Source organism: Nicotiana tabacum, chromosome 10, assembly GCF_000715075.1.
Source record: "Nicotiana tabacum cultivar K326 chromosome 10, ASM71507v2, whole genome shotgun sequence".
Classification (NCBI taxonomy): domain Eukaryota; kingdom Viridiplantae; phylum Streptophyta; class Magnoliopsida; order Solanales; family Solanaceae; genus Nicotiana; species Nicotiana tabacum.
The window spans coordinates 154717190-154789278 of NC_134089.1; the positions used below are offsets into that span (position 1 = coordinate 154717190).

The 72089-nt window shown below is 38.3% G+C and overlaps 3 protein-coding genes and 1 non-coding gene across 4 annotated transcripts; 2 read left to right on the top strand and 2 right to left on the bottom strand.

Annotated features, from left to right (window-relative positions):
- The first annotated feature begins 12763 nt into the window (after positions 1-12763).
- LOC107784634 (cytochrome b561 and DOMON domain-containing protein At2g04850-like) lies at positions 12764-14283 on the top strand. Its single transcript, XM_016605793.2, has one exon. The coding sequence runs from the start codon at positions 12918-12920 to the stop codon at positions 14127-14129; it is 1212 nt and encodes a 403-aa protein (XP_016461279.1). The 5' UTR covers positions 12764-12917; the 3' UTR covers positions 14130-14283.
- Positions 14284-16371: 2088 nt separating this feature from the next.
- Positions 16372-16452, bottom strand: TRNAL-CAG (transfer RNA leucine (anticodon CAG)). Its single transcript has one exon. It is a non-coding gene; the product is annotated as a tRNA-Leu (tRNA).
- Positions 16453-30280: 13828 nt separating this feature from the next.
- Positions 30281-32511, top strand: LOC107784633 (uncharacterized). Its single transcript, XM_016605791.2, has 2 exons — positions 30281-30658; positions 30793-32511. The coding sequence occupies exon 2, from the start codon at positions 31104-31106 to the stop codon at positions 32307-32309; it is 1206 nt and encodes a 401-aa protein (XP_016461277.1). The 5' UTR covers positions 30281-30658; positions 30793-31103; the 3' UTR covers positions 32310-32511.
- Positions 32512-33269: 758 nt separating this feature from the next.
- LOC107784632 (heterogeneous nuclear ribonucleoprotein 1) lies at positions 33270-42559 on the bottom strand. The gene is made up of 5 exons (XM_016605790.2): positions 42200-42559; positions 41582-41807; positions 40026-41214; positions 33818-33863; positions 33270-33719 (listed from the first exon to the last, which is right to left on the bottom strand). The coding sequence occupies exons 2-4, from the start codon at positions 41801-41803 to the stop codon at positions 33850-33852; spliced, it is 1425 nt and encodes a 474-aa protein (XP_016461276.2). The 5' UTR covers positions 41804-41807; positions 42200-42559; the 3' UTR covers positions 33270-33719; positions 33818-33849.
- Positions 42560-72089: the final 29530 nt, after the last annotated feature.

Here is a 72089-nt window from a genome sequence, read left to right on the forward strand (position 1 = left end):
GATAAAACAACAATTTTTACAATCTGATTTTGAACCAAAAAGACATGAGAACCAGAGAACACTCCATTTTGTCCAAAAGAACTATTAGCCAAAGAGGAAAATAGTATCTTCCATTGACAATTTCACAAATTAACCCAACTAAAAATATTGTCTGTTTTGTGGCCAAAGAAGAAAAACACTATAATATCAACGTAATGTAACAATATATATCGTATCTGTATCATTGCGTAAGTATATATCAGCAAGGGATTAGTATCTGGAAGTTAAATATATGGAGCAGCAATTGCAATCAAATTCTCCTACAAGGTTCCAATGAGAATTTTTAAGAATCGTAGCAACGTAAAATTTTGCGGGTCTAAAGGAGTACGGTGCAATCTTCTTCAAGAATATTATACGAAGTTTTCCCTACTCCGGGTATGTTAAGGTTAAGCTTTTACTTCATTTTAGCATGATATCGTAATTGCACAAGTTCGATAACGAGGCATAAAGAAAAATTCATATCCCGGAATTTACGTATATTTTGCTAGTCTCGCAAATTACATATATTTTTCTAGTTTTGTAAGTTACCATATTCTTCTTATCGGAACTGCATATTCAGTTGAGTATTTCCTTCTTCCAGTCAAAAGAGCAGAGAGTTTATATATATACAGTATTAAAAGTATTTTCATTACCATCGAGCTATAATCGATGGGCAGGCCCCTATTGGGCAACCTCTAATCAGATGGTAAGTTATATACCGAGCCTACTGTGGACGAGCACTTATGAGAGAGCCCAGTTGGTCGAGATACAGAGCCTAGTATGGCTGAGCACTTATGAGCGAGCCTACAACGGCAGAGCAGTTATATATACACTGAGCCTTAGGGCCGGACAACTATTTTATTTACTATATTGAGAGAGTTAAGTCAGTATCAGTAGGTAAGTATATCTTCAAATTATTTTTGACTTCCAGCTACTTGCAGTTATTATATTATCAGTTCAGTTTCAGCTTTCAGTATATTGCCTTACATACTCAGTACATTATTTCGTACTGACGTCCCTTTCATTTCATGCGTACAGGTCAGATAGACAGACGAGTAGGCCTCTTCAATAAGTGTTGCCCAAGTTCAGCTTGATCGTAAGCTCCATGCCTTTCAGAGTTTCCGGGTCTAGAGCCTTATGTATATCTTGTATATATATGTATATATGTTATGAATAGGTCGGGGAATTGTTCCGACCACAGTATATCCATCAGTAGAGGCTTGTAGACATATCATGTTCATTAGTAAAATATGTTGGGCTTGCAGACCTTGTATATATATTTGGTTGGTTTGTCAACTGTAATAGTTATGACGGCCTTGTCGGCCCAGTTGTATATTGACATTTAGTCAGCATTCACAGTTCTTTCAATGTGGCCCATGGCCAAAGTATGATATCATATGTTCAAAGTCCCTTAGTTGCAAGTTGGTACGCAAGGATAGGTGAGGCACTGGGTACCAGTCTCACCCCCAGGTTCGGGGCGTGACAAAAGTGGTATCAGAGCAGTTTTGTCCTAGGGAGTCTACAAGTCGTGTCTAGTAGAGTCTTGTTTATGGGTGTGTCGTGCACCACACTTATAAGCAGGAGGCTACAGGGCATTTAGGATTGTCACTATTTCTCCTTACTCTAGATCGTGTGGTAGAGCTCACTTATAAGAATTCAAATTTCGAAATTCTATTTTATTTGTAATAAGACGATGCCTACATCTGAAAAGAAGTTTTGAAAGAGAGATAGTTGAGAAAGAGATGAGTCAGAGGAATTGGATTTTTGTATGATGCCTACGATAAGTAAATGTGAGGTCTTTAGCAGATCATGAGTGTACTGAAAGGTGTAAGCTTCCTCATAAGAAGTCTTAAGGCAAGAATGTCTATCCATCTTTATGGTGAAGTACAATGAGAGATTAAGAAGATAAGTACAAGTTTCAGTAAGTAAAAGGAGCAAGGTGAAAAAGGGTACGAGGTACCCAATTAATGAAGGTTAACAACATTTATAATTGAGGTAGAAGAACATAAACTTTTTGAGTTATATTCAATAGTAACAGAGGTATATACAATTGGTCGCACCCATTCCAGATATGCCCTATGTGGGTTAATAGAAGTAGTATAAGAAGATATGATGGATGAATTGTTTGTGACAGCTGACATTTCTGAAGGATATTGCAAATGTGCTAATAGATCTCTTTGTGAGACACCCAGATGGTACACTTTAAAATAGTACAGCCAGATATGAGTACTACAAAGACATGCACTATAAGCCTTGAAGGGATACATATTACCTTAGTGTGGCTCGCGTCCCTAGTAAAGCGAGAACGTTAAGCAACTTGAAGAGCCACGGAAGGAAGCAAAGGGAAGCTAAAAGAAAAAGAATGTCTTGTTCGAGTTTTCAGAATAAAATGATGGGCATAAATGTTAGCGGGAAACAAAAAAAGAGTTAATGAAGCATTATGAGTAAGAAGTGGTACATGGATGACAACGGTAGATCAAAAGATGACAATATTACAATATCTATAGTCAAGTGAAGAAAGAGACGAGAGGTGACAGGCCTTAGGACAACAAAAGAGTATAGGCCATACAGTCATGTCCTCATTTCGAGAAATAAGTCCGCAACTCTAGCGTGATTACCAAGAGGAAAAGTTAGACCCCAGAGTAATTAAAATCAGTATGGGCTGGTAAATAAGATAAACTAAATATAAATTAGGGACTGAGTTTGGTAATAGTCAGCATCATGAGAATTTCATATTGCATTCCGGAAACAATAGGACGGACAACAAAAGAAGGTTCATGAGAAATTCAGAGAATGGTCATTCAGGAAGACGTTTTCCTAAAGCAAGCAATGTTAGCAAAGTTAAGCTTAAAGGACTGTATGTACCAGTTACATTAAGTGTCACCATCGCGAGTAAAGGAATTTGTCATCCTTAGTACAGAATGGATTGCCACAAGGCGAGTAAGGATCATTAATGTTGAGAAACGACACCAAAGATGAAGAGGTAAAACATTTATAGGTAGATCCTCGTGGCTTCAGCTCTTAGTACACCCCTAAAGGGGGGAATATGGAGTGATATGGCACTAAGTCAGAATTAAGTGGTTCTAGTGACTATAGAATGGTAAAGGAAGAATGCGATAAATGAAAGAGGAATGAGATGGCACTTATCCAAATCTTATAGATATGCTACGATTCAAGAATATTGTGCAAGGACGACGTCAATGAGAGAAAATAAAGGTTCTTGCCCAAGCTGTTATTAATAAATAAGGAGCCAGTGCGAGACGTAAGTTAAGACAAAGGAAATAACCCAAAAAAAGATTATGAGGAATATTGATATGAGAATGGGCCAACATATAGTTAGTAATTGGTCAGGAAGATTCCAGTTATGGCTAAATAGGAGGTTACAGACGAGTCATCAGATCGTGTGAGATAAACATAGTAGAGCCCAAGATGGAGAGTTCAGCCTCGAAGAATATCATTATAATACTTGAGATATATTCAAACAAGAGTCAGGGTAGTTAAAGATATTGTATAAGTGTTACGGGAATAAAAGAAAGTACCACTGGGAAGGCAGTCAAAATATCATTTCAGAAGCAACCATACAAGCACAAGGGCATGGAAGTAAGCAATTGCGGATGATTATAGACAAGTAAGGACATCAAAAAGGTCAGTAATAAGCTCATAACTTTACGAGAGTCAAGTGTTCTCCCTAAGTACTAAAACGAAATACTAGCTGAGGAGATAAGAAAAAAGGCGTCAACCTAAGAACAACGACCTAAAGAGGAAATAATCGTGTAACAACAATCTTGCAACAACATTGTAAGCACTCCAAAGGAAAGTGGCACCTACCGTGGCTAATGAACGGGAAGTAAGAATTAAAAGTAATATTCGAGATCATATGAGTTGTATGAAAACTCTGGCAAGTGAGGGCACTAAGATAAGCTAAGTATGGACGCAACAAAGGGTAGAAAGACCAGGAAGGGTAATTGCACATGTTTAAAGAAAGCTTAAATGGAACGAAAGGAATTATTCGATCAATGATCCAGAGTTAGTACGTTATGGATACACTCAAGATTTTGGAGCATTATCCAGGTAGCATATTTGTTGATAATCATACAGCCATAGAAGATTCTGATATAAGTTAAAAGAAAAAATTGAGCCTAGAGCATAGACAAAGGATTGAATTGTTAGGAGATTGTATCATGGATATTTCATAACGCCCATGAAAGGCTAAGGTAATAACTAATATCATGAGCCACAGATCGGAAGATAGCTTAAGCCTACGTAAAGGCTGATCAGAAGGAAGAGGAAACTAAAGAATTACATCACCCAAGTAAATCAGGAGTTTGATTATTGGACCTAGAAAAATTATAGAAGTTGTGCTTGAGAACATGACAGAATCACTCTTAATATCAGATGTTCAAGAGAAATAACACAACAACCATAATCTATAATGACTCTACAAGGAAGCCAGTTAGAAGAAGTACCAGCCTCATAAGAAGTCAGTACGAAGCTCCCACCGGACTGTGTATGTACCAGAGGTGCAAGTATTATAATAGAGCTTCAAGTTATGGGCGTGAATTACACCTAGGTGGAAGGGAGGTTATGAAGGAGATAGAAGATACGATGCGAAATTTTAAGGTAAGTGAGGTAAAGGTGAACAACGTACGAGATACTCAAAGGCAGAAGATCATGAAAAGTCCATACTTCAGATAGAAGGCTATAAGCATGGGGATCCAATAACCGAGAATAATAGCGGCATCGTCAACGGCATGTCTTCCAGCCTATGGTTTCTAAGTACTAAGAGATCTAGTTAAGAGAATAGAGAAAAGTTGGAGACGATGTGATGTCTCGCTTGACATTCCAGAATAACATAAGGAAATCTATTATGCAAGCAAGTTGAAGTAAAGTTTATAAATGGATATGTATAGGTCTCAAACTAATGGTAGATCGACAAAGTTTTAAGGAAACATGAGTAAGGATGAGGAAAGGCAAGTGAAAAAAGTGACGAGAATGGATAAGTTTTTAGGATTAAGCCCATGAAAACAAGAAGAGCAGACAGTTTCTCTATGTTATACAAAGCTCACTATAGCTTTAATAAACTCAAAGGAGTCTAAGATTAATAGCATTTAGAAAGAATGGAATGTTGACCTGGTAATAAAATGAGGGTATAATTGTGATAGATGCAAGATGACGTTTGGGCCTTCATTTGAATAATGATTTGAAAAAAAAAAGGAGAAAAGATTTCGCTAGCGGCACGAAATTAGAATACCCTCACAAGATGAATCACATTGAGACACTTTGAAATACAATTATGGGAATCACTTCGAATATTCCTTGAGGTAACGTAAGCCCTAGGGGCAAAGTATTACATAAGAAGTTTCAAGTTATCAGTGGTATATTGTAGATCAATATTCGTGAATTCAACAAAGTACCGAGCGAAGAACTTCAATATACTCATATATGCCTAAAGGGACATCTTATCACGCTCTATATATGAATCCTAGAGATTTGGCACACTTACAAGGTCAAAATTGTACAGGCTGCATGATGAAAGGTAGTAACAGTTACGAGATTGGAAGGATTCCGACTACAAGTTATGGTGTGAGAAGGAGGCCTAAGGTGGGAATGCCCTGAACTTTAGACTTATTCACAGGACAGTCACCTAGATGGCAAGAGAAGTTCTAAAGTATTCGAAAGATATAAGTTATGAAAATGATAAGTGCATCAGTCAACATTCAAGGACGAATGTTCCAAAGGGGGGAATAATGTTACGCCCCGCAGTATTACATCAATATTATGCTCTGCAGTAATATTATTGCGGTAATGTTACGCTTCGCGGTATTAAGTTACGACGATGTTGCACCCTGAAGTATTGTACGTTGAATTTGTCATAAGGTAATTGACATCAGTCCAAGTAAAAGATTATTTGGAGATCATAAGGATTATGCTATTTCACAAGTGATTAGTAAATTTATGAAGGTGAAAGGGGGAGCAAGTCAAAGGAAATAAATTTTTTCCAAGTTTGCCATTTTGAGATAAAATGCGCCCCGAGCTAAAATACCCAGTATTTATGGACTAGTAACATGCAAGGTACCATATGACCACGGTAGTATAACATATAAAGTATATATGAAGTATTTTAGTAATAAATAGAATTTTAAGTAATTTGGGGTAATTTTTAAATTATGCGGGTAATTGATTAATTACCAGGTAACGGGACATTACCCGATTAACTAATAGGTAGATAAAATTAACAAGATCATACCAAGGGACATGGCAGCCCCCTTCTTAGTTTTAAGGTGAGTCATAAATCACCTTTACATGTGTCAAGGCAAAATTACAAAGCCTTATCTATAAAGATTCTTATATAGAAATAAAAGAAGATAAAACAACAATTTTTACAATTTGATTTTGAACCAAAAAAACGTGAGAACCAGAGAACACTCCATTTTTTCCAAAAGAACTATTAGCCAAAGAGGAAAATAGCATCTTCCATTGACAATTTCACAAATTAACCCAACTTTTGCTTTGTGGCCAAAGAAGAAAAACTATAATATCAACCTAATGTAACAATATATATATCGTATCTGTATCATTGTGTAAGCATATATAAGCAAGGGATTAGCATCTGGAAGTTAGAATATATGGAGCAGGAATTGCAATCAAATTCTCCTACAAGGTTCCAATAAGAATTTTTAAGAATCGTAGCTACGTAAAATTTTACGGGTCTAAAGGAGTATGGTGCAATCTTCTCTAAGAATATTATACAAAGTCTTCCCTACTCCAGGTATATTAAGACTAAGCTTTGCCTTCATTTTAGCATGATATCGTAATTACACAAGTTCGATAACGAGGCATAAAAAAAATTCGTATCCCAGAATTTGCGTATATTTTGCTAGTCTCACAAATTACATATATTTTCCTAGTTTTGTAAGTTACCATATTCTTCTTATCGGGACTGCATATTCAGTTGAGTATTTCCTCCTTCCAGTCAAAATAGCAGAGAGTTTGCATATATACAGTATTAAAAGTATTTTCATTACCATCGAGCTATAATCGATGGGCAGCCCCTATTGGACAACCTCTGATCAGATGGTAAGTTATATACCGAGCCTACTGTGGCTGAGAGCTTATGAGCGAGCCCAGTTGGTCGAGATACAGAGCCTAGTATGGCCGAGCGCTTATGAGCGAGCCTACTATGGCAGAGCAGTTATATATACACCGAGCCTTATAGGGCCGGACAACTATATTATTTACTATATTGAGAGAGTTGAGTCAGTATCAACAGATAAGTATATCTTCAGATTATCTTTGACTTCCAGCTACTTGTAGTTATTATACTATCAGTTCAGTTTCAGCTTTCAGTATATTGCCTTACATACTCAGTATATTATTTCGTATTGACGTCATTTTTTGGGGGGGCTGCATTTCATGTGTGCAGGTCAAACAGACAGACGGGTAGGCCTCCTCAATAAGTATTGCCCGAGTTCAGCTTGATGGGTTAGCTCCATGCCTTTCAGAGTTTCCGGGTCTAGAGCCTTATGTACATCTTTTATATATATATATATATATAAGTTATGAATAGGTCGGAATTATTCCGACCACAGTATATCCATCAGTAAAGGCTTGTAGACATATCCTGTTAGTTAGTAAAATATGTTGGGCTTGCATGCCTTGTATGTATATTTGGTTGGTTTGTCAGCTAACGGCCTTGTCGGCCCAGTTGTATATTGACATCTAGTCAGCATTCACATTTCTTGCAATGTGGCCCATGGCCAAAGTATGACATCATATGTTCAGAGTCTCTTAGTTGCAAGTTGGTATGCAAGGATAGGTGAGGGTGCTAGTCTCTCCCCCAGGTTCGGGGTGTGACAAAATGTGGCATAATCTTTGATGCCAAAACAAATCATGATTTATTACCAACAAGAGATGGATTACAAGATGAACTATGAGATATAGAATGAGCAACAGAATTTGAAACAACATTAGTGCTAGGGACAGAAACAGAAACACTAAATTGAGCAGAAGAGGAAACGGAACTAGGAACAAACAAAGGAAAACGAGAATCAGCTGAATACAGGAAGTATAGTCCATTTGCAGCCTTACCAATTTCCAGAGGCCTCTTCAGAGAAAGGCCCTATAAAATACAGCTATAAATGGTGAAGATTGCAAGACATTTGAACTGAAGAAGTAAATTATGTACAGAGATCAAATTGAAATAGAATGAGGGAACTAATAAGACATTATGCAAAATTATATCTGCCCTGAGAGTCAAAGAACCAGTAGATATGACGTTTACTTTATATCCATTAGGTAGAGTAATTAGAAAAGGTGTTACTAAAGGCTTAAGATTGTGAAGTAAGTATTTATGTTATGTCATGTGGTTGGTGACAATCCAATGGTTTAAACCTAAGTGTGAGACTGCACATGCATGAAAAGAAGCTGAATGCACCTCAGGGTGATTGTACTCACCTACAAAGTTGGCAAATCCTGCATTTTCAATGACAAAATTTTCAGAATGAAGAGTCAGAGATGTCTAGACTTGTTGAAGCAGAGTCATGAGATGTTGATAATGTTCTTTACTGAATCCATGTCCATTGTTATCAGAGGAACTTGGTTTGGTAAAAGCAAAGTCCAGAAGATGTCCATCATACTGAACACAAGCTGCAGACTTCCTATTCTTGGTAAACTTAAAATCTGAAGGGAAACCATGTAGCATATAACATTTATCAATGGTGTGCTCAGGCTTCTTACAATATCTGCATGAAAGGTTGGAAGATGAACTATAACCTCCCTTTGCATCAAATTGGACACTCTGATGAAAAATCGTAAAAGTGTTCATATGACCAGCTGAAGCATTAAAGGAGGCAGAATCATGGGAGAAACCAGGGACAGGAGCAGAGGTCTCTTTCTGTTTCTCATCATGTTGTAGTATGGAGTATGCCTTACTCAGGGAAGGAAGGGAAGGCATCATAAGGATGTTGTTTTTGCAAGTAGAATAAGACTCATTCAGACCACTGAGGAATTGATAGATTTTCTGATCTTCAATGAATTTGGGGAGAGCACCACATGAACAAACAGGACCAACATAAGCAGTACTAAGTTCATCCCAAAGACCTCTTAGTTTGGTAGAATAGGTAGCAATATCTAAATGACCTTGGGAAGTAAGACTAATTTCTCTTTGAAGTTGAATATATTTAGAATCATTGGAAATACCAAATCTCTCATTAATGTCAGTCCATATATCCTTAGCAGTGTCAAAATACACTACATTGTTGGTTATATCCTTAGACAAAGAGTTTGTTATCCATGCAATGATCATGTCATTGCACCTTTTCCAAAAATGATAATAAGGAGAGCTAAATTGTGGTTTGGATATCCTACCAGTGATGAGATCTAACTTGTTTTTAGCAGAGATGGTAGTAAGCATGTTTTTGCACCAAATGACAAAGTCATTGCCATCAAAGGGAGGGGACACCGGGTGAGCACCTGGACTGTCCGAGGGATGTATGTAGAAAGGATGAGATGGAGGTATAGTAAAATCATCAAAACCATCAGTTGTAGTTGACGAACTCACTTCAGGACTACTCATTTCTAAGCCCTAGTTAAGTCAATTTTGTACAGAAAAACATAAAATTGGTGTCTACCAATACTTTAACCCAAATTTGAGTGATGAAAGGATATTATCGTCCTTCTTTGCAACCTAAAGAAGAAAGGCCTTCAATTTATCAGAAGAAAAAACACCATGACCTTTGATACCACTGGTAGAGTCGGAAATTAGGGATGAACAAACTCCGCAGAATCGAGTCACAAATTTACCAGAGAAATAGCTCACAATCTCTGAAATCCTCTAACATTCATCAGTTATGACCAAATCGATCAAAATCGAAGAAAAATCCAGAGATTTTTCGGCAACGAAAACTTCAATAAGGAAGGGACTTGAGAAACAAACACCGTCAGTGGACATGTGGAGCCATAAACGGTCGATAATAGGCTCTGATACCATGTTAATTCATCGATTCTTAGTGTAATCGGAAGATTTGATTTGGAATTGAAACCCTAATAATGAGAAGAGAAAGAGAAAGAGAAGAGCAAAATATCTGAGAAGAGAAATGAATTTCTTATTATTGTGTTCTGTCCAAAATGTTCGTGTATATACAAAAATGAATAACTAAATGAAAATGGGCCGGGTATACATAAAGGCCCAAACCAAGTATGAAATAATAAGGCCCAATAGTTAATTCTCTTGGCTGCTGTCAAGTGGCCCAGTATTGTCAACACGTACAAAGGGTAAAAGTTCTTTAATTTAGCCTCAAGTTAGTTATCTTAAAACAATCCAGGAGCATAATTATTTCATTAATAAAGATGGATTAAAGATTAGGCGTAATGGCTTCCTGGCCACTTAAACGTGTAGGGTTTTTAAAAGCCGATACATGAACTTGCACTTTTCCCATTTGAACACTCCAACTTGATGCAATGGATACTAATAAACATACTTGACCATTGACTATGCCTATATGAAAGCAGCGCAGCTGACATGGCTAAATTATGTGCAAATCACACTGCAAAGGCGGGTGGAATGTATTGTTTTTATTAAAAAAAATATGAGATCAAAATAAAATATAAATGAGACAAAAAAAAACCTTTCCCTTTCCCCTTTTCTTTTCCCCTCCCTCCCACCTCTGTACATAACTGCCACACATATAATTAAGATATCCTTATATCCTCGATCGACTTCAGTCACATACTCTCTTTTCTTTCACGTTCGGTCTAGGGTTCCTCAATTTTTATCTCTTTATTTTAGATTTCTTACTGTAATTCGTTTTGGTCCAGCTTCAATTCAATGCAATCAAGCTAAATAATACTTCAAATTTCTATAACCTTTGCTCTCTATATACTGGCACTTTTTATTTAGGTTTGGAAGATGAAAAAAAGTAAAGAAGAAAGAGGGTGGTGTTTGATGGATCAGGCTCCCAGATATTTGATCTGGGTCAATGATTCGTTAACGGGTTTTTTCTTAGGGTTTTGGTTGGTTTAAGAGTTGATTAATAAGATTTAATTGATAAAAAGTAAAGCAGAGAAAGGAGTTTACCGGAGAGGTAGCCGATAGTGATGGAGATGTCGAAGATGGTGGTGAGACGGATGTAATCGAGGGTATTGAAATTGGCAACAGTCTTAGTAGAAGGTGGGTTTCGATCTATAATTGGGTATTCTGGCTTTGCCGATGTTGTTATGTCTGTGTTCATCTTCCCTATTAGCAGCTGCTCTTTTGGTCAGTCACCGACGACGGGACACTGAGATGGTTTTTAATCGGAAAATGCAAGTGTCACTAGTTGTATATATTTGTCTTTGCTATAATTGCGGCTGACTAATTAAATCCCTAGATAACCTTGAATATACAGGTGTCAACAAAATATGAATGAATGGATGATGTGGCTATACAAATTATTAAACTAAATCCATGTCAGTAGCAATTGAACAACACGCACCATTACAAGTGTTTATTCGTAGCCTTTTTTTCAAGTAAAGGTGTTCAAATGGGAAACCCCAAGAGTTCATATATCGGCTTTACAAACTTATGCAAATTTAAGTGGCCAGGAAGCCATTTCGCCTAAAGATTATAGTAAAAGTTTAATTGATCATAATAAGAAAATACATGTAAAAAAATTATATACTCATTTCAATACATACTTAGCCTTCTCACTTATCCTTGTACTGACACAAATTTTTGATCTACTGGTGAATATGGGACCAAGAATTTATCAACATAAGTAGTACTTGCCTTTTTTTCCCTTTATATTTATGTTGGGTAAAATATCATAATGGAAAACAGATACTTATTTTGTTTATCCTAATTATTTTACTCGAATGTGCAAAAATACATAATGTGTTCTCCAATCCCGTTATAACTAGCTTTATTTACTTGATCATTTAGGTAAATCGTAAGTATAATCTGATTTTCTAATTAAATTATCGTCCCATTTTTTTGTTACATTTGTGGTTGGCACCGCACCAAACGCACTGCTCTACTAGAAATTGACTTCTAACAGCTGGAAGGAAAGCTAGTAGAAATGATTAAAGCTACATATAAGGTGAGACAAACCCTTTAAATGAGTTACATTTGCTTTCTTGATTCAAATAAAAGACATATAGTAGAATAGTAGCTTTCTTATCATTATCATCACAACATCATGGTCTATGGGTCCAAAATCTGATCTGTTTAAAATGTATACCATGTTAGTTCAGTTTTCCCTTGACTTTAAAGCTAAGCGTTCCCCAACTAGAATATCCAATCTTGTTATAAAAATTCTTTTACCCGTTACTACATAAAAATTAAACTCATGTTATACTAAATTTTTCAAAGTGAACAGTACGCATCGCTTATAATAATTAACTAAGCCTCTCTACCTTCACAAGGTAGAGGTAAGGTCTGCGTACATACAAGTGGCGAAGCCAGGAATTTCAGCAAAGGTGTTTAAACTTGAAAAAAGTGAAATAAATTCCCCAAAAAATGGTGTTTAGTATATATTATATACCTCTAAAATCTAATATTTTATCTACATACACAGTGTAATTTTTCGACGTAATCAATTGACCGCCCTTCGGATAATGTAGCGTCGCCCCTGATACATACTACTTTCCCTAGACCTCACTTGTAAGATTATATTGGGCTTATCATTTGTTGTTGTATATTCAAGTTTCTTTGCTTCAAAGCTAAGCTTAAATTAATAAAGTTAATTCCCTCATGATTCATTTAGGACTAGTGTTCAAGCATGATAAAGAACTCAAATAATTCTTCATCAACAAGCATCATATCAAATTAACAAAACCTCTATGGCAAAGTGAGTACCAAAAGATCTATCCCTCCTTTAATTCCTTTCATCCAACCATTTTCATCACACTCCCAATTCACTACCATGTTTCCCTTCTTCTTTTTTCTCCTTTTCCTCTCTTCTTTCCCATTTACACTAGTCTTTTCCTCCCATTGCACAACTTCAACTTCAACCAAAACATTTGAAAAATGTATGCCACTCCCTTCTCAAGATGCCTCTATTTCTTGGACTTTTCATCCCCATAATGCCACTCTTGATATTGTCTTTTTTGGTTCTTTTATTTCTCCTTCTGGTTGGGTTGGTTTTGGAATTAACCCTACTTCTCCTGAAATGACTGGAACTCGTGCATTAATAGCTTTTCCTGATCCAAATTCAGGCCAACTTGTTCTTTTACCTTATATAATTGATCCATCAGTCAAATTGCAAAAAAATCCACTTCTTTCACGTCCTTTAGATATTCATCTCCTTACTTCTTCATCTACTTTATATGGTGGCAAAATGGCTACTATACATAATGGTGCTACAATTCAAATTTATGCCACGTTAAAACTTGTTACAAACAAGACCAAAAATATACACTTTGTTTGGAACCGTGGATTATATGTCCAAGGCTATTCACCTACAATTCATCCTACTACAACCAATGATCTTTCTTCAATAGCCACAATTGATGTCCTTTCTGGTTCAGAAGCAAAATATCATAACAATTTCATGACACTAAAATATATTCATGGGGCTATAAATGCAATTTCTTGGGGAATTATTCTTCCTATAGGCGCGGTCACAGCGCGTTACTTAAGGCACGTAGAATCACTAGGACCTGCATGGTTTTATGCACATGCAGGGATACAATTATCGGGAATTTTACTTGGAACTGTTGGATTTGGATTTGGAATTCGATTAGGTCAACTTTCACCTGGGAGAGTTTATGGACTACATCGAAAACTTGGGATTGCGACGTTTAGTTTGGGCATGTTACAGACATTGGCATTGTTTTTTAGGCCTAAGACGACAAATAAATTTAGAAGATATTGGAAATCTTATCACCATTTTGTTGGTTATGCTTGTGTGGTTTTAGGAGTTGTGAATGTTTTTCAAGGATTTGAAGTAATGGGAGAAGGAAAGTCTTATACTAAATTGGCTTATTGTTTGTGTTTGTCAACATTGATTGGTATTTCTGTGGCTTTAGAAGTGAATTCTTGGGTTGTTTTTTGTAGAAAAGCAAAGGAAGACAAGTTGAGAAGAGAAGGATTAATTGGAAGTTCTGGGAAATTTAGTGGATCAAGTCATGGTTGATTCATTCAATTATGGAAAATTTATGTTACAAATTGTCATTATTTTTTTTATGGTTCAAAATATTTGAACTAAGATTTTGGATTTTCTAATGTAATTTTCATATAGATGATCATTGCTTGTCCCTTAAACAAATCCTTTTATTGTATTCTAAAAATTGATTTTGCAACCCACATCTGGGATCTTGGATATTTTTAGGGCAAGTTACACATTTGGCTGGTGGGCAAAAAATAATTACATTTGCTAGCAAAATATACATAGAATATGTATGAAATATGTATATTAAAAGTTAATATACAAAAAATATATATTTTGATGAATATTATATTTGGAAACGATTATATGGTGTAATTTTTCCTCTCTTTCTTTTTGTTACTTTTCTATCTCTCATTTCATTTGGGCTGAAGTCTGCATGAGAAGCCCAAACAAACTTAACTACTATAGGCCCATTCGCCTGGGCCAAACACCCATGTTTATAGGCTCAGTTAGCTGTTGAGGACTATATCCCTCAAAAGTCTTGACTTGTTTGTGTAAAGAAATAAGGTACGGGGCTGATTTACTGTGTTGGTTATAGTTCACATGAATTCAGTAATTTTTGCTCGAATTCTATATATTGAAGACATTCGTCTATATGACACCTATCGTTATCTTCCAAAAAGAGAAAAGAAAAATTCTAAACCAGCTCCATTTTCGTATCATATTTTCCCGTTAATTGTCATACTAAAAACAACAAAAATGCTCTAACATGGTCTTCTAACCAGCTCAAGCAAAAATTTTAAGACATACATTATAGATATGTGCACTACAATAAATTTAAAGAAGAAAAAATAAAATATCGTTGAAACTTCTAATCAATGTCACAAAGATACTAAAGGAAAAATGGTACTTTCCTTTTTTATCTGCCCAAAATAAATGATACATGTCTAAATTTGAAAATAATTCAACTTTAAACTCTTCATTTTATCCTTAATGAGAATCTTTTATAACCACACAAATATCATGACCCCACAAAGCTTTTACCCCTTAAGCTTTTAAGATCACAAGTTTCAAAAATCTTCTTCTTTTTACTTAAAGTCTGTGCCGAGTCAAACTAACTCGTCTAAATTGAAACAGATGGAGTAGGGGCATTTGCATCTATACCTGCTTTTTGTGTCATATTTTAACTTGTGCCCGCTTTGCAAAAAAAATTACAAGCGTACCCGTTTTTTCGCATAACTTCAGCATACGGGACTGAAGTAGCAAAGGCAATCACGCAAAACTTCAGCATTCTAGTAGTCGGGCCTCAAGTTCAGCTCTAGAGCTGAAGATTTTGTTTTTTAACTGGCGAACTTCAGCTCTAGAACTGAAGTTTTTGTTTTGTAACTGGCGAACTTCAGCTCTAGTTTTTGTAACTGGCGAACTTCAGCTCTAGAGCTGAAGTTTTTGTTTTGTAACTGGTGAAGTTTTTGTTTTGTAACTGGCGAACTTCAGCTCTAGAGCTAAAGCACCACAATTAGCAGTGATTTTTAAGAAAAATAGTGTACATCTTCTTAGCTCAAACACGAATAAACATATAAAAACTCCAAAATTTTACAACTCATCCTACTGGTAACTTAAACTTTTTCCTAAGACTAATTTGCTGTAAATTTGGAGCAGAAGTACAACTGCCGAACTGTTCAATTAAAAAAAAAGTTGACCTTATAACTAAAGCAGCGTTGCTTCTGGAGATAAATACCAGTTTGTTTTGTAACTTGAAGAAGAAAACGAAGGAGGAGAAGGAGGAGGAGAAAGGGGGCTGAAGTTATTTAAAAAGTGAATACAAGTTAAAAGTTTTTTAAAAAAATAGGTATATGTTAAATGGGGGTGACCAAATAAGGCGCCCCATGCAATTTTTACGATTGAGTATTTGTCAAGAATGGGGTTCAAGCCCAAACAAACTTAACTACCATAGGCCCATTAGCCTGGGCCAAACACCCATGTTTATAGGCCCAGTTAGTTGTTGAGGACTATATCCCTCAAAGTTTTGACTTTTTTGTGTATAGAAATAAGGTACGGGCTGATTTACTGTGTTGGGTTATCAGTTCACATGAATTCTCGAATTCTATTTATTTAAGATATTCATCACTATATGCCACCTATCATTATCTTCCAAAAAGAGAAAAGAAAAATTCTAAACCAGCTTCATTTTCGATTTCCCGTTAAATGTCATACTAAAAAGAACAATGGTATTTGTTCTTAAATGTCACACTCTAGGAAAAATGGTTTTTGTCAAGAATGGGATTCGAACCCATGCCCTTTCGGACCAGTACCTGAAACTGGCGCCTTAGACCAACTCGGCCATCTTGACATCTGTGATCGCTTTTATCAAAAGATATATTTTATTCTATTTACCATATGGCAAATATTTTTCTACTCTTATCTATATAACTTTTTCTGTGGTAATGCTTAAAGCATTTCCTAGCTCAGTAGTTGTGGGCTTGAAATGAAATCAGAGTTGATAAGAGGTTTAATATATTTCGTTATAAAAATATGAAATCTAGAATTTATTGTGGAAACGTTTATAATCTGATCTCTTCATTTGGCATTATATTGTAATATGATATGGTTCAAAAGTAATAGGATTTACAATTCCGTTCCCATTATTACACTGTTGAGTAGTGGTTTTATTGCCTTCAAATAATGTTGTTGAAAACCAAGTCATATAAACCACATAAAATGGATACCAAATCCTATTACTGCAATTCACATTCTTTGACCAAATCAATAATTTCACACATATTTTGACTCAGAATAGTTGAACTTTAGGGACTTGGGTTCTCCACGGACATTTTTAGTGCAATACATTAGTAAAAAAAATAATATTCTTTTAAGGAACATACAAAAATCAAATATGACAAGTAAAAGAGATCCGAGGAAGTATTAATTAAATTAAGAATTGTTAGAGCTATCTTAAGTCATACAAATTGTCACGACCCTAAAACCGACCCGGTCGTGATAGCGCCTATCGTGAAACTAGGCCAGCCGACACAACTTCAAATTAATCATTAATCAATATAAATCATTTTTAAGCTTTTAATTAATCCAAATATCTCATAATGTAAGTCTAATTGAACAGTGCGGAATAAATACATAAGCCCGACATCGGGGTGTCACAAGTCACGAGCATCTACTAAGGTCTGAAAATATACTAAAACAATCTAAGGAATACAATAGGGAGAAGAGCAGGGCTGCGAACGTCGGGCAGCTTCCTTGCTAACTCCAATAACTCTGTCACTGAGCAATCAACACCCACTACCGGGTTCAGAAATACCTGAATCTGCACACAAGGTGCAAGGAGTAATGTGAGTACACCAACTCAGTAAGTAATAAAAGTAAATGAAAGTTGAGCAGTAAGAAAACATGTAAGCCACGTCAACACGCTACAACAAATGCAGGACATTTCCAACACAATGCAGAAATTATTTACTTCGTAAATCAAGCTCAATTTCAGTAAAAACCTTTGAAAACAACTTTCAATAGTTTCAAACGAGTGATAAAACAGTAAGTAAAAATGATAGAAAACGTAGACAGACCCTCGGGCAAAACATGTACCATAAACCGCCCCTCGGGCATAATATCAACAGAACCAGCCCCTCGGGCTACCTCACAATCACTCGTAATCAGCCCCTCGGGCATAACATGAATCAAGAACCGCCCCTCAGGCAAAACATGGATCAAGAACAGCCCATCTGGCAACAATATGAAACAACAACAGCCCTTGGGCTACATCATATCACTCACACTAGGTACCCGCTCTCACTGGGGGTGTGCAGACTCCGGGAGGGGCTCCTTATAACCCAAATGCAATATCAAGTCATCTCGTGGCATAATCAAACAGGCACACGGCCTTATAACAAGCCACCTCGTGGCATAACAAATCAGGCCCTCGGCCTCATAATCATGAATCAGTACAATACCGTTGCGGCGCGCAGCCCGATCCCATAATAACCTCACAACACAGGCCCTCAGCCTCACTCAGTCAGAAATCTCTAAAAAGCCACTCAGGCATAGTAAAACATGATTCTCAGCCCACAATATCGTTTAAAAATGTCAAAAAATGGAGTAAACATGGCTGAGTCATGAAAACAGTAGAATACAGTATGACTGAGTACAATATGAAGTCAAAACAGTAAGGAATAGTAGTAAAAATCCCCTAAAAGTCCAAAACAGTTGGCGCGAGGCCCAAATATGGCATTCAGTCCAAAACATGATGATAGCAAACAGTTTTCAATCAAATACGTGGTTAAAAAGTCATACGGTACGGACTAAGTCACAATCCCCAACGGTGCACAACCCCACGCTCGTCATCTGGAGTGTGCATCACCTCAAAGTAGCACAACAATGTGAAATCCGGGATTTCATACCCTCAGGACAGACATTTACAATTATTACTTACCTCAACCCGATCCAAACTCTAGCCTGCGATGCCTTTGCCTCTCGACTCGGCCTCCGAATGTTTCAAATCTATCCAAAAACATATTTATACCATCAAAATACGCTAAGGGAACAAAGCCCACTCGAAAATAACCAATTTACATCAAAAATTCTGAAACTGGCCAAACTCGGCCCCCAGGCCCACGTCTCGAAATCCGATAAAAACTACATCAATAGAATCCTTATCCTCCTACGAGTCCATACATACCAAGAACATCAAAATCAAACCTCAAATGGCCCCTCAAATCCCCAAATTACACTCTCCAATTTCAAGCCCTAATTCCCCAATTTTAGGCTTTAAATTCCACAAAGTTCATGTTTAAACAAGTAAGAATCAACATAGGATCGAGTATTGAGTTCAAAAATCTTACCTCCAAGTGTTTCCCTTCGATTCCCTCTTCAATCCTTCTCAAAAGCTCCAAATATCGCTCAACAATGGAGAAAATAGACCATAAATCGCGAAACCCACTTTTAAACATTCTGCCCCAGGTAAAATTTCCTTCTTCGCGAATGCGACCTTCCCCTCGCGTTCACGTTGACCAAATTACACTGCCTCTCCACTTTTCTCTTCGTGAACGCGAACGCTGCCACGCAAACGCAATGCTTCGCCAGTCCAGGCTTTCGCGAAAGCGATACTAATCACGTGATCGCATAGAACAAGGGCCTGGGATGCCCAACGACCTCACTCATCTTCGCGAACGCGAATCTAATCACGTGTCCACGATGCACATGTTGCCTTCACCTTCGCGTTCGCGTCCTCCCCATCGTGAACGTGTAGAACAAAATCATCATCACAGAAAACACCATTTGCGAACGCGATGTACCCTCCGCAAACACGATGAACAAAAATCTCTGCAACAAAAACCAGCAAAATTTGCAACTTTTCCAACATGAAATGATCCATTCAACCATCTGAAACTCATCCGAGGCCCTCGGGACCTCAAACAAACATGCCAAAATATCCCATAATATCATTCAAACTTGTTCCAATCCTCGGAACGCTCAAAACAACATCAAAATATCAAATCATTATCGGATTCAAGCCTAAGAATTCCAAAAACTTCCAAATTGGAACATATCCATTACAAACACGGATAATATTACGTTAATATTTACTATTAACAAATAAATTTGGTCCAAAAAAATTAATCAATCAATCGATCATTTGACCAAATCCAAATCCAAATCCGAAGCCGAAGCCGTAGTCGTAGCCGTAGCCGAAGCCGAGCCGAGCGAGCGACGACGACGACGACGGTGTGAGGCTTGCCTTCTTCTTAACTCTTTAATAGCTACAAGAAGAGCAATTGTATATATACCCACCAAAATCATTTTCCTCTTCCAATATGGGACAATGTTTCAAGAGAGGGAAACTTAAAATTTTACTCAAAAATTTTATTTTTCCTCCATTTCCCATTCACCCTCTTTTTAAGACTTTTCCATCTTAAAATTCTCAACAATCCCCCACATGAATGGGGAATGGCTATATCACGGAAGTATGCATGAACTTGTGTGATTCGCAAGCAAGGATTAATTACATCTGGATAAGTAGGTTTCCCTTTGAACTTTCCATAGTGAACTTATGTCGGATATATTCGGTCAATTGGTAGATTTGATATCTTTCAACCATCGAACTTTAGTGTATACCTAGACAACCATAATTCACACAATCAACCCTTAACCGTCTTTGGTTCTCATTGTTGTGTTCGTTTCAGCCATGAACACCGCTTGGTTTCATAAGTGCGTAGAGAATTGGCCTTGCAAAATTCTCCTTGAAGCGGTTAGCACTTCACACTTACATAGGTGATTCCTAAACGTGTCATCCTATAGATACACTAGTTGATATACCCCGTATCAAATTTAGAAATCATTAAAAAGCCTTAATGTTTTATCCTTGGTACTGAACATTGTCTCATCACGAGAATGGACCAAAATTTTTGTTGACAATGTTGAACCGTCATTAATGACTTTGTTTGATCTCCTTGAACCTAGATTTTGGGATCTCCAGTCTTCTAGGTAGAGTTACCACCACAATGACTTGTTCTCGGCCATAGTCTCATTCCCCTAGATGATTTCTTAACTACCTCTCTAGTTAAGCCTTTTGTAAGTGGATCCGACACATTATCACTTGACTTTACATAGTCAATCATGATAATTCCTCTAGAGAGTAGTTGCCTAACGGTTTTATGTCTTCGTCGTATATGATGAAATTTACCATTATACATAACGCTTCTAGCCCTTCCAATTGCTGCTTGGCTGTCGCAATGTATGCATATTGGTGCCAACGGTTTGAGCCAAAATGGAATGTCTTCCAAGAAGTTCCGGAGCCATTCAGCTTCTTCACCGAATTTATCTAAGCTATGAACTCAGCCTCCATTGTAGAGCGGGCAATACAAGTTTGTTTGGACGACTTCCAAGATACCGCTCCTCCACCAATAATGAATACATATCCACTTGTAGACTTCGAATCAGTTGAACTAGTGATCCAATTTGCATCACAATATCCTTTAATCACTACAGGATATTTACTGTAGTGCAAATCAAAGTTTTGGGTATGTTCTAAATATCCCAAAACTCATTTCATTGTCATTCAATGAGATTGACCTGGATTGCTCGTGTATCGACTCAGTTTACTTATAGCACAAGCTATATCTGGCCATGTACAATTCATGATGTACATTAAGCATCCCAACACACAAGCATAATCCAATTGTGATATGCTTTGGCATTTGTTCTTTGCTAATGCAAGATTCACGTCAATTGGAGTCTTTGCAGTTTTAAACCCTAAGTGCTTGAATTTTTCAAGTACTGTCTTAATATAATGAGATTGTGACAATGCTAGAACTTGAGGAGTCTTTTGGATCTTAATCCACAGAATTAAATCCACAACTCCCAAGTCTTTCCAAACTTGCTAGTTAGCATACACTTAGTCGCATTTATGTTGGCAATGTCATTACTCATTATCAGCATATCATCCACATATAGGCAAACAATGACTATGTGATTTGGAATATTTTTAATGTACACACATTTATCACATTTATTTATCTTAAAACCATTTGACAACATTGTTTGGCCAAATTTTGCATGCCATTGTTTGGGTGCTTGTCTTAGTCCGTAGAGGGACTTAACAAGTGTACATACCTTTTTTTCTTTACTTGGAACCACAAACCCTTCAGGTTGTTCCATGTAGATTTCTTCCTCCGATTCTCCATTTAAGAAGGTTGTTTTTACGTCCATTTGATGAATTTCAAGACCATAGACTGCAGCTATAGCTACTAGCATTCATATGGATGTAATTCTCGTCACTGGAGAATATGTATCAAAGTAGTCAAGACCTTCTCGTTGTCTATACCCTTTGACAACAAGTCTTGCCTTAAATTTATCAATAGTGCCATCATCTTTCATTTTTCTTTTAAAAATCCATTTACAACCCAAAGGTTTTGTAACGACCCGACCGGTCGTTTTGAGTTGTTCAATATGGATTGTATTTCACTATTGACTACCTCTTTCCAGAACAATGATTCCGAAGAAGACATAGCTTCTTTAAATGTTCGAGGCTCATTTTCCAATAAGAAAGTCACAAAATCTAGTCCAAACAAAGTAGACGTTCTTTGACGTTTACTACGTCTTGGATCCTCCTGATTAAATGTACTTTCTTTTGTTTCTTCGCTAGATCGTTTAGATCCTTCACCAATCGATTCGTATTCCTTTTTATATGGATATATATTTTCAAAGAACTCTGCATTATCTGATTCTATAACCGTATTATTATGAATGTCGGGATTTTCTGATTTATGAACCAGAAATCGATATGCTTTACTATTAGTCGCATATCCTATGAAAACACAATCAACTGTTTTCGGTCCTATTTATAGCCTTTTGGGTTTAAGAACTTGCACTTTTGCCAAATACCCCCACACTTTCAAATAATTCAAGTTGGGCTTCCTTCCTTTCCATTTTCATGTGGAATGGATTGTGTTTTGCTATGGGGTACTCGATTTAGTATTCGGTTAGCCGTAAGAATGACTTCCCCCCATAAGTTCGGCGGCAAACCAGAACTTATCAACAATGTGTTCATCATCTCCTTTAATGAACGATTCTTTCTTTCCGCAATCCCATTGGATTGGGGCGTGTAAGGGACTGTTGTTTGATGAATAATTCAATATTCTAGATATATCTCTTCAAAAGGAGATTCATATTCACCACCCCTATCACTTCTTATCATTTTGACTTTCTTGTTAAGTTGTGTTTCAACTTCATTTTTATATTGCATGAATGCGTCTATTGCTTCATCTTTACTATTAAGTAAGTAAACATAGCAATATCGAGTACTGTCGTTAATAAAAGTTATGAAATACTTCTTTCCACCGCGAGATGGTATTGACTTCTTGTCACAAATATCTGTGTGAATTAAGTCTAAAGGATTTGAATTTCTTTCAACCGACTTATAAGGATGTTTAACATACTTAGATTCCACACATATTTGACATTTTGATTTTTCGCATTCAAATTTAGGCAATATTTCCAAGTTAATCATTTTCTGCAAGGTTTTATAATTGACATGACCCAAATGTACATGTCATAAATCATTTGACTCAAGTAAGTAAGAAAAAGCTGAAGCTTTATTATTATTTTCGACAATTATTACATTTAGATTGAAAAGGCCCTCAGTAAGGTAACATTTTCCTACAAACATTTCATTCTTACTTATCACTACCTTGTTAGATACAAAAACGCACTTGAAATCATGTTTTACAAGAAGTCCAGTAGAGACTAAGTTTTTCCTAATTTCGGGAACATGAAAGACGTTGTTCAAAGTCATGACCTTGCCAGAAGTCATCTTGAGAAATATCTTCCCATATCCTTCAATTTTTGTTGTTGTAGCATTTCCCATAGAAAGCGTCTCTTCGGGTCCAGCAGAAGCATATGTAGAAAATGCTTCCCTCACAGCACAAACATGGCGAGTGGCTCCAGAATCAATCCACCACTGCTTAGGATTTCCTACCAGGTTGCCTTCAGAAAGCATAGCACACAAGTCATCAATATCTTCGTGCTTTTCAACCATGTTTGCTTGACCCTTCTTCTTGTCTTTCTTTGGAGCACGAGACTCTACAGATCTGTGTCCAGCTTTTCCACAGTTGTAGCAATTTCCATTGAACCGCTTCTTGCTTGGGTTATTTCTTGGCCCGGAAGCTTGCTTCCTCTTTATCTTAATTTGAGAAGTAGCCTCAACAATATTTGCTCCCATTATTGTTGAGTTTCCACGACCTTTCTTTTCAGCTGCTTTGTTGTCCTATTCGATTCTCAACCGAATAATGAGATCTTCAAGGGACATCTCATTTCGTTTGTGTTTCAAGTAGTTCTTGAAATCCTTCTACAAAGGAGGCAACTTCTCAATAATTGTTGCAACTTGAAATGATTCATTGATGACAAGACCTTCAATGAAAATTCCGTTAGTAAAAATACTAAAAATTTTACTTTCAACATCAGTATTCATTTTATATATACCTTCAGCAAGTAGATCATGAATAATCACTTGCAATTCTTGGACTTGGGTAATAACAGACTTGTTATCTACCATTTTGTAGTCCAAAAATTTTGCGGCAATGAATTTCTTCATCCCGTCATCTTCAGTTTTGTATTTTCTTTCAAGCGCAATACACAGTTCTTTTGACGTCTCCATATTACTGTAGACGTTATACAGATTATCCTCCAGTCCGCTAAGAATATAATTCTTGCACAAAAAGTCAGAATGCTTCCACGCCTCAATCACGAGAAAGCGTTCATTCTCTGGAGTTTCATCGGGCAGATCAGGAACATCTTCCTTGATGAACTTCTGTAGACATAACGTAGTCAAATAGAAGAACATCTTCTGCTATCAATGCTTGAAATCAATCCCGGAAAATTTTCCAGATTTTTCTGCCAGTGCCAACGCCGGTGTTCGACTTGTCGATACGTTGGCAGTCATCATTGGAACAACTCGGTTTTCGTTGTCATTTGCCATTTTTTCTGTAAAATAATGACACAAACAAACATTTAATAAACGTTTAAACTTGGAGAAAAAAATCACGTACATTTTAATCTCCAACAAACTGCCACAAAGGCTTTAAAACTGGAGTAAAAAATCACGTAGATTTTAATTTCCAACAAAACGCCACGAAGGCTTTAATCTCCAAAACGGGAGTAGACAATTTCACAAAGGTTTTAGTCTTCAGAACTGTAAGTTCTCCAACAAAACGCCACGAAGGCTTTAATCTCCAAAACAGTAAGTATAACACAAATACAGAAATAAAGATTAAATTCCTTAAGCTTGTTGGTTGCTATCTTCTTACTTGATGTATTTGTAAATAATAATTCTGGAGAAAAGAACGTTAGCGTATAAACGTAAATATATAAATGAAACAGTAATTAATTCGAGCCAACTGAATTCACAGTATTTCCTTAAGGAATTTAATCCCCTCCTAGTACCCAAGGTTATGAATTATTTCCTCCCAGGATAGAACGAATTACACATTGGTGTAGCGGTACTTCAAACCCCAGTATTTCAGTGAACACAAAGTTCGGCAGCAAATCACACTTATGATTGCTTTGTTTGTAGTTTAAAACAATGCAGAATAAAGGAGGAGAACTCAGAAGTCGAATGGAAATTCTGAGAGGAATGACTGCAATGTATAGCCAAACTTTGAGTGTAAACTGAAGAGGAAATCAGTAGATGTGTAAACCGAAGAGGAAATCAGTAACTTCACTTTCGATTTCTGTCTGTGTATCTTCAACAAGCTGCTTGCACCATCTATTTATAGTGCAGTCAGCTGCTAAACACGGACCCACTGCCGCTCATTTAGTGGAGCACTTGGCCATGGTGGGCGGAGCACCAGGCTGCTAATTAATGGAGCAATCACTTGCTATTATGGAGCAAGCATTTGTCCATGGTGGGAGACGCACTAGGCTGCTGGAACAAATCCACAGATTGGAACATATCTGTTACAAACACAGATAATATTACGTTAATATTTACTATTAACAAATAAATTTGGTCCAAAAAAAACTTAATCAATCAATCATTTGACCAAATCCGAAGCCGAAGCCGAAGCCATAGTCGTGCGAGCGACAACGACGACGGCGCGAGGCTTGCCTTGTTCTTAACTCTTTAAGAGCTACAAGAAGAGCAAGTGTATATATACCCACCAAAATCCTTTTCCTCTTCCAATATGGGATAATGTTTCAAGAGAGGGAAACTTAAAATGTTACTCAAAAATTTCATTTTCCCTCCTATTCCCATTCACCCTCTTTTTAAGACTTTTCCATCTTAAAATTCTCAACATATATAATCACTTCTCATTTAAATTTGGACTTTTTAAAAGTAAATCTGGTTTGATAAAAAAAATAATATTTTAATTATTTATACTCTCTAAAACATTTTTATGATAACAAAATTTACAAAAATACTTTGCTTGTTTATTTTTCTAAAATTATTTTATGATTTTTTTTATTTATCATATTTATTTATTACTTTCATAAAATAATTATATACAAATTTCTGTCAATCATACTCTTAGACTTTTTTGCCTATTTTTTCACGTATAAAATTGCATAATTTCAATTCATAAACAGTGTTCTGCCAATCATAATCTGCTATTAACTTCCTTGTGAATTATTTTCTATGCGCGAAAGAAGCAAACAAGAATCTAAAAACAAATGCATATATTTCTAATTTTACAATTTAATGGGATTTGCATAGGGATATAGATTAACGGGTAAGATATTAGAATTCAGAACGTTAAGTCTCAGTTTGCATTTTCTTTTGTTAGAATATATTTCTGTTTTCAAATAATATTTTCCAAAGTTTATTCTAGTCTTCTATTAATTATAGCTAAAACATTAACTCATTAATAATATTCTATTGGATTCTGTTAAAATTGAAAAAAATAATGAGTACAGTATCTTGATTAATGAAAGAATGGGGAAAATTAAAGTGGTATAGATTTTGGGGTTTAGTTGCTCATTTTGGGTTGTTGATTGTTTTTTCTTTCTATCTTATAATTTATATAAGGTAAAAGTTTACGTGATTTTAAAGTCCTAAATATTAGGAGATTTTATAGCTAGTTTAAATAAGGAATAATTCATGAAAAATACTTTATCTATTTTTAAAATCCTAAATATTAGAAAAATACTCAAATGATTATTTTGTCCAATGTGAACTCTATTTTAAAAGGGTAAAAAAGACGAACGACATTTTGCTAAAGGCCTTCGTACTTTAATATAATATAGATAGGTATAACCTCTAAGGAATCGTCTAGTAGGGTGTATATGTCATGCCCCAAACCTGAAGAGGCATGGTTGTCACCCGGTGCCATACTCGGCCCGAGCGTACAACTCTGTAACTGTGAACTCTAGAGAGGTAACCCTCAACTTAGGCTGATGAGGCCATATTCCGAATCATCTGAAAATAACATCTACAATCAGCAGTACCAAACTAAACATCTACATATGGTTGGTAAAGCCACAATACTGATATAAAAAATGTACAGGACTCGTCTACAAGCCTCTAAGGATAACTTAACTGTATCATGGTCAGGACAGGGCCTCGACCTATCAATCGAACCTGTATATACAAAAAGGACTCCAAGGTATAGACTTGGTAACTCCGAGGAAGTGGAGCTTACCAACCAAGCTGATGTTTGACTTTGTCTACTAGGAAGGTCTATCCAGTTGCCTATCAGGACTTGCAGGCATGAAATGCAGTGTCCCCAGCAAAAGGGACGTCAGTACGAAATAATGTACCGAGTATGTAAGGCAACAGAATAACTAAAAGCTGAAACTGAACTGATAATATAATAACTGAAATTACCTGGGAGTCAAATATAATTTGAAAGTATGCTTACCTGCTGATACTGACCCATCTCTCTCAATATAGTAAGTAAAATAGTTGTCCGGCCCTATAAGGCTTGGTATGTGTAACTGCTCTGCCGTAGTAGGCTCGCTCATAGGCGCTCGGCCATACTAGGCTCTGTATCTCGGCCATTCTAGGCTCTCTCATAGGCGCTCGACCACAATAGGCTCGGTATATAACTTATCATTTGAGCAGAGGTTGTCCAATAGGGGTCTGCCCATTGATTATAGCTCGATAGTAGTAAAAATACTGTAATACTGTATATATATGGACTCTCTACTCTCTTGGCTGAAAGAAGACAAAACTAAACTAAATATGAAGTCCCGATAAAGGAGAATGTTGTAACTTATGAGACTAGGTCAATGTACATAAATTCAGGAATATGAACTTCTCTTTATGCCTCGTTATCAAACACATGTAGTTACTGGATCATGCCAAAATGAAGGAAAGATTTTTCCTTAACATACCTTAACTCTGTTGAGTCCTTAATACCTTCCAAGCAATTCTTCAAACAACTCAGCTCAATCTACCAAAGCATAAGGAGATTCAAAATCACTGCTGAGTAAAGGCTAAGTCCGCAACTTAAACTAGTAACTCGTTTACATAAATTTGGGCAGCATCTCCCATGTAATAAGGCCCTCCTCCAATATCATATACCAACAACAATAAGAACACAACAATATCAACATATATACATTATTTTTCAACCTTATATACACCACAATATACTGCAAAACAGCCCAACACACCCCAATCTCTTCATACACAAAACGATCATTATAGTGTCAAACAGTCCAAAAATGTTACGACGAACGATCAGCCCACCACCCTGCATTTACGTGGTGTTTCTCCACACCTTTCCTCCTCCAAAACTCCATAAAATAGTAGTAAAGCACGCAATCCAACACAAAATAGTCCGCTACAAGTGAATAACTCGAACTCACGGTTTCTGATCACCGTCCCGTAAATTCTTACAATTATAGAACAACTTTCCATACATCTCCAACATAAAAAATGGATGAAAGAGAGCAGTAAACTTACCTTATTTTTTGAATAACTCAGCTCCTATCTTGGTTATTCAAACTCTAGGTTTTACCTCCAACTAAAACTTGAAAAGGAGAGAAAATCAATTAGGGTTTGTGGGTAATTTTTCGGAGGATGTTTGCAGGGTTTTAGGTCAGGTTATTTTGTTATAAAATGAGTGTTATATTTCAGAAGATAAGCACTCAAATGGGCTCTTTGGCCGACCCGAAATAGCCCTTTTTTGGACTCTCATTTAAGCAAGTAAGTGACACACTTACTGGTCACCTAGCAGTCTGCGCAGTCTCGCAAAAATGCACATATCTCTCTACTCCAATATCGTATTGATAAACGGTTTAATGTATTAGAAACTAGACTCATAGATCTTCAATTTGATAGGTAGATCATCCCCTAATTTCAAGTATATTGGGAGAAAAGCTCAGCTACAATTGACCTAAGTTTCAACACATTTATGAATGTAACTTGTGATGACCTTTTCCAACTTTTGTTCCACATCTCGCTTGACTTCAAAACATAACACACGACTATCATACGACTAAAATAACTCATAACTTCATCTTCTTATAATGTTAAGCACCCTATTCTCACCCCAAAAGTATATGTTATAACATTCCCAACTTGTTGACATTCGACGAAACTTATTTTTTTTGAATTTGTTTAGCTTCTAAGCCTTTCAACCCTCTTGGTACTTGTTATCCGTGATCTTAAAGATTTGTAACCTCTAAGGTAACATGATTAACTTACTTTATGTACTTTCAAATATAATCTCCTTTAGGAACTTACATTAATTGACTTACGATGTATTCTCACGTACGAAAATATGGGGTGTAATAGTATAAGAATAGTACTAAATATTGTGTATTATGCTTTCTTGATGCTTATGCTTTTCTGAGCCGAGGGTCCATTGGAAACAACCTCTCTATCCTCACAACTCACAAGGTAAGGGTAAGACATGTGTACACACTACCCTTCCCAGACCTCACGGTATGAGATATACTGGGTATGTTATTGTTGTTGCACTAAATATTGTGTATTAGTAATATAGCTTAGTAATGCTGAGATTAGTTATGTTGGAAATATTTTCTTATCGATTATTTATTTTGTTGTGTTATAGATTTTAAAATGACAGTTCTGTCTTTATACATGCTTACAGGGGCGGATGCAATGTGGCAGTTACGGGTTCAATAGAACCATAAATTTCGACGCGTAATAAAAATTTATTAAAATTATAAAAATAATAGCTATGAATATATAACTTTAAAAATATAATGGGTTCAATGTTAAAAAATTTAAAGTTGAACCCATAAAGTTTAAATCCTGGATTCGTCCCTGCATGCTTATCTATGTATTAAAAATCATTGTATTGCTAATGCTATGTATAAAAATAATACTAAATAAAGTGATTAAAAAATACTGCCAAACAAGATATTAGTAATATTAAAGCTAATATATATATTATTTTTTTCAAATATTCCTAACAGTTATAACCAGACAAAAGAGAAGTAATTTGCAAATTACGTTGTTATTTTCGCACACATTGGAAGTAGTAGTCAAATTGTTAACAGTCAGGTCAAAGTAAGGTAACAGTTCAACGATTTCAATAATAGAGGTCCATTATTATTTTGACAAAAAAAAAGATAAAAAAAAGAAAAAGAAAAAAAGAATAAGGTCCATTATTAAAATCTACATTCTAGTACATAACATTATTGCAAAAGCAGTATAAAAGTAACAGCTCCAAGTACTAATAATTAATCAAAACCTATGACTTTTATTTCAAGAACTGGATTCTCTCTACAGTTTCAGTTCAGAAGTCAGACAATTCTATGAATTTTATTAGCCATCACTCTCCACCTAAATTATAGGTAGCAGCAGCCACAAGGCTCCACACAAAACTCAAAGATTGACTTCTGTGCAGAAAAGTACACAAAAAAACAAGAAAAAAGAAAAAAAGTTTTTTGTCTTTATACTCCTTAAGGAGTGTACTAAATCAGAAAAATACCTAATACCCTTTTCTCTCTCTGTCCTCACCTTTTCTGTAATCTTCAAGATACTTGTGATTATTGGTCCCTTTTTATTCTCCCTTTTTCTTGAATTTTTGCTTTGAATTCTTGAATTTTGGTGTCCACTATAAAGTTGGCTGCTTTCTTGGGTATGCTGCCTTTGATTTTTTTAGGGGCTCTAGAGAAAGTTTAGAAACAGTCACCTAATATTTAATTCTTGATTTGGTCTGCTAGTTGTGCTACAATTGTTGCACAAAATCAGTCTAATTTTTGACTTTAACAGTGAATCTGAAGTTGGAAGCTGGGACAAAGTTCAGCTCTGGCTCTTATGTAGGTAAGTGCTAACGAACTCTGCCAATTTCCAATTTCCAATTTCAGCTTATGGTATAAGGGGAGGTGATTTTTTTTAAGGTTTGTGTTTCTGTTTTTTGTATGTCTTGAAATTCTCTTTTTCATCTGGGGTTTTTAGGAAACAGTTTGTTGTTGTACCTTTGAATAGTATTCTGTTGATTTCACTTTGAATACTTGAGGTCACCTTCAATTGTAGTTGGCACCTTGATTTTGTGAGGTCAAAAAAAGTGAACATTTTTTATAATGGAACCTCAAAAAGTAGTTACTATGGCAAAATTCCCTGTTGTTTATGACCCTTTGAAACCAAAATCTGATTTTATTGGGGTTCTTGATGTTTATGTACATCAAGCTAGAGATATTCATAACATATGCATATATCATAAACAAGATGTTTATGCCCAGATTTACTTAATTAGTTATCCAGAAGAAGCTGTTTCGACCGATACTATTAATGGTGGGGGAAAGAATCCAGTTTTTAATCAGAGTCTTCGACTCAATGTTAAGAGTGTTGAAACATCAGTGAGATGTGAGATTTGGATGATGAGTAGGGTTAAGAATTATTTGCAAGATCAGTTGTTGGGATTTACCTTAGTGCCTCTTTGTGATGTTCTTGCTGAGAATGGAAAGCTAGAACAGGAATTCTCCTTGTCGTCCAGTGATCTCTTCCATTCGCCATCTGGTTTTGTGCAATTGACACTAACATATACTGGTGCAACCCCAGAAGTCTTAGAGATTTCCACACCAGGCCATTCTTTGGCTGCAGCAAATGACTGTGGCGAAGGTCGTGGAATAGCTGACAGTATTCCCTGTGAATTGGTTAACATTGAGTTCCCGGACCCCAAAATTGTGAATGAAAATGAAAGAATGGTTACTGAGTATTATTCAATTCCCAGCACTGAATTGGATAGTCAAAGCTCTGAGCATATTGACTCCACGGAAAATGGTGATCTCATCTCTCCCGAGAATGTTGAGCTTACACCAGAAAGCGCGGTTGGTGAAGGTCAAGTTGCCATTGAAATCAAGAAGTTAGAGAGATTAAACTCAATCCCAATAAACTCATCATCTGTTTGTGACACCAAACAAACATCAAACTCTCCGAGCGAGGAGTCTGTGTTGCCTCTGAAAGATGGTAGTAAGGACAGTGCCAAAGAGGTCGATAGCACCACGCCTGCTGTTGCTGCTAGTACGTTCACACCGCCAGTTGTCAACGTGAGCATTGTACCAGAGCAAAAGGTCGTGCAGCAAGAGATAGTCGATATGTATATGAAAAGCATGCAGCAATTCACAGAAGCTCTAGCAAAGATGAAACTTCCTCTGGACATGGAAAGTGGATCAGTAATCCAAAATGGAAATGACAACACAGAGAGTTCCGGATCAAGTGAGAAACCACAGGCGCGCCCAAGCGGCCAAAGCCCAAGAGTGTTTTATGGTAGCAGGGCCTTTTTCTGATCTGTAGTTCCAATTGAAATGGTTCACAAAAAGAAATTGCTTGTATTTTTAATCTGCCTGAATTTACTAGCTTGTAGTTGAGCATAGACTGAAATATTTCCAGTTTAATTAGTATAATCAGGAAGAGGTTTCCTTGAACTTCTGCCTTTTCTGTATTATGAATTGTGTTACTTAATGTGACCCTCTCCTTGGTTCCTGTCAATTAACAATCCACTGTCTTTACATCTTTCATTTTCTAACACTGATTTCAAGAAGTTATGAATCTTTCATTTCCTAACACTTAGTTCAAGACTTGGTGATAACACTGAAATTGTGCATGTTTTTTTGTTGTATGACTAAAAAGGTAGAATTTCATTACCTGCTTAAAGTGTTCATGTTTTGTTTAATCTTATCGTCTTTGAAGTTCCAACTTTTTGCATTTTCACTTTGTTAATTCAAGAAGGGAAACCTTGGAGGAACAGTAAAATTATCTCCCTGTGACCTTCTGACCTATACGTTACGGGTTCGAGCTATGGAACCAACCATCGATGCTTGCATCAGGGTAGGCTGCCTAAATCACACCTCTTGGGGTGCAGCCCTTTCCTGGACCCTGCGTGAATGCAGGATGCTTCGTGCATCGGCTGCCCGTTCTTAGACGAATCTCATCGTGTCGAAGTTTGAACTTTTGAGTGAACCATATATATACACGGATTTAATGTCTGCCCACGACAGACTTGAAACTGAAGTGCTCGAAATGGATCTTGATTTCAATTTGATGTTATTATTATGTTTCAAAAGTGTGAAAAAGGCAATGAAAATCAATAACTTTTAAAGTATTAACACATTAATTTGGCATTTCCTAAATTTCTTGACTTTTTCATACAAAGAAAGAAGTTGCATTTTTTGGTTCATTTGTAGCAGAATGATATATATTGTACATCAATATGTGCAAGATTATTAATTCAAATGATAATAAGTAAATGAGCATCAAAGTATATAGTAATTTATTCATTAGGGGGACCCTAGATGGGTATCCCTAAAATGTATCACACTAAATCAACAACCTCCCTTACATTCAAATGATAAAGGAAAAATCCCATTTAAGGGAAAACTACAAAGCAAAACAAATTACCAGACAAGAATCTGCAACTTTGCAGCAACATTACTGCAGGAAAAAAACATTAAATCTAAACATTTTACGCAAAACTTTCTGTCTATTTTTGTTGTGTATGTATCGCTGCCCCACCAGAGATGCATGATACATTTCTGACTATACGCCGCAATCTGATTTTACACCTCACTCAAGGGAAAAAGAAAGGGAATTTCTAAAGACATAAACTCAAAACAAAAAACAAAAAACAAAAAAACCTTTAGCACAAAATCTTGTAAACTTCTATCTCTAGACCTTCAAAACAGGCACTCCAGTTAGCCCTACAAAAGGATATCCAATTCTTTAACCTCTCTCAACTTCATATAATTATAGAAGTATGCAAAATTCATTGATTCAGATTCTACACCAAATTTTTCACCTAATGTAACACCCTTGTTTGGCAATATTCTCCTAGCCACCAATCCCTGCATCAATACAAAATCAGCGGATTAAAAATAGCATGATTTGACATCATAAGTATCAAATAGTGAAAGTATATACAAGAAAGAAGAGGGGGAGATACATATGCAACAAGCGGAGAGAGGGAACTAACGAAATCTTTTAGATCAAACAGTATTAGGCACCAAGCAGAAAAGTACTACCCAAAAATTGAGAAAATAACTACCAGAATTCTACTTTGAAAAGCTTTGTTGGATATACCATTAACCTATTCACACGGAATAATTTCATTCAGAGAAAAATATCAAGAAAGAACTAGCATCTAAATAATGTAGAAAAACAAACAATGTTAAGCAAAAGAACTTCTATTTACTCCAGTAACTATCAACAAGGTTAGAAGTATTCAAATCAACTCTTTGATTTTTTATTTTTTTTTGGTTTACCACTCGGTGTTTGGTAACCCATTGGGCCCCCGACTAAATCCGGATTCATGCCAGGAAATCCCACATTAGGAGGGTAAAGCGCTCCCTGACAAAGACAATTTCATACCCAGGGGCTTGAACTAAAGACCTGATTAAGGATGAAGTAGTATTTACCGCTCCACCGCAACCAGTGTTAGTTTTTGAATTTATATTATGTCTTCTAAATTGTTGTGTATTAACACTTCCCTAGATCTTTAAAAAGTGATAGTTCGCTAATATAGAATGTCCAATGATCTTGCAGCCATGTATCATGAAGCATTATTGCTTCCAGACAGTATCTTTATTCTCTTTCTCTCGAACATGGTATATAGTTTGAGAAAAGAAAGCATGACGCAAGTACTAGTTTTTTCTAGTCGGATGAGTGCGCAACAAACAAAAAGCAGTAGTCACAGAAAATAGAGCCCACTTAAGTACATTGCCCAGTCATACAGGTTGAAGCTGCTAGAGATGGTAGCCATATCAGGCTTCAGGTTAGCCCACCCCCACCCACCCCCACCCCACCCACACAAATACTTATCTGGGAAAGCCATAAAATAAAAAAAAGTATGAGAAAGTGGAAAGAATCTTTCAAACTGGAAAAAGAAATATGTATCTTTAGATGGCAGACACTTACTAACAGCGTTCTAGACTCCCTACGCACATACATTATGTCCCTGTAGCCATTCCAGCAACAGTGGAAAAGGGCTGGACAGATTGAGGAGAACATATCTCTCGAGCTAATCTGACGATATTCTATCACATTAAGCAAGATGGAAGGAGGACTCAGGGTCAAAATTTTGAGGGCTCACAATAAAAACATGTTATTCAACTTGTTTTTGGGATACAGCAGAGAAGAAGAGATGATTCTGGGAAGCAATTCAAGCAAAGGTTAGCTCTCAGAATCATTGTGCTTGATGTGACTGACAATGGCTCTTATCGGGTTGGAATATGGAAGTTTCTTAGAAATCTATGAGGATATAAATTCTCTGAAAAGACTTGCTTCAGAGTAGGAAATAGAAAAAGAATTCCCTGATTTATTCACGTTTGGCGCAAACATAGAGACAGCTGTAGCTCATTGCTTTACTGCTAATGGCTGGGAACTCTGTTTAGGAGACTGTTTAGACTGGGAAATAGACAGCCTACTGGTATGGTCTGAGCAGAAGGATAGAATTCTCTCAGTCAAGTCATGTTATAAGTTCCTCATTACCTCTCCAAGTACCAAACAGAATCGTGGAAGTTGATCAGGAAACTATAGCCCCAACTAAGGTTGCTTGCTTGTTTCATATTGGTGGTTGCTCATGATGCCTTTTGAAACAAGAATTTGCTGAGAAGAAAGATTGCACTTTGCAGCAAATGCAACCTGAGTGAAAGAAGCTTTGACAGCGTATTTATCAAAAAAGTGATTTGCTTGATGGAGGATCGCTATTCGAGATCTAAGTGAAGCACCTGATCAACTATTTTTGCATCGCCTATCATCTCACAGTTATAAAGGTTATGTTACAGCGAAGGTATTATAGAGCAGGATGAGGGGTAGGCGCATGTCACGAGCTTAAATATTGACCAGTGCACCAAGCCCTGGTATTTGAGTGGACAAGTGTAGAGTAAGGAGCCCATTCAAAGCTAGAAACAATGGATTTCTAAGTTATAAAAGAAATCAATAAGAAATAAAGGTTTTTCTACACATCTTCAGAATGTGAAATAAGATATGGATCACTGTACTGCCGATGTTTTATGAGTTACATGGAAAGAGAGAAGTCAAGTGTTTAGTTAGTTAGGTGGTACAACCTCAGGAATATATATGAAGCAGTCATGTTGATAGAATTCTTAACATCACTACAGGAGGGACTATATAATTTTTATACCCACCCAGTAATACTTAGTGCTGGCTCTTGCTACTAATAAAATCTTTTCCTCTAGTCAAAAAAATTATTTGGTAGGGAAGGCACAAACAAATATTCTTTCAAGTTGTTCCCATATCCATATATACACAGGTCATTATTAATTCATGAAGATGTCCACAAATAAGCAGTCCCTCCGTCCCATTCGATGTGATGTTCTTTGACTAGGCATAGAATTTAAAAAAAACTTTGAAACTTGTGGTCTAAAACAAGCCATAAATATTTGTGTGGCTATAAATCATCTCATTAGGTGTAAAATGAGAAATTTAAAGTAAAATTATTTCTAAATACATAAAGGTATTGTTCGACTAAAAAGGTAAGTACATCACATAAATCCGGACAGAGGAAGTAGGATTATTGGTCAAGAGACAAAAACACCACCTTTGAAGTATCATACAACACCACATGAGGGAACTAACTACTGTGAGGAAGAAAAGAAATCTATTGGATTTTTCATTTTGACAAGTTTAGGAGAGTAGAAGACAAAACATATTACATAAGAGTTTAAGTCACAGTAGTCAAAAGCGAAGAGCTCAATAAAGTGCCATCTATGTTAGAGCTTTAAGTGCAAAGCGTAATTAAAGCGTGGGCATTAGCGAAGAAAGGACAAACGAAGAAAAAATAAAATGGAAATGTTAATGCAAGAAAACGTAACTATAACACAAACAATAATTATTTGGGCAAAAAAAATGATAAAACTATAATTTAGCTACGTATATATTGTTGTTCCCTTAAAGACATAACCCATCGGGGAAGGTGCACACACCTTAGCACCTTGACGCCTACACTAGAGCGCCACTTATGTGAGGCAAAGCGCACACACTGGGCTTCACCGAGCTTCAGGGCTTACATGTGCTTTAAGCGAGCCTTTAACAACACTAGACTTTAAGTTCTATGAACATTTACATAATTAGGTCATTTACAAGGTAACTACATGTAAATTTCTATGATAAGCATTAACTAGCATCAGGTACAGATAGCAGCTAACCCGCTATAACATGTTAAACTAAACTGATAGTGTAAAAAAATCTCTACGCTATATAAATTAAATCAACTAAATGCTTCTAGCTTTAAAAAAAGATGATCACGACAATTCAAAAAAATTGCTTCTAGCTTTCACTGAGCAATTAGGCTTCATAAAAACTATTTGTTCATCAACTTATAGAAAAGATGATCACAACGAAGAGGACAAAGGTGGAGGTAACTAGAAAGACTGTGATGTTGAGTGAGACAAAATGAAGGTTTATTTGTCAACCTAAAATCCTTTGCAATTACAAAGGTAATGAATGCATCACAAGCTCTGTCCACGAATATCACTTCACCACATAGCATCACAAAGTTTAGTACATCAAAGTAACACCGATGTTACTAGTTTTAGCTTAGTAAATTAGGAAATAGTATGTGTCAGTAATTTGAGTATATATAAATTGATTTGGCAGCTTTTTTCCTCTATTCTTTTCTTTCCTATTGGGGTTAAGGTTTGTACGATGCAACAACATCAACCAGTTATCTTCAAACACAACAAACAAACATTTGGCAGACTAACATTAAGCTATATTAGAATTTGAAGAATTCCAAAAGCTCACACATGATAAAATATACCAATATTTGCAGCTTCTAGGATCAGAAGATCATGTAACAAAAATCATATAAAATATATTGACATCAAAAGATCATAACTTAAAAGCGAAGCCAAAGAGGTTTCTAACGGAGCAAAAGTTAAATCAATAGTAGAGGTCTCTGACATAAATTAAGTACATGGGCATTTGAAATTGCGTACTAAATTTCATTAAGGAAAAACTACTTTTAAAATTCAGAGCGGACCACAACTTGAAAAGGTGGGTGCTCGATCAGTGATTATGCTCAATCTACATGAACATAAAAGTGTTGTTACTGGCTTTGGCCCAATCACCAATGGGCCTCAGAAAGCCTTTTAAGAAACATCTCCCACACTAGAGATTTAACCTTCACCCTAATAAAGATCATAACTTGCTTGAAAAGACAATGCAGTATCTCAAAGATTTTTCCAACAGCATGAAAGGAGCAATTCAACTCAAGCCACTCAAAGACAGCATTGGGTTAGAGTCCATAGGATTTAAATGCGCAAGGACACTACTCCTTTAGGAGAAAATGGTGGCAAATTTCGCTTCGGTGGAGCTAAGAAAGTAATCTTTGACTATTACTTTTAAATGTATTCTTTTGCCATTTTGACATGGAAAACATCACAATTTATAGTACTTCCACCTACATTCGAAAAAAGTGAATTTTCTTTTCGAAAAATAAATAAACCTATGTCCAAGAACCATAATGCAAAGAAATCTCTGTGGCAGTAGAACTCAAAAATAGCTTCCAGACAAGATTGCCAAACTTACTCATTTCACCACAATCTGTCAATGCTACGAACCTTACACTAATTACAAGAACTAGTAGTTCTATAGGATCTAACATTTAGCGGAACTTACAAGATTGGGAAATGGGTGCATCCAAAGTCCAGTGGAACTACTTCACAAGCAGAGCGTATCTCACACTTATGGGATGGGGCACAAGGAAATGCGGGATGTTATCAGTTAAAGCTTACTACCAGATACTGTTGGTGTGGAGGAATTAATTTTATCGCATTTGTCAGTATGGATACCCAAGACGCCTAAAACAAAGTGTTTTTCTAAGTGGTTAGCAACTAGGGAAGCCATCTTGATAGCCGATAACCGGAGAAAAAGGAGGATTACACATGTTAGGTGGTGTACTTTGTGGTGGAATGGAAGGTCTTGAATTGGTTCGGAGTACAATGGGTGATGTCAAGCACAGTAAAGGGAGCATTGTATAGTTGGCTTTCAGGAAAATGAAGAGAAGGCCCAAGGAATGGGATGTTGCCCCTCTAGACCTTATATACGCGATTGGGAAATATAGGAATAGAAAAGTGTTAGAAGAGGCCAAAAATGTCAAGACCTGAGGAATAGCCTAGTGTTTTTAGTTTCTTTTTTTGCGCACCCACGAGGATAGAGGCATATTTTTTGTTCTGTCTTTCTCTCTTTTTTTCATCTTTTAAAGCCAGGTTGAAAGAAGCAATTGTTTCTCACTCAAGATTGTTTTGTGCCTAAAGTTCAATGGTAAGCTCCTTCAAAGTCACATAACTCGCGTTAGATTACTTTGTCACTTTAATCAGTGAAGCAAACGCTTTTAGTAATACCTGGATACAATTTTAAAATTAAAAAGAAATAAGCAACCGAACCAAAGCTAAAATAAACCAGAAATGGTCAACTTGTAGCTCCTTTTACTCTTCCTTCTATCAATTGTCGAACTAATTCTCAGAGTTCCTTTCTTGCTTTAATTGACCATAACTTGAAAGCGAAATAAGACTCTCTTTCCTTTAGGTAAATGGAATTATGTAAATTGACTCGCAATGTTGCTTCTACTTCAAAATGCAGGTTTCAAAATGAGTAAACAAAAATCTGAAGCATAAGCATGCTCTAGGTCTAGATTAAAGATTGATGCGGAGGTAAAATAGCTAGATATCACACCGCATTTGCAAGTATGAAAGATGCTTCTCTACTGAGAGAGAATCCCTATAATGACTTCCCCAGTTAGTTTCGAAAAGAAAAACCTTGATAACAAACTCAACTAGATCAGAAAAATGTAAAGGACCAAGATAGCAAGTCAAGATGGGGGAAAACATTAAATCACCTGCTCCTAATGGCAAATCATGTATCAACAAAATCAATTCAACAAAACCTACGATCAAAACATCTGGATCGATGATCATCAGAAAATTAAAGGAAGATTGAGCAAGGTGAAGCAACTGCTAGCTACAAAAGGTTATTGAGAAGATTACCTCTGTTTGTCTGTCGTTTACCAACACCATAACTGCTAACATAACTAGCTGAACTTTTAGGTGGCATATCCGAGGATGCAGTACCGAGTCCATAACCAATTGAACCAGATCCATCTCGCTCAGAATTTGCAGAGCGCCAAGCGGAATCACTATATCCCAAACCACCACTGTAAAGATCAGCAAGAGCCCCATCATAGCTACCATTAGATGCAGGATATGATGATGCAGGAGCCCCGCTTGTTGTAACATTTCTTCCATAGCCTCCAGCCAAACCATATAAACTATCATCACCCCCATAACCAAGATTACCACTTTGGTTAGAAACATTTCCTCCACCTTGGGAGGAAATTGAAGATGAACCCCAAACTCCAGTGTTGCTAAAATTTCCAGCCCCCATGTTCCCACTGCCAGATACCGCAAAGTTGCTAGAGCTTGTGGAATTAGTTCCATACCCCAGTCCGCCATTTCCCCACAAATTCCGAGTTGCTGAGCTGAAGAATGAACTACTTCCTCCATTTCCTCCATCAAAACCAATAGGACCACCAAATCTATTCGAACTATTAACGTAATAAGGGCTCAGTCCTCGCCCGTAGCTCAAGCTGCTGTTGAAGTTTGCATTTCCCCCATATCCTGGGCTTAGCCCTGGTTCAAAGTTAAGACCCATTCCATAACCAGAACCAAATTGAGCAAAACCACTCCTACCTCCAGCAGCAATGGGGCTAAATCTACCATCCATTCTGACTCCATATCCTCCAACTGTATTCGGAGAGTATCCTTGTGTATAACCATTAAGGAAGTTATTGATCCTACTTAATGGAAAGTTATTGTAGCCACCAAGTCTTGGACCTGGCGATAACTCTTTGGGGACAGCACGCTTGACCTCAACCATTTTACCATTCAGCTCATGGAAGGTCTTAAGCAATACTTTATCCACTGCATCCTCCGAATCATAAGTTATGAACCCAAAGCCTCTTGGTCTCTGAGTGTTATGGTCGTACATAACCACTACATCTGTGATTGTTCCGAATTGCTCAAAGTAGGTCTTGAAGTCACTCTCAGTTACAGTGGATGCTAAACCTCCGACAAAGATTTTTCTTGTACGTCCTGGACCAGGAGAACCCTGAATGCTAGTACTGCTTCTACTTATTGTGCTCTGGTCATCCCTTGGAACAGCTTTCTTCGCTTCAACCTGAAATAAGTGGACCATGAGAAATTTGAGTAGAAAAAAGTAATTAGACTGTTAACTTTAACTGCTATTCAAGTCTAAGTTCAAATCAAAGTAGAGGGTAGCAAAGTTGATTGCAGATGTGATATGCCATAAAATGGGTACAATGTGCCAGTTTTAGTGCAACGTAAAACGACATGGATTCCAAGAAGGCTAAGATATACAATGCTAAATGCCTAAATCTCGTTGCAATGATATGCTTCCCTTGATTTTAGGTGTCATACAAAAGTATATTCTTATCAGAAGGTTCAAACAACAACATTACGCTCCTTGTTGAATAAATGGAAAAGAACTAACAGTAAAACCAAATTTGCAAACTAGAAGAATTTACCATCCTGCCATCAATGTTGTGTTTCTCCTTGATAACCCGATCAGCAACAGCAGGATCAGCAAAGACAATAAAACCAAAACCACGGGCACGACCAGTAGTCCTATCCTTCATAATTACAGCCTCTAAAACCTCCCCATAAGTACTAAAATACTCCTTGAGACGCTCTTCATTCGTGTCCCATGAAATTCCACCAATGAATAACTTGCCAAGATCAGATTGCATTGTCCTAACAAAACCAGAAATCAAATTCCTGAAAAACTCATCTCCAAATTGCACAATCATCATACTACAATATTCCAATTAAAGCTATAAAAAAACTTCCATTTTCTCATATTAATACACACATCAAGATTCACTTTTTCAATTCCCATTAGATTAGATGAAATGCAGATTGATAAAACTAGTAAAGCTCACACCTTTACAATGAATAAAGTACTATAAGAACCTTAAACCAATCGGACATTATCAGATTCAATAAATAAAAATCGGATCTTTAGACGATCAATCAAAATTTAGAATCAAAACACAACAACCCAACAATGAAAATGGTTGGTTTCATTTAATCAAAACAACAGCAATATAATTGTAAAAATATAATTGAGGAGAAAAAATGAATACCCAAATCAAGAATCAGACGACCCAGATGAGAAAACAGTAAGATCTAAGAGATGAGAAGGGGGAAAGTAGGGCGTTGTTCTATAATTTTTTTTGCCCCTCCAACTTTGTGTCCCCCACTCTTTTCTCTTCTCTTTCCAATCTTTCCAATCAATATATGTAGTAGTAACAATTTTGAATATTATGTTCAGCTAAGAAAAAAGATTGTTTCTAGCCTTTAATTTTTTTTAATATATAAATTTTTATCTTTTTTATCTTTTTGGTAAGAAGAATATGTGGTAGTAAAGAAGAAAGGAAAACAAAAGAAAATTTTGGTGTGATTTGATCTGATAAATTTGGAAGAGATTGCTTTGTGAAATATATACTTTATATACTTGCTGGAAAAATCCTTAGAAATGGTTCAGATTGCTAATGTTTGTGTTGTGTGCATGCACGCCTATGCTTTGGCCCCACCACATCTCATCTTATAAGATAAAATCAACCATTGATTTTATGCAACTTGTTTCAAATTCAAAGGATCGCAAGATAATGGTTTGATCAATGGTGCTGATTGATTTTGTTCCATTCCACTCTATTGTATGTAAGTTTGACATAAAACATTGAAATTGGAATTAATAACAATATGAGTAATAAATCTTTGGTAATGACATATGATGTTCCCTTGTAAATTATCTTTTATTGTTGATTGGCTAAAATTATTGAAAATATTTTTTTTTTAAATATATATACAAAAAAAAAATGAGAAATCGACTTTCGTCACTATAAATATACGGTTCAAAAATCTTGATCCAATTGCTTAGATTTGAATTATCTAAAAAATGCAATGTCTGATATAAATAAAAAAGATGGACAAAATCATTCCTCCTAGAGTAGTTGTTATACGAATAAGATAAGCTCATCGCCTTAACTTTGTGGCCAGTAAATAAGTAAGGGTTGATGTTTGAACATCAATATTGTACGTCAACAATTAAGCGTCTATATTTTTAAAAAGCGACCGTTGTATCGACATAGCTCTCCAATATGAGACATCGATGCTCAAGCCTGTCGTCAAGGTTCAACCACTAATGTTCTTTTTACATAAACACTACATGGTGAACGAGAGGTGCAGACCAAAGAAACATGCAAAATGACTATCAAAATATTATTTGATGTAATCCTCACTTCTTATCTTACATTATTTTACCATATGTCACATACCTATATAACCTAACCAAAAGCGATAGAACGACCTAACAAATGGTGTTTTATATTTACATTATATTATGTTGTAACAGACCCAATCAAATTTTTACTACCATCTATATATATACATTTTCAGAAGTTACTTTAAGCGGCTAACTTTTTTTCCCTTATATGGGTCATTACTCACTAGTGATCTAAATCCTTTACTAAGGCAATCTTTGTAATTTTATACAATTTGATCGCGAAGGTACTCTCGTGATCGCGAAGAATAAACTGGGCTGGGGTGGAAATTCCTTCACTGCGAATGCGATAGCTAGGTCGCGAAAGCGGAGTAATGGGGCCTTACTCTCTGCAAACGCGACCAGCTACTCACGAATGCGTAGGCTTGGGACCTGGGGGGAACTGACTGTTACTCTTCGCTAACACGACACAAGTCCGCGAACGCGTAGGCAGGTGGGTGTAAGCCTTCACGAACGCATAGGCTAATTGAGTTGCTGCTTCGCAATCGCGTCAGGCCCTTCATGAATGCGAAGAAGGCCTGACGCCCAGTGACTTAAATGTTTCAAAAACGGGATTTCTCCCATTTTTCATAAACTTTACATTAGAGCTCGACCTAGGGCATTTTGAAGAGAAAACTCAACACCAATTTATAGGTTTGTGCACTTTAACTTATTTTCTTCCATTTCTAACATCACTCATTAATTTCTAGCTCTAATTTTTGTTCTTCCATGATAGAAATTGAGAATTTGGGTAGAATTAGGGATTTTTGTAAAATTAAAATTTAAACCTCAAATTGAGATCGAATTTCAAAATACATTACATAACGGGGCTCGGGGGTGAATGGGTAATCGGGTTTTGGTTCAAATTTCGAGTTTGGATCAAGCGGACCCGGGAGTTGACTTTTGTTGATTTTTTCAATAATGACCTAAATTGAATCTCTTTCATTCGTGGGTAGTTCCTAAGGTTTATTTTGAATTATTTGATTGTTAATTTGCTAGATTTGGTTGGTTCGGAGGCTTGTTCAAAAGGCAAAATCGTGGTTGAGCTTTGAGTCGATTTTGGAGCGAGGTAAGTGTTGAGTTTAACCTTGATTTGAGGAAACTAGGAACCCTCGGACTATGTGCTATGTGAATTTTATGTGTTATGGTGTATATGCAAGGTGACGAGTGCTTCTACGCCGATGAACTACTTGTTTCCCTGATTTTTCGTTTTTCCTTAATTATCTCATTCCATGCCTTAGTTGCTATGTGCTTTAAATGCTCCCATGCTTTATTTGCTACTTGTTAATCATTGTTTCTCGTGTTAAAAATGTTAGACCTTTTCATGCTTCCATGACTCGCTGTTATTTGCCTTAATTGACTTACTTGCACATTTTAATTATCATTTATTGGACTTGTCTTGTCGTGTAATATTACATATGTGAGTTCTCAAGTTGGTACAAGGCTTCCTTTCTGATTCAGCTTCATATTCATCAATCGTAGAGGTTCTTATGATTTGAGTTATTGATTTGATTGTACTCATTGAATATTTGATATTGATATGGTTGGATCGGGTTGCACACCGCAACAGGTAAAATAAGAGTTGATTGATATGGTAGAATAAGGGTGAATTATGATACTGATTTTGTTATATGGTGGGATCGGGTTGTGTGCCGCAACATATATTTATTTATAATTGTTGATATTATTATGGTGGAATAAGGGAGAACTGTATTGTACGGTAGGATCAGGTTGCATGCCGCAATTTATGTGTTTTTATTTCCTTGTGCTGTGTTGGTTTTCGATATGTTTTCATACAAAACTCTAAGCATTGGTAAGTCTGGTTGTTACTGGTTTTCTTCGAGGATTTAGCTATTATCTTCAGTTAACTACCTTATTTTGTTACGTATTTTTCTTTCCTATTTTTATTTTATATTGCGTACAGGTTATAGTGTAAGTGACCCGTCTTAGCTTCGTCACTACTTCATCGAAGTTAGGCTTGACACTTACAGAGTACATGGGGTCGGTTGTACTCATACTGCACTCTGCACTTCTTATGCAGATTTTGGAGTTAGTCCCAATGGTGCTTATTAGCGTGCTGCGGTTGGCTAGCAGTGTGGAGACTTGAGGTATAGCTGTCCGGCGTTCGCAACCCCTAGAGTCCCTTTTCCTTTTTATTACATATGTATATTCCCACAGACAATTTTATGTTTTATTCAGATCTTTACTTGTACTACTCTAGTAGCTCGTGCACTTGTGACACCGGGTCCATGGTAGTATCAGATATTTTAGTTGTTATGGCTTTCACACTTTGCTTTAGATTATTACAGTTATTTCAGTTTCTTTCTTATCATTTAATTTTAACTGTTGAAAATGGATAAATTATTTTAATGTTGGCTTGCCTAGAAAGTGAAATGTTAGATGTCATCACGATCTCGAAGGTGAGAATTCCGGGACGTGATAAGTTGATATCAGAGCACTATGTTACTTAGGTCTCACGAGTCACGAGCAAGCTTAGTAGAGTCTGGAGGATTGGTACAGAGGTGTCTGTACTTATCTTCCGAAGGCTATGGAGTTTAGGAGCAATTTCACTTTTATTCTTCTCTGTCATGTGATTTTATTCTATCATTAATAATTGAACTCTTCTATTCTTGTTCTCACACAGATGGTGAGAACACATACTGCATCCTCAACTAGACAGCAGTCGGAGGCCCCAGTGGTAGCTCCTACGTGGGGCAAAGGTCGAGGCCAAGGCCGAGGTCACGCCAAAGGCCGAGGTAGAGGCAGAGCTCAACCTAGAGCTCGAGCAGTAGCAATACTGGAGCCTCAGGTAGATTTTGATGAGGAGGTTCCAGCTCAGACTGTACATGTTGGACCAGCTCAGGTCTCGGAGGGGTTCATCGACACCCTAGTGCTTCAGGACGCTCTAGTCCGTTTGGTGGGCCTTATGGAGAGTGCGGCCCAGGCCGGTGCATTTCCCATGGAACCAGCCATCTCTCAGACTAAGGAAGGAGCATAGACTCCCGTTACTAACACTCCGGAGTAGATGGCTCCCTAGTATCAGACACTAGCAGCCCCGCCAGCTGGGGTAGTTTAGCCGGTTATTGCAGCATAAACCGATGATAGGCTCGCCATGTCTTCTGAGGGTTTATTAAGATTGAACAATTTTACTAAGCTCTTTCTAGTTCACTTCAGTGGTGCAACTTCTAAGGACCCACATGACTATCTTGACCGTTGTCATGAGGTGCTGCAGAACATGGGTATAGTAGAGACCAACAGGATTGATTTTGTTGTGTTTTAGATGACGGGTTCCACCAAGAGGTGATGGAAGGATTATGTATCTACCAGACTAGCCGGGTTGCCTACTCTTACTTGGGACCAACTCTCTCAACTATTTCTAGAGAAGTTCCTTCCTATCATACTGAGAGAGGATTACCGCAGGCAGTTTGAGTGTCTTCAGCAGGACAGTATGGCTGTCACTCAGTACGAGTCTCATTTTGTGGATCTAGCTCGTCATGCCCTTATCTTGCTTCCTAGTTCCTACTGATAGGGAGAGAGTGATGAGGTTTATTAATGGACTCATTCATCCTATCAATCTACAAATGGCCTAGGAGACTGGGGGTGAGATTTCCTTTCAAACGGATGCTAATGTTGCTAGTCAGATCGAGATGGTTCTTGCACAGGAGAGAGGGCAGGGGTATGATAAGAGGCCTCATCATTCCAGTGGTTTTAGTGGTGCCTCATCTGGAGGCAGGGGTACTTTTGGTAAGGGCCACCCTCCCAGGCCATTCCAGTCGGTGCTTCAGGTATCCCACAGTACTTTAGGGAGTCGTGGTCCTTATGTGCCTTATCCCGGGTAGCTAGCCTACAGTTCACCATCAGATCCTATCAATGCGCCTCTGATTCAGAGTTATCACCGTGGTTATCTAGCCCGTTCGGGTCAGCCTCAGTTTCAGCAGCCACAAAAGCAGGATAGATATTTTAAGGGTGGTGGTTTTGGGCATATCAGGAGGACCTGTCCAAGATTATTGGGCGACATGCCACAGTAGAGTTCCCGTGCCATGATTCTGGTACCGGTTACACCACTGCCTGCTCAGCTAGCTAAAGGTAGGGGTCAGGCATCCATAGGTGAAGGTCAGACCGTAAGAGGTGGAGGAGGCCGCTGGAGGTAGAGGTCAGGGAGTTAGAGGTGGAGGCCAGCCAGCTAGATCCCATCCTAAAGATGTAGTTCAGAGTGGTGGGGCCCAACCCCGATGTTATTCTTTCTCAGCCAAGCTTGAGGCTGAGTCATCTAACGCTGTTATCACAGGTATTTTTCCAGTTTGCCATAGATATGCTTCAATTTTATTTGATACGGGCTCTACTTACTCCTATGTTTTATCATATTTTTCTTCATATCTGGTTATGCCTCATGATTCTTTGAGTGCTGTTGTGCACATGTCCATACCTGTATGAGATTATATTGTTGTAGATATGTCTATCGTTCGTGTGTGGTTACTATTTGGGAGTCACTAGACCAGCGTAGATCTCCTACTTCTCGATATGGTAGATTTGTATGTCATCTTTGGGTATGGACTAGTTGTCACCTTATCATGCTATATTGGATTGTCACGCCAAGACGGTGACCTTAGTCTTGCCGGGGTTGCCTCGATTAGAGTGGAGAGGGACTTTTAACTATTCTACCAGCAGGGTTATCTCTTATGTGAAGGCTCGGTGTATGGACGAGAAGGGGTGTCTAGCTTATTTGGCTTATGTTCGCAATTCTAGTGCGTAGGTTCCTTTCATGGTTTCAGTACCAGTTGTTTGTGAGTTTCCAGTTTTCTGCAGATCTGTCGGGGATGCCACCCGACAAAGATATTGACTTCTGTATTGATTTGGCTCGGGGCACTCACCCCATTTCTATTCTACCATTTTTTATGGCCCCACTAGAGTTGAAAGAATTGAAGGAGCAGTTGCAAGATTTACTTGATAAGGGCTTCATTAGACCTAGTGTCTCGCCCTGGGGTGCGCCTGTGTTGTTTGTGAAGAAAAAAGATGGATCGATGAGGATGTGGATAGATTACCGGCAGTTGAACAAAGTCATCATCAAGAACAAGTATCTATTGCCAAGGATTGATGACTTATTTGATCAGCTTTAGGGTACCAAGGTATTTTCGAAGATTGATTTGAGGTCTGGCTACCATCAGTTGAAGATAGGTCATCTGATGTCCCTAAGATAGCTTTTCGAACTCGGTATGGGCATTATGAGATCCTAGTAATGTCACTTGGTTTGACAAATGCCCTAGCAGCATTTATAGATTTGATGTCGGGTGTTCAAACCCTATTGAATTCCTTTATGATTGTGTTTATTGATGATATCTTGATTTACTCCTGCAGTCGGGAGGAGCACTAGCAGCATCTTCGGATCATACTTCAGACTCTGAGAGACAACCAATTATATGCCAAGTTTTCAAAGTGCGAGTTTTGGTTGGACTCAGCCGCCTTTTTGGGGCACGTCGTATCGGTAGAGGGCATACATGTGGATCCTAAGAAGATTGAGGCAATTTAGAACTGGCCTAGACCCACTTTAGCTACGGAGATTTGGAGTTTCTTGGGTTTGGCAGGTTATTACCGTTGGTTCGTGGAGGGGTTTTCATCTATAGAAGCCCCATTGACCAGGTTGACCCAGAAGGGTGCCCCGTTCAGATGGTCAGACAAGTATGAGGTGAGCTTTCAGAAGCTCAAGACTGCTTTGACTACGGCGCCAATAGTGGTGTTTCCCATAGGTTTAGGATCTTACATGGTGTATTGTGATGCATCTCGTATTAGGCTTGGTGCAATATTGATGCAGGATGGCAGGGTGATTGCATATGCGTCACGAAAGTTGAAGATGCATAAGAAGAATTACCATGTTCATGACTTAGAGTTGGCTACCATTGTTCATGCGCTGAAGATTTGGAGGCACTATCTTAATGGCGTGTCGTGCGAGATATTCACGAATCATTGGAACTTACAGTATTTGTTCAAACGAAAGGATATCAATTTGAGGTAGATGAGGTGGTTGGAGCTATTGAAAGACTATGATATCACTATCTTGTATCACCCCGGGAAGGCCAATGTGGTGGCCGATGCCTCGAGTAGAAAGGCAGCAAGTATGGCAACCTTACGTACATTCCAGTCGGTGAGAAACCGTTTGTACCAGATGTTCAGGCTTTGGCCAATCAGTTCGTGAGGTTGGATTTTTCATATCCCAGTCGTGTTCTGGATTGTGCAGTCGCTCGGTCTTCCTTGTATGAGCACATCAGAGAGTGACAGTATGATGACCCTCATTTGCTTGTCATTAGGGACACAATGTGGAATGGTGGTGCCAAGCAAGTTACTGTTGGAGACAATGGAGTTTTGAGGATGCAGGGTCATATTTATGTTACCAGTGTAGATGGGCTTCGTGAGTTGGTTTTGAGAAAGCCTACAGTTCCCGGTATTCTATTCATTCGGGTGCCACTAAGATGTAGCAGGATTTTTAGCAGCATTATTGGTAGAGAGGAACGAAGAAGGATATATTTGCATATGTAGCTCAGTGTCTAAATTGTCAGCAAGTAAAGTACGAACATCAGAGACCTGGTGGTTTGTTTCAGAAGTTAGAGATTCCTGAGTGGAAGTGGGAGCGTATCATTACAGATTTTGTTGTTGGACTCCCACTGACTCAAAGGAAGTTCGACGCGGTATGGGTTATTATAGACAGGCTGACCAAGTCAGTGCATTTCATTCATGTGGCAGTTACCTATTCTTCAGAGCGGTTGGCTTAGATCTACAGTCGTGAGATAGTCCGTCTTCACGATGAGCTCGTGTACCATTTCTGATCGAGGTACGCAGTTCACCTTGCACTTCTGAAGGGCAGTACATCGTGAGTTGGGCATGCAGGTTGAGTTGAGCACAACATTTCATCCTGATAAGTGGAGATTTTGACTACTTATTAGCGCCTTTTAGCGTTTGTTTTAGTCTAAAAACATTTAATTGTTTTCCCGAAAACTGATAAAATGTGCTTAATTGCAAGAATATTGAAAGATGAACTCCCAAGATGAAATCCAACTCAAGAAGGAGTTATCTAAACTCAAGGATACGAAAGGCACAGAAGTTCAGTAGTGCGGTCAAATATCATCTGCGGCCGCAAAATATGAAGGAAAGGTCAATAGAAAAAGGTGCAAAGTGCAGTCTGCATATGAATTGTGTGTCTGCAAAAGTTAGGCTAGGAGCAAAGTTCAGAGAATATGCATTCCCAAACAACCAAGAGTGCTGACCACACAATAATTGTGCGGCCGTAGAAGAAGTGCTATGCGGCCGCATATGTAAAAGTGCAGACCACATAAGAGCAAGATGCGGCCGCAACTACAAATTTGCGGACCGCAAAAAGAGTGCCATGCGGCCGCAGATCAGAATTATGCGGCTGCAAACTTCTAGTCCTGACAAAGTTGAAGAATTATGTGGACCGCACATGAAATTGTGCGGCCGAAGAACCTCCCGAAGGTCATTTTTGTCCGAAATTTCCAGCCATGTATAAATAGACGAGTTTCATATTTTTAGGTTAACTTTTGACATCAACAACTACAGTAGTCATTTCTCTTTACTTCTTTTAGTAGTTTTTTATCTTTTGGGTTATTTTAACATAGATTTTGTCATTTTGATTTTGCAATATGAGTTTAATTAGCATATGTTCTTCTATTTCTTCAATTTCAAGCATGAGTAGCTAGATTTTACTAGAGTTGTGACCCAACCCAGTGTGTAAACCTTATGGGTATTGGATTTAGTGCTTGTTTATGATTGGGCGTTTATTATTTAGCCTTGTTTATGCTTTAATTTATGGAATTAATAGTTACAAATATTAGTTTATGCCTATTTGACTTAGTCTCTACTTGAGAAAGAGAGACTCAGTCTAGAAAAATTTGGCTAACAAGACATTGAGTCAATCGAGAGATTAATAATCCCAATTAAAGGGTTCAACCTAGAGATAATAATAACACGACTTGAGCTTTTATCAACCGTCTTGTGCAATACCCATTTGGACTTAAGAAAGCCAAATTGGGCAAAATCACTCTCTGACCGAGAGGTATTGAGTGGGTAATTGAGTGTTGATATCTATAATACACCCCGACCAACAGAACAAGCATTAAGGTTTATATCCCATTAGGCAAACACCTAGGTGATGGTCATAGCCCTAGGCTTTTTACAAAACTTGAAAAACAACAAAAAAAGTTTTTAGTTTCATTTCTTAACTTTGAAATCTTAGTTTAAATTAGACATAGAACAAACACCATTTTGTAAAAGTGTAAATTGAGATTGTTCAAACTCATACACTACAATATATACTACTAACTCTCACACATAGCTCCCTGTGGAATTCGACCTCGACTCCTTGTTGAGTATTGCTATTGCAATCAACCATTTCATAACCTTAATTTGAGGTGTGACTTGGACGAGATCAGTTTTTGACGTCGTTGTCGGGGAGATAAAAACGAATTTAGCTATATATTTGATTTTGTGTGTGGATTGTCTTCTTTTCCTTGTGAATCAATTGTAGGTACAATTATGGCATCTAACGAACTCAGAAACATGCCTTTGGGGGATATGGACGTTGATGATGATCAAGTTAATGAGGTTCCTCTTGAACCTTAAGCAAATAGATGAGGTCGGGCGCCTCAAGACAACGTCCCTATTCCACCACCACTCCACCTCCACCAAGAGCGACTCCACACCAGGTGTTGCTGAATAAAGGGTATGCAAGTGCCATAGTCCTGCCTCGTATTAGGGCGAGCAACTTTCAAATTACAAATGTAATGCTTACACTACTAGAGAAACGAGGATTCTTCATTGGGGCTCCGAGTCAAAATGCATAAAAACACTTGAAGGGGTTCGTGGACATTTTTTGGGGAAGTAAACAGACAATTGTCTCCGAGGATGCTTTAAGGTTGAGGCTATTTCCTTTCTCTCTATGGGGAAAAGCCTTAGATTGGTTGGAGAGATTGCAAAACCATACCATCTATACATAGGATGTGTTGGCAGAGAAATTTATTGTCAAGTTCTTTTCTCCCAGGCATATGGATACTCTTAGAGACAAGATTCTAGCATTCAAACAAGATCTCAATGAGCCGTTACATGAGATATGGGAGCAGTACATAACAATGGCCAAAGGGTACCCCAATAACGACATGATGGAAGCTATAATTCAACAAACTTTCTATCGAGGGATCAATAAGACCAATTAGTGTGTGGTAAATCAACTTTCCGGTGAAAATTTTATGATAACGCAGTATGTGGAAGCTTGTGAGATTTTAAATAAAATGGCAGACACATTATCGATGTGACAAAGTCGGGCTAATGTTCCTCAAGGTGATCCGAATGTGATTTACCTCCATAAAGAGTTGCCTGATCATGGGCAAGCCATTGCCGAATTGACCACCACAATGAAATAATTAGCAAACGCTCAACTTTAACAAGTGCAAGGTCTTAAGCAAGTCAATGCCATCGAGGGAGTAAGCATGATGGTGAACCAAAGAAGGACAAAGGGTCTACAAGTGCAAAACCATGTGGAATACTATGGACAAGAAGATAGTAGGTTTGATCAAGATAAATCTTACAATGAATAAGAGGAGGAAATACAATATGTGAACAACTTTCAAGGGAAAAGAAACAACTCTCAAGGCCCGAATCAACAACAATGGCGACCTCAAGGTAATCAAGGTAATTGGAATTCTAGCAACCAAGGTAATTGGAATTATAGCAACCAAGGTAATTGGAGTGGTGGCAACAATCAAGGGAATTGGCATAATAACAACAATCAAGGAAATTGGAGTAGTGAAAACAACTAAGGTAATTGGAGTGGCTACAATCAAGGATATTGGGGACGCAATAATCAAGAGGGATGGAACAATAATCAAGTCAATCGGGGGTCGGATTTTCAAAGGCCCCCGATGTATCAACAACCAAGCAACCCACCTCTTTATCCTTACCAAGGTCCAAGTTCTTTCAACAATGAAATGGGGTGACCTGAGAATATGTTCAAACAAATAATGGAGAAGGATGCCGATTCTGATGCCCCACTCACCTCACACACCACATCAATTCGCAATTTGGAAGATCAAATGGGGCAAATATCTCAAGCTTTAAATACTCACCAAGTGATGTCGTGGTGAACCGAATGGGTGAGAACAATACGGGACATGTCATGGATGTTACTACAAGGAGTAGAAAAGGTGGGAATGCACCCACCTCAAGTCAAAGGAAACTTGTAGATGATGAACAAGTGGTACAAGAATGTGGATCCTGACCAATATAGTGCAAGCAAATAATGAAGTGTGGATTGATATTGATGACAATGTGGAAGAAACTCAAGAGGAAGTGAACCCGTCTAGGGATCACGTATTGGTATACCGGTACCGGTAGTGAAAAAGGCTAAGACACCATTTCCTAAGCCTCCTTCTCTATATCCTCAAAGGCTTGCCAAGAAAAATGGCGAGAATCAATTCAAAAAGTTCATTGACATGATGAAGAGTTTATCGATCAATGTGCCATTGGTTGAAGCTTTGGAGCAAATGCCCGGTTATACAAAGTTCATGGAGGATTTGGTGACAAAGAAGAGGTCGATGAGTTTTGAAACTATCAAAGTCACTTATAAAGTGATTGCAATTGTGCATTTAATGGCTCCTAAATTGGAAGATCTCGATGCTTTCACAATCCCTTGAACCATTGGAAGTCCCGAGTTTGCTAAAGCTTTTTGTGATCTCAGGGCAAGTATCAATTTGATGCCATATTCGGTTTTCAAGACTTTCAAAATTGGGCAGCCAAGACCCACCTATGAGATTATAAATGGCTGATCGTACCATGAAGAGACCATTGGGAGTAATTGAAGATGTATTAGTTCGTGTTGATAAATTCATTCTTCCGGCGGATTTTGTCATTCTTGATTGTGAGGTTGGCTATGAGGTGCCAATTATTCTTGGTAGACCTTTCCTTGCTACAAGGAATGCTCTTGTTGATGTAGAAGCCGGAGAACTTATCTTCCAGGTTGGTGATGAAAAAGTGGTTTTCCACATGTGTAATTCCATGAGGCAACCCAATAGCAATAAGGTGTTCTCTTTCGTGGATCTGGTGACCGATGTGATTGTGGATGAAACAAGTACTATGATGAATGTTGGTGATACATTTGAGGCCATCTTGCTCAACTTTGATGATGACGAGATGTATGGCTTCGTAGAATGTGTGAACTCTTTACAAGGAATGGGGTCGTACACTTTTCAACCTCGCAAATTGTCCTTGGATCTTGAAAATAGTACAACTCCTCCTAGAAAGCCTTCAATTGAAGAGCCTCTTTTCTTGGAGTTGAAGCCATTGCCTCCACATCTTCGGTATGAATTTCTTGACCCTTCTTTTACTTTACCAGTTATTTTTTTTTCTTATTTGACTAACGTGCAGGTAGACTCTACATTGGCGGTGCTACAAAAGAGGAAAAAGGCTATTGGTTAGACATTGGCAGATATTTAGGGGATAAGCCCCGCATTTTGCATGCACATGATTAACTTGGAGGAAGGTGCCAAACCATCTATTGAATATCAAAAGGAGACTCAATGAAGCCATGCGAGATGTTGTCAAAAAGGAGATCATCAATTGGTTGAATGCCGGGTTCGTCTACCCTATTTCTGTTAGTTCATGGACTTCCCCGATTCAATGTGTACAAAAGAAAGGGGCATGATGGTGGTCACCAATGACAAGAATGATTCGATTCCTACAAGAACGGTGACTAGTCGGAGAGTGTGTATGGACTATCTTAAGCTCAACAAAGTCACAAGGAAGGACCATTTTCCACTTCCCTTCCTAGATCAAATGCTTGATTGATTGGCCAGATGTATTTTCTATTGTTTCCTTGATGGGTATTCCGGCTATAACCAAATTCTTATTGTTCCGGAGGATCAACAGAAAACTACTTTTACATATCTTTATGGTACTTTCGCTTTCAAGCGGATGCCATTTGGGTTGTGCAATGCACTAATGGCTTTTTAAAGGTGTATGATGGTTATCCTCACGAACATGGTGGAGGATTACCTTGAAGTCTTCATGGATGACTTCTTGGTGGTCGGGAATTCTTTTTATGATTGTCTCGCAAACTTGGATAAAGTGTTGGCAAGATGTGAAGAAAAACATTCGGTGATCAATTGGGAGAAATGTCATTTCACGGTCGAGGGAGATATTGTCCTTGGCCACAAGATCTCAAAGAACGGCATTTAACTCGACAAGGCAAATATTGAGGTAATGTCTAAACTTCCACCTCCAACTTCGGTGAAAGGCGTGCGGAGTATCTTAGGACATGCGTGATTTTACCGTCGTTTCATCAAGGATTTATCTAAAATGGTAAACTCGTTGTGCAAGATTTTGGAGAAAGATGCTAAGTTCCACTTCAATGATGATTGCATGAGAGCCTTTGAATTGTTAAAGTTCAAGTTGACTACTACTTCCATTATCACTGCTCCAAATTGGAGTGTTCTGTTTGAGTTCATGCGCGATGCAAATGATGTAGCGGTTGGGGATGTTTTGGGGCAATGCATCAACAAGGTTTTTTATCCGATCTACTATGCTAGTAAAACTATGAATAATGCCTAAGTCAACTATACTGTTACGGAGAAAAATCTCCTTTTCATTGTGTTTGCTATTGAGAAATTTCACTGGTACTTGATGGGTGCAAAAGTGATTGTCCACACGGATCATGCGACACTTTGTTATATTATGAGAAAGAAAGATTCCAAATCCAAGTTAATAAGATGGGTGATTTTGTTTTAAGAGTTTGATATTGACATCCAAGATTGAAAAGGAAGTGAAAACCATATGGCGGACCACTTGTCTCGTTTGGAGGAGGAGGGGAGGCCGCATGATGGTCTTGAAATCAATGACTCCTTCCCCAATGAGCAACTTTTGGCTATTTCAATGAAAGAGGTGCGACGGTTCGCGGATCTAGCAAATTTTCTTGTGAGTGGTATCATCCCAGATGAGTTATCTTCAAACCAAAGGAAGAAGCTCAAACGAGATTGTCAAGACTATTATTGGGATGAATAATACATGTCCGGATTTGTACGGCTGGAGTGATTAGAATATGTGTATCGAAGGAGGAACAATGTAAAATTCTTGAGGCTTGTCATTCTTCGCCATATGGTGGTCACCACGGTGAAGCGAGAACGGTGGCCAAAGTGCTAAGTTACGGTTTCTATTGGCCCACTCTTTACAAGGATGCAAGTGATCTAGTGAAGCGATGTGATGAATGTCAAAGGGACGGTGGAATCTCAAAGAAAAATGAAATGCCCCTCACCACCATTTTGGAGATTGATATTTTTGATGTATGGGGTATTGACTTCATGGGTCCTTTTGTGAGTTTTTGTGGAAACACCTACATTTTGGTTGTGGTTTATTATGTGTCCAAATGGATTGAGGTCGTTTCTCTACCCAACAATGAAGCGAGAAGTGTGGTAACGTTCTTGAAGAAGAATATTTTCACAAGGTTTGGTACTCCGCGGGCTATCATAAGTGATGGTGGGTCGCATTTTTGCAAGAAATCCTTCAACACCTTACTCACCAAGTATGGTGTCACTCATAAAGTCATGACTCCCTATCATTCACAAGCAAGCGATCAAGTGGAAGTCTCCAACCGGGAAATAAAGAGTATTTTGTCCAAAACAGTGAATGCTAACCAAACGGATTGGTTCAAGAAACTTGATGATGCTTTATGGGCTTATAGAGCGGCTTATAAAACGCCCATCGAAATGTCTCCATATCGGTTAGTGTTCGGAAAAGCTTGTCATCTTCCGGTGGAACTTGAGCACAAACCATGTGGGCTTTAAAGAAGTTAAATCTTGAGTGAGATTTGCCATCAACTTGAGTGTGGCACATTTGAATGAGTTGGATGAGTTCCAGTACCATGCATACACAAGTTCGTCCTTATCAAAGAGAAGATAAATTATCTTCATGACAAGTACATTTGGAACAAAGAGTTCATAGAGGGTGATCATGTGTTGTTGTTCAATTCACGGTTGAGGATGTTTCTCGGGAAATTAAAGTTTAAATGGAGTGGCCCATTTGATGTTGTGGGCGTGACACTCTTTGGCACATTGGACTTGAAGAATAAAAATGATAAGGTATTTCGAGTTAATGGTCACCGGGTGAAGCATTATTTGGGAAAAGTTGGTGATGGCGACGTTATGGAGGTGATTCATTTCAAGTGATGGTAATCTGTGTCATGCCACGACATTAAATAAGGTGCTTCTTGGGAGGCAACTCATGTTTCTTTTTCTTTTTCTTTTCTTCTTTTGTAGATAGGTGTTATTTTTGTGCTAACTAGATTTGAAGTGTGTTGTAGGGATGAGTGTGTTTTGCATGAATTGTGCTTAGAAAATTGGCTAAAAGTGGAAAGAAGTGCGGACCATATGTATATTGTGCGGTCTGCACAATTGTGATTGCTACAACAAAAGGGAACTGCAGCTTCACAATTGCAGTGCGGACAACACAAATTGAGAAAGGAAATTGCAAACTCTCTGAAGTTTGGTTTGTTAGAGAAATGACCAAAGTGCGGCCGCACATCAAAATCTGCGGTCCGCATCAGAAATCAGCGGCCGCACCACAAATTGTGTGAACCGTAAATTGGCAAGGGCTTTTGAGCCCCAGGTAACAGAGTGTGAACCGCATGAGGAATTTTGCGGCCGCGCTCGTCTTCTTGTCCCTCAAGTCAGACCGTCAAGTATAAATAGTAGACTTAGGCTATTGTTCTCCTTTTTCCCTCTCTAAGCTCAGAAAGTTCTAAAAATTGAAATTTCTTGTTAAAGTAGTTGCTCACAAGCCTACCATCTATTGATCACTCATCTCTTGAATTCATTCATCTTCGGTATGCATCATCATCTTGATTAACTTCTTTAAAATTTAGATTTTTAGTAAAATTTGGACCATTTGTCTATGAATCTAATTGAACAATGTTGTGGGATGAATATGTTCTGGGTAGACTGTTAATTGCATTATAGGGAATGGGTAACTTGATTTTCATGCTTAATCATTAAAACCATGTCAAATTTTATGCAAAAATTGAAAACCCTAGACATTTGTGCATAAATGTTTTGTATTTTGCGGCCGCACAAAAAATTGAGCGGTCCACAGAAGTTAAGATGAGAGGAATTGGTCAAACATAAATCTGCGGACCGCACTTAAAATTATGCACGCTGCAGAAACCCCATCGTGACCGCAAAAAAGTGAGTGCGACCGCAAACCAGCCCAATCTCTGTCTTTAGAGAGTTGGAACTTTTGGGACTCTGATTTGCGGCCGCGATAGAAAATGTGCAGACCACACTCCAGTTCTGCGATTGCACTTGAAATTGTGCAGACCGCTATTCCAGTTCTACGGATGCAAGATCAAATTGTGCGGCCCGCACATCCCAACCTGCAGCCATGATAGATAGGGACTTTGACCGTTTATTTGCTCTCTTTTACTTGCACTTTAGCTCAAAAATACTTAAAGGTATTTTCGAAAACTAATGAAATGTGCTTGTATGTAGGAATATTGAGAAATGAGCCAAAGAAGTCAAAATCAACTCATAAACCAAAACAATGCAAAAAGGCCAGCAGTGCAGACCGCACAATTCTGGTGCGGCCGCAAAGGGGATATTTAAAGAGTAATGTTTGGGCCAACTAATGGAATACGGACCACATCGAAATTGTGCGGCCGCAGGAGGTCAAGTGCAGCCGCAATCATTGTAATGAGGTCCGCAGGTTTAAAGAATCAAATAGCTATTTCAAGTCCAAAAGCAGAGAGTGCGGACCACATCACTTTTGTGCGGCCACATAATCAGAAGTGTGGTTGCACTCATTTTCATGCGGACTGCGCAATAATTGTGCGGCTGCAGAAGCCCATTATGCGCGCCGCACTAGAATTATGCGGCCGCACAACCTTCTTAAGGGCATTTTTGTCAGATATTTTTAGCTCAGTATAAGTAAAACTTTTTGTCATTTTTAGATTAAGTTTAGTTTGTAGAGGTGCACCTGAGCTGTTTTCTTTACTTCTTTGAGTAATTTTGTACTAGACTAACTTCTAAGCATTAGATTTTCTTTATTAATCAATTATTATGCATTCTATCTTAATTTTATCTTGTATTTCTTTATTTTTCATGAGTAGCTAAATCTTTAGCTAGGGTTGTGGCTCAATCCTAGTATGAGTACTTAATGGTTATTTAATTTTAGGGCTTGTTTGTGATTGGGTTAGGGATATTTAGCCTTGTTTATGCTTGAATTCTAGAATTAATAGTTGCAAACATTGATTCATGCATATTTGACTTAGTCTCTACTTGAGAAAGAGAGATTAAGTCTAGGAAAATTTGGCTAAGAAGGAATTGGGGTAAACTCAAGAAATTGATAGCCCCAATTAAAGGGTCAAATCTAGAGATAGTATGACCCGACTTGAGCATATATCACTTGATTTGAGGAATACCCATTTGGCCTTTAGAAAGCCAAATTGAGCAAAAGCACTCAAACTACCGAGAGGTATAGAATGAGCAATTGCGTGTGATTGCTATATTACGATCCCGATTAATCAAACTTGCCCTAGAGTTTATAACCCATTAGGTAACCACATAGGTGGAAGTCATGACCATAGATCCTTTATTATTTGAAAAACAATCAAAACCAAAAACATTATCTTCTACTTTATTAGTTGCAATCAATAGATTAAAGTAGAAATAGAAACAACCAACGAGAATGTGGAAGTGCAAATTGAGGCACTTTATACAATTACACTAGGTGTATACCTAATCCTAGTACTAACTCTCTAAGGAATCGACCCCGACTTACGTTGGGTTTTATTATTGCTTCGACTGCCTCACTACCTATAATTATGGTGTGAGTTTGGGCAAGATCAGGCCATACATATAATTGTGCGGACCACACTTCCTCACCCTACAAGCATGGTTAGAACTCGAGGCCATGTCTGTTTGAATTTGAATTACAACTAACTCTTTCTGCTGCTTGTTGCAGAACATGGTTAGATCTCGAGGCTGCGAAGATACTTCAAAGGGGAGGGGTGAACCTTCCAAAGGCCGAGGCAAAAAGTGCATTACCCCTCGCCCTACAAAATATTATATCAAAAAATGCAACAGCCGGCTGAGGAAGGAATGTAGAGCCCGCTGAATCCAGTTCTTATGTCACATATAGGGAAGCATCGGAGGGTAACTCGGTTGAAGAGCAGCCATCTATCCAATTAAAGCCCTCAGGAAGGTATCTACTTAGGGACGAGCCTTCCATATCTCAGAGCACCTCCGAGGGTTCAGAGAGTGTCAGTCAGGCTTCGAAGCCTTCCTCTACACCTGACCCTGAGGCATCAGTAGTTGATGATATTTTGGATGATGGCCGAGGGGGAGATACTATAGTTGTTGTCCTTTAGAGGTTGAAGAAGAACGAGGTCTGGTGGATCGGTACGTCAGTCTAGCTGCCTTCACTAGCTTCCGTGAGTGGTGGTCAGTAATATCGCTCACGCTTGAGCAATAGTTCTAACTGAAGGACCTTGACAAGTACAATCCAGCAATCGTGAGACAGCTCCGAGAGCAAAAGGAGTGGATCTGGTCCACCTAGAGTGTAGTGGATACAAAGGAGTATCTGGTCCGTGAATTCTACGCTAATGTGGCGCACATAAAGGAAGGGGAAAAAGTGACCAAAGTAAGGAATTTGAAGGTGAGATTTGACCAAAACACACTGAACATATACTTAGGGTTTGAGGATGTTGAGCTTGTGTAGTACTTGGAAAAGTTGGCAATGGGAGAGCCGCCACCACCATGGATCATAGTAGGGATTCCTATTCACTGGAACACCCTAAATTTCAAGGTAAGGGGATGGTAGACTTTTGTATGCATTGGACTAGACCCGTGCCAGAATGAAACAAACCTTCCTATTCAACGAGCAGTTCTAATCGCTTCTATTATGGTCGGGTACCCGATCAATGTGGGTGTCGTGATGTCGGCCAACATGTCTATGGTCTCCAAGCAAGTTAACACCTCCTACCCGTATCCCAACACCATTACTAAGTACCTTATAGATGCACGGGTGGAGCTGAAAGCTTTTGATACGAAGGTGCGAGCGAAGAAGCCCTTCTCATGGTATTCTTTGATGGATACACACAACCATAAAAGGAAGGGTCAGCCTACTACCACCATTGGCCAGTATAAGGAGCCATCGGTAGTACCTGCACAGATAGCTGATATGTCATCCACTTCAGTAAAGCCTTTAGCCAGTGCAGCTACCCTACCCCTACCTTCAGCCTAAGTGCCTTCCACCTCGGCTTTGAAGCCGGTGCCTATGCCTACTGCTCCACTATCTGTGCTGTGAGCCTCCCAGATACTGGCGAGCCTCAACAACAAGATGTAGACATCCACTACAAAGTTGTCCAGTATTGTTGCATTGCATTCATCCATTCTGGCACCCCAGATTCCTCGGATAGTGGAGGAGACATTGAAGAAGCTCTTGGAGAACCACACCACCATGATGATCACCTTGGAAAAGCATGGATCGGTGACTGAGGAGCTGGGAAAGCAAGTTAGGAAAATGAGGAAATCACAGGCGTTCAGTTGACATGCTAAGGAGAGAGGTGACTAAGATCGCAACATATGAAGATCTTCCATTTGACATGCTGATAGAGTCAGATCCAGCAGCACCATCAAATCCAGTGACACCAGCTAGCCAGTCTAAGTAGCCAGACCTAACTGCCAACATTGTCAAGGTGGTGCACCGGATGTTCACCAACCTAGCTACTCCCAGATTCGAGGATGATGAGATTCAGCTAGAGAAGACTGAGGGCGATGGCATCACTGTGGACACACAGGTGTCCAAGGTGACATATGGAATCTTCTTCACTCTTACCCTTCCTTACTCATATTTTGTTAAGTGTTGGAGACATTGCTTATTTTTATTAGGGGGGGAGTTTATTTGATCTATTTGGATGATGATTTTGAGAATGTAATAACTGACAATATTTTTCTCTTTCTCCTTATTCTGTATATATCCTCTCCTTTCTCTCATGATGTATATATTCTCTCTTTTACTCTCTCATTATGTATATTCGTTACACTTTCAGTAGTTTGCTTTGTAGCTTCTTTATTTTATTTTCTTATTAGTTAGTGTTTAATTTAATAGCTTCTTTTTTATTTAGTAGTTTCATTTTATGTTTTAGTGGAGAATAAGCCTTTGATTTTCTTAATGTATGGTTCTTTCTAAAGGTAGTTTCTGTGTGAACCGGGTGACTCTTCCCAACGGTGGATGGCATGAAAACCTTCTTAAGGGATTGAGTCCGTCTTTGGTGTCTAGGTAGTAATAGTAATAATAATGAATAAGAAGACCTAATTGAGTCAAACTCGAAGAGTCAAACATGCTTCAGTTGGCACCAACACATTTAACTATATGCTTATGGTTAGAGACAGGGATTTTTAAAAGGAAATAGCTCTAGTTGGTGACTTTGCGACTCTTGTGTTGAATTTGATACCATCGAGTGGTCTAATTGGATCATAGTGATCTTCAATTTTGAATGTGGTCGTTGTGGGCCCTCAACTCTATCCTTTTTAACAATCAACTTGCATGAGGGTCCAGATGCTCTGTTGCTAGTCCAAGTACTTGTGCGGAAGGTCTAGAACTTGCTTCGAATGTATTTTAAGTCGAAATCATAAGTTTTGCTTGGATTGAGAAGTGGTTGTAGGATTTCCTCGACCGTTTGAGTTTTCTATTGTCTACCAACGATTTCATCCCTAGTCAACCCCGTCGAGCCTTTAGCCTTTCTCATTTGAAAACTATGTTACAAGTCTTTACCCGTTCTATAGTGACCCTCTCTTGGAACCCGAGCTCTCCTTAACACTCAAGTGAAACAATTGGCTAAAAACACAAGTTTGGGGGAGATACGAGGAAATTGAAAGAAGGTATTAAGGCACAAAAAAGAGAAAAAGAAATAACGAGAAGGAAAGGCAAAGAAAAGAAAAGAACAAAAAGAAGAATGCAAAAAGTGAATAAATGTAAGAGTTGAAGGGATTCAAATAAGGCAATGATCCCAAACATGGATAAATATGAATGAAATGATCAATAAAGAGTGATGTTAAGTCTCTCTGGTCCCCGAAGAAAAGAAAATGCCTCAAGGAATCGGTAAAGTGTGAGCCGAGAATTGAAAGATGGAGTGCTTAAGGAAGGTGTAACCAGGGTGATTAAGGAAGGTGTAACCACTTACCCATATTGTATCAATCCCTAATCCAAAAGCCTTCATTACATCCCGAAAGAATTCCTACTTGATTTCCAGCCGAGCGAGCTACATTAATAGTGATTTATATGAGGGGCAAGCTTATGGTACCGGAAGTCGTATTTGTGACATTCTCTTGAGAGAGATGAGTGAACCTTTCGTAAATGTTTGAATTGAGTGCTAAATCCTTAAGTGAGCTTAGAAAATTGAGAGTAGAGGAAAAGGAATTTGGGATCCACCATTACCTACAAGATAGAGCGAAAGTTCTTGATGAGCTAAGTCAACCTTTGATGCTCGAATGTCACATTAGAACTATATATGTGCATAATGTTTAACTTGTTGCCTTTTCAATAATGCATGGGTGGTGTGGGTAATTGTTGGTCCCAACTGAGGTGTGAATGATTCACCCGTGGTTGGCTATAATGTCCTTTAACTTTTGGAGGTGGGAACTATTTTATTTGCTTGAGGACAAGTAAAGACTTAAGTTTGGGGAGTTGATAAGTGAGGATTTTGACTACTTATTAGCACCTTTTACTCTTTTTTTAGTCTAAAAATATTTAATTGTGTTCCTGAAAACTGATAAAATGTGCTTAATTGCAGGAATATTAGAAGATGAACTCTCGAGATAAAATCCAACTCAAGAAGGAGTAATCTGAACTCAAGGACATAAAAGGCATAAAAGATCAGAAATGTGGACCGTAGGATATCATCTATGGCCACAAAGTATGAGGGAAAGTTCAGCAGAGAAAGATGCAAAGTGCGTGTAACGACCCGACCGCTCGTTTTTAGCTCTAGCGCGTCGTTTAATAGTTTGGGGGCCATGAGCAGCTTCACTTCAAGTATTATGGCTTGTAGGCATGGTTGGAATTGAATTCCGAGGAAATCGGAGTTGATTTGGAAAGGGAATTCTCATTTCGGAAGGTTTAAGTTGAAAGAATTGACTAAGATTGGATTTCAGAGTAAACAACCTCGGAATCAGGATCTAAGGGTTCCAGTAGGTTTGTACGATGATTTCAAACTTGGGCGTATGCCCGGATAGGGTTTTGGATGACCCGGGAGTGTTTTGGCGCCTATTGTGGAAGTTAGCATTTTGGAAGAAATTTCATAAGTTTGGGTTGAAGTGCATTTCAATGTTATCGATGTCCGTTTGGGATTCTGAGTCTAGGAGTAGCTCCGTATGGTGATTCTGGTATTGGGAGCGCGATCGAAAGTGAATTTGGAGGTCTGTGGGTCATTTGGAGTCATTTGACTAAAGATAGAAATTTGAAGGTTTTTGACAAGTTTGACCGGAAGTGGACTTTTTGATATCGGGGTCGGATTCCGATTCTGAAACTTGGGGTAGGTCCGTAATGGCAAATACGACTTGTGTGCAAAATTTGAAGTCAATCGGACGTGATCTGATAGGTTTAAACATCGAAAGTAGAAGTTTGAAATTCTAAAGTTCATAAAGTTTGGATTGGGGGTCGATTCGTGGTTTTAGCGTGGTTTGATATGATTTGAGGCCTCGAGCAAGCCTGTAATGTGTTTTGGCACTGGTTGGTATGATTAGTTGGGGTCCCGGGGGCCTCGGGTGGATTCCGGGTGGTTTACGAAACGAAAATTGAATTTAGAGAAGTGCTGAAGCATCTGCTTCTATCATAACCGCACCTGCGGTTGGTCGATCGCAGGTGCGAGACCGTAGAAGCGGCCATATCTTCGCAGATGCAGCTTCAAGACTGCAGAAGTGGTCCCAACCCTTTTAGCCAATTCCACAGATGCAGCCTCCCTTCGTATATACGGTCCTCTGACTGCAGATGCGGAAACTGCTGAAGCAATCAGCTTCATTTAAGTCGAGCTCCAACCATTTTTAACCATTTGGCACTCGGGTGTTAAGCAATTTTGGAGCTCTTGAGAAGGTATTTCCACATGGTATTGTAAGGTAAGTTCATCCCCCTTATTTCTAAGTTTAACACTCGAGTTTTGGGTAGATTAACACCTAAAGATTTGGAGAAATCAAGGGGTTAGAGCTAGACCTAGGGTTTTAATAAAACTTAGATTTGACCACGAAATTGGTTATGGAATGGATTAGAAATCATATATTATTGATCCTTAGGTTATAGAGAACAACTTCCTTCGAAAAATTTCGGAATCCGGGCACGTGGGCCCGTGGATGAATATTAGGAACCTTGCATTTAGGGTTGGGAGATTGGTTTAATAATTAGAATATGAACTTTTGAGCATGTATTGATTAGTTCTTACTCTATTTGAATAGTTTTGGATCGTTCGGCTCTAAATTGGAGGTTTGAGTGCATTCTTGAATCGAAATATAGGTTTCGGAGCGAGGTGAGTCTCCTTTCTAACCTTATAAAAGGTAATTTTCCCCGTAAGTGATATAATTGGTTATGTGCTCCTATTTGTGGGGGATACATATGCACGAGGTGACGAGGGTCCATGCGTAGCTACTATTATGTTTAAGTCTGGGTAGTCTAGGACCCAAAAACATGCTATACTTGGATTATTTGTAATCTTATTGACAATTTGAATTGCTTAAATCACATCGAATTAGTAAATGGATTTCTAAAAAGATTTAAACTTCATTCTCTTAAATTATTAAAAGAGAATTGGTTTTCTTTGGATAATTATTCCCTGATGGCTCCTTGATTGACTGTTTGTGTGTGTTTAAATTCTGGAACGGGTCGAACGCATCAGTAGATTAAATAGATGCATCTATGGTTCGTGCCATTCGACCTATTGGCAGTGCATATTTTAAATATTGTTGGATCGGGCCGTACGTTCTCAGCATGATTTGCGTATGCTTGTATTGCTTGCCTTGAAACGTACTGAAGTTGTTAATGCCTCTTCCCGGCTTGAGAATATATGTGTAAATGATGACAAGGAACTTGGAAATTTCCTATAAAAGAAAGAATTGTTTACTTGCTTCATTCTATTGAATTAAAATCATGTTTATAAAAAATTCACGATTTAATATATTATTGATATGTCATTATTAGACCACTAGTAAGTGTCGAAGTCGACCTCTCGTCTCTACTTCTTTGACATTAAATGGGATACTCATTGGGTACACGTTGTTTTCATACTCATACTACACTTCTGTGCATTTTTGTTGCACAGGCGTATGCATCTCTAGTGGCCTAGTGGGCGTAGCAACATGGTTGATGCGGAGACTTAGGTGAGCTGCACTTCTCGAGATGACCCGCAGCCAGCAGAGTCTCTTTCAGATCACTGTATTTATTTTTTGTCCAATATTGTATTTCGGACGATTGTTGTATTCCATTATTTCTTAGAAATTTCTCATGCACTTGTGGCATCGGGTTCTGGGATGTCTATGGGTTTATCTAGAAATTTTAAAAGTTGTTAAATGTTTCATTATTTATTCAGAGGAATTTACTGCGTATTGTTTAACGTAAAAGAAGTGATTTCGGAAATATTTTAAAATGAGAATTTAATTAAGTATTTTGGTTGGCTTGCCTGACAGTGGTGTCCAACGCCATCACGACCCCTAGTGTATTTTGGGTCGTGACAACATGGTATCAGAGCACTAGGTTCCCTTAGGTCTCACGAGTCATGAGCGAGTCTAGTAGAGTCTTGCGGATCGGTACGGAGACGTCTGTACTTATCTTCGAGAGGCTATAGGGCTGTTAAGAGCACTTCCCTTCTTGATTCCTTATCATGTGATTTGATCCCTTGAGGCTTATGCCCTTGTTTCCTTCCTACTCAATCTTACGCGACGTGAATCGTTTGTTATAAATCGAGAATTGAAGAATTTTAATGATACTACAGATGTGGTGCGGGATATTTCTCCCGGTATAGTTGGTTGGGCTATTGTTGTCGCCTTGCGGAAGGATTTTTCTATCGTTTCGGTTTGGTAGTTGTGCTTCTAAGAGCTTGGAGGCTATGCACAGGTTACTATGATGCTCATGATTTGTTATCGCATAGTATTGACTTAATGGTAGGATACTTGCCTATGTGTTAGGGTGGAGAATGAATTGAAAGGAAGTCTACTCAGTGCACGATTCTGAGATCTGATATTTCATTTCCAGCGGAGGAGAAGCAATTAGCCTATAGACGTTCAAGTTTGGTTTGACGGAGTAACGAGACTTAGTATTTTCGAGTGTGGTGGAATTTTCATCTGTCACATGGTATTGTCTTCCTTGATTGAATATGTTGAGATTGCCGGTGTTATGGTTTTCTTCGATTCACCTTTGGGGCGGGATATTGTGAAATAATAATGGAGAGGCGACTGTCAGAGATCGCGATGTGCGATGGTTCAGGATTGAATCGGTATATCTAGTGTTGATGGCCCGAGAAAGATGACCTTGGGGAGATTTAAAGTTAGTAGGGGTTCGTGGGTTCAAGCGCTACGAAGATAGATTTTATTTAAGGAAACAACTGAGCAGCAAAGAATGAGGAAGGACATGTGGGGAGTGTCAGGCGGTGGTCAAAATTTCTAGAAGGCCAGGTATAAGAGGCAAAGGTCGAGTAGTCGATTACAGGGGGTAAGTTCCGCCAAAGTAGGAGAGTAGCGGAGTTGCATATGGGCTTTGTGGTAGGACGACTACGCACCTTAAGGAGAGTTTGGAATGATTTGGGGATTTTAGTGATTGGTGATTGGGGTCTACGGATTTAATCTGAAGTATGGGCTATTATGCGGTAGGAGATTTGATATAACGGAAAGGAGATACTTGAAATAAAGAAGGATACAACATAATATTGAATTGGAAGGATGTTACCGCACATTTAATTGATGTCCACGAGGGGTGAATGGACTTGTGCAGTTAGAGAGTGAGCTCGGACTCGGGATGGGTTATTGATGTCGTAGTGATTGTACCCGTGCAGCAACATTGGAAGATATAGGGAGGTGATTCCTACAGGTGGGTTATTCCCTGTGAACAGGTTAGCGGTCGCATGGTTGGCGAGGCTTCTACGAAGAATTCTATTGGTTATACAGCAAAAAGATCGGTCGTGCAAATGTGCTTGATGATTCAGAGTATAAGAAGGGGTTTTACAGAAAGATTTAGAGAATTTTGGAGGTTGATTGTGCAAGGTTATGTAAAGAAGAGATAAAGAATCCGGGTGAATTCTAGAGTTGTGTAATAATGGCTTCAAGCTAAGTGGGAGAGTCCCACCGCCTATGATTGGGTTGCATGGTTAACTGTTTGCGAGGTTTCTGGTTATTAGCATATTGATGGGTTATTTCAGCTATGGGAGAAGAACATAAGTGGTAATTTGAGCAAAGGAATTGTTAAAGGTGTGCTATGGTTGGCCTTATCGGCTCATGTTCAGACTTGGGGAAGGATTCAGGATTTATGTCTTGTATAGGTACGGGGTTCAAGAGAGGTGATTCTGCCGGGTGCTTCGTCGAGGGGGTATGCATGTTCTAGAAGAATTGTGGAGCTGATTATATTCGGGCCCCAGCCTGAGCGGGTGGCTTTCAACAACAGTCCTAGTGAATTCGAAGTGGTAAAGTATGGTGCTTAATTATTTCGTGCCTATAGGTACAGTTAAGAATCAAGCTTTGTAGCAGCTTATGAGAAGGTGACCATAATGTTCTATGTTGTTTTGACTTGCAGTGTAGCATTTGGGAGGTATGAAATGGTTCATGGGATTTGAGACAGCATCGTCTCGTGATTCAAGGTCACTCGGGATGAGTGCGGATGGAGTGTGTTATGTGTTGAATGGAGTTATTATCATTTCTAAGGCAATCAAGGATAAATTGGGAGAAGATAAATTGGTTAGCCATAGTTGAATTGGCATGTTGGTGGTAGTGATCAGTTCCTTCAGCGTGACCGAGTTATGCAAGTGATTCGTGACGATACGTGTGAGGCCGGTCGGCCGCCGTAATTGATGTTATTCAGAAGTATTCTACTGTTATGGCCTGTTATGTGTAGGCGGATCCCGGAAGGGATATGGTGGCTTAAACCACTACTTAGAGATTTGCATATTCTACGGTTATGAGAATCCACCTGTGTGTTGTTATGGCTCTCCTGAAGCGAGTTAAGTGAAAAGTTTTTATATGATGAAGTGTTAATCTAATAGTGGTTCTAAAGTTATGATGAAAAACGTGTTCTATCGTATATTGGCATGTTGGGTGCAGTGAGTAGTATGGAATTTGAAGTGAAGATCAAGGTTGCAATTTGGTGTTGACAAGGATGTCACGAGCTCGGATGAGCAGGAAAGGAGTTTCGATGTTTAAGGTAAGTTGGTATTGTCTTCAGCGTCACCTGAGATTGGTGTTTTGTGAAAAAGGCTTTGCATCCTGGTTAGAGATTCTTGATCGCTTTTTAGCATTAGTGCCCCACGGGAAGGTTGTATAAGTGTGGCATGTAGTCACTTGATTGATTGAAGAGTTAAACCAAGTATGAAGATTTTAGTGATGTCGTTAAATTGAGAATTGATTCTTGGAGGGCACTCGGTTTATTGGATTGTGGACTGTGGAGGATTTCTCCGATTATGATAGTTGTTCTTGTGTGTGGTGAGGAAAGGGGAGTTATTATGGACCTTTGAAAGGTTATTAGCTTAGTTCAATGCGATCGGAATCAGCTAGAGGTCTGTGGATGGATTTAAATGTGAGTATGGGCTCTATATCAGGCCATATGTGTTCATTTCAGCAATGTGCTCCTTATGAAAGAGTAGTCGGGATATTATTTTGTCATCAGTCATTTCATGTAATGATATATTGCGCCGTGTGAGTTGTGAGACAGCTTGGTGCATTGCTCATGTGTTGAGGTTCCGTGTAGAGATGATGTTATATGAGCAAAATGGCTCTTGAGATTCAGATCGTATATCGCATCTCAGTTGTGCTTGAGTTTGTACCTTATAGCGCTATATGTCCGCTTAGGGATGATATTATACACTTAGCGTGCTTGTGACCGAAATTCGGTATTTTATTGTAATGAGCAATTTAGCTCGATGTGCATCTCCTTAGGTGAGTGTTATGTGTGGATCGGGTGGCGCGCCGCCATGGGTATGTTATTTGGATCGGGTTGTGCGCCGCAACAGTGTGATGTTGAGTACAGTTTTCTATATGCTATTTTTGTATGCTTTGTTTCCCATTTTCTAAGGAAAGTCCATATTAGTGTGTGAGTTGAGTAGTCCTTCCAGAGTTCGTTTTCCTTTGTATCACGTTTGAATTGGTAGCCTATCGGCACATTGCGGCATCATATGAGGCTTTTGATCATGTCTGGGGTGGCTTATTGCCTAAGTAGTTCGTACTGGGTGAGAGGAGATCATTGGATTTAGGATCAGTTCAATCTGATTATATGAAGTATATTAAGGAGCTAAGACCATTATTTGGTTCAGAATGAGGTGATGGTTCTTATGAGAAGTATAGACCCAATGATTTGTTTATTTGATAGTCGGTTATGAATTTCTACACATCTCTTCTGTCGTGGCGGTATTGTAAGAGTTAGAGCAAGACCTATGTAGGTCATGAGGTGCAATGAGAGCATCAGATTCATGGAATTTCAATTAATTTGATCATAGAATGTTATTGTGGTCCTGTGAGTAAAGTGGTGCAAGTTGTAAATTCAGCTAAGGTATCCAGTCATGTTTTGGTGCTGCGTGTAGTTAGTGATATAGTGAGCGTATTTTGGAAAAGGCCTGGCAGAGAATTTCGGATGATGGAATTGGGCTCTAAGGCTTATTTGCTTAAGTGAAAAAGAATATCTTCAGATTGATCGGGCTAGGGTGCCCAGTTGAGTTGTGGTAGCATGGGTAGGTGCTCGAGGTGTTAAACAGTGATTTCAAACAACCCCAACACAGTTCTTAGCACATTCGAGGACGAACGTATGTTTAAGTGGGAGAGAATGTAACGACCCGACCGATCGTTTGAGCTTTAACACGTCGTTCAGCAGTTTGGGGCCATGAGCAACTTCACTTCAGGTATTATGGCTTGTAGGCATAGTCGAAATTGAATTTCGGAGAATTCGAAGTTGATTTGGAAAGGGAATTCTCATTTCGGAAGGTTTAAGTTGAAAGAATTGACTAAGATTGGATTCAGAGTAAACGACCTCGGAATCGGGATCTAAAGATTCCAATAGGTTTGTATGATGATTTCAAACTTGGGCGTATGCCCGGATCGGGTTTTGGATGACCCGGGAGTGCTTTGGCGCCTATTGTGGAAGTTAGCATTTTGGAAGAAATTTCATAAGTTTGGGTTGAAGTGCATTTCAGTGTTATCGATGTCCGTTTGGGATTCCGAGTCTGGGAGTAGCTCCGTATGGTGATTCTGGTATTGGGAGCGCGATCGGAAATGAATTTGGAGGTCTGTGGGTCATTTTGGAGTCATTTGACTAAAGATAGAAATTTGAAGGTTTTTGACAAGTTTGACCGGAAGTGGACTTTTTGATATCAGGGTCGGATTCCGATTCCGGAAGTTGGGGTAGGTCCGTAATGACAAATACGACTTGTGTGCAAAATTTGAAGTCAATCGGACGTGATCTGATAGGTTTAAACATCGAAAGTAGAAGTTTGAAAT

Excerpts from the sequence above, each read along its gene's own strand:
- LOC107784634 (XM_016605793.2), top strand. The coding sequence starts at position 12,918 with ATGTTTCCCTTCTTCTTTTTTCTCCTTTTCCTCTCTTCTTTCCCATTT.
- LOC107784633 (XM_016605791.2), top strand. The coding sequence starts at position 31,104 with ATGGAACCTCAAAAAGTAGTTACTATGGCAAAATTCCCTGTTGTTTAT.
- LOC107784632 (XM_016605790.2), bottom strand. The coding sequence starts at position 41,803 with ATGCAATCTGATCTTGGCAAGTTATTCATTGGTGGAATTTCATGGGAC. Across the intron at positions 41,215-41,581 it reads ACAACATTGATGGCAGGATG|GTTGAAGCGAAGAAAGCTGT; the intron begins GTAAATTCTTCT and ends CACTTATTTCAG.